Genomic DNA, 72,089 nt, shown 5'->3' with positions numbered 1-72,089 from the left:
TCACAAGTGCTATGCTATTATTTCCCATTGTGATTTCCCAAAATTGTATCATTTTGAAATCTAAATAGAATGTTATTAGAGGAATCCTGCAGGGATTATGACTTCATGCTGTTGAGAATTCAACTTGTGGTTTAATGAATTGCTATAATGTGTAACAATAGCTAAAACTGAGTATTAAAAATAAGAATAGTTTTACTCTTACCGGCAATAATACAGGTGTTAAGATGTTCAAACAGCAAATAGAAACCTTTTGTAAGGAATCATGGCTGCATTAACCACACGTACTTATGGCGAACATGCAAACAAAACATGCTCTGGTAATATATGCATTAACTTTTAAACAGATTGGCCTATACCAGAGACAGCCTTCTTTATGGCCTAGTCTCACGAGTGTCAGACCAGAGAATGCCAAAAGGCGAACAGTACAAAGCAATGCACGTAACAGATCATTTATAGCTCGAGGTGAGCAGCTATGAAGGCAAAAGTTCCCACTTGATTCCTTGCAAAAGGTTTCTATTTGGTGTTTGAACATCTTAACACCTGTTTTATTGCCAGAAAGGGTAAAACGTATTATTATTTTTCATACTTTGAGCCTGGCAAAAGATCCCATAACTAAATGAGAAAAAAACACTATGAATGTGAATATTGGGGTGGGCTATAGGAGTAGTGTTGTGAAATATTTTTTTACTTTTTAAATTCAATTTATCCAACCATCATTTCCACAGGCTTGATTGTTTGAAAAATAATTCCATATTGCATCTGCAATTATCCTCTATTTGCCCTCTCAGATTATAGTACATACAAAATGCACTCTGTTATTTAATTTAACTTAAACATTACGCCTTCTGCTTGACTTCAACCATCTCTATTCAGCTATCTGAATGCCATATTGGAATTTTTTTGTGTATGCTCGACTTAGATGCAAATAATTTTTGAATTATAAAGCATGCCCATCTTTGGGACTACCTTCTAAATGCGGAAAACTTAGAAGAGGTGCTGGGTTTTCTTCAAGAAGAAACTGTCTCCAAGTATATACTAAATAATAGCATCCTTGGAAATCCAGAAAAATATTTTTTTATTAATATAATAAACAATTATTTGAAAACGTCAAAATTATTTCATGTTTCATTAAAGATGTAGCAGTGCTCATTTGCATTAGTTGCCCTGAGTCAGTAGTGGAAATTACATATTCCCATTGGATAACCACTGTTGACATCCCACAAAGTAGTAAATATATATGCTACCACCCCTGGATATACGATGTGCTTGGTAAACAAACCCCTGACCCAGATTTGAACTTGTAATCTAATCTTCCAATTGTGCACAGATGTGCAATGGCCTATACTAATAGTACAGATGACTTATAGGTGAATAATGTACTGTACCAGGGTCTTTTGGGAAATCCCTTTCACGAACAGGATGTAAATGAGATGAACAGAAGAGCACAACATGGTCCAGATCACCCACTCCAACTGCGGATATATCAATTGCTTACCTCTACACTTAATGTTCATGATACTGTAGTGTCAATGATTCGGAGACAGTTTGTAGGAGGCACCTTCTTTATTAAACAACTTCCACGGTCTCCTCCACACACTCTCCACAGTAGCTTAGCCTAGCCTGTACACAACACTAGCCATCTAACACTGATTGCGCTGACTGAGATAGCCAACTACTAACTTATAGTGCAATATCTAGTGGAGACGGCAGCGACGAAGGCGACGAGACGACAGCAACGACGAGACGAGTCCACTCCCAGAACCGGCAGCCTCGACCTCCCACTCTCTGCTCCTTTTTAAATCCTTTATATTAAGTTCGCTTGCTTGCTTGCGTGCTTGCGTGCTTGCTTGCTTGCTTAGGACCGTGCAAATCTTTCACTCGTTTTTTAACCCACTTCCCGTGATCCAATCGAGCTGACATTTTCCACACAGACTCGTTGTGACAGACAATTAATGTTCGTGAAAAAAAATTCCCAAAATTTCACACTTTTTAAGCAAAAAAAATATTTTACATATATTCAAATAGAACTCATTAATCGCTTTGGCTGAACGTCACAGTATAAGAGCCCAGAGCGTAACCCCTCCACAGGCCGTGGCGGAGTAGCGCAGTTGGTAGCGCCCTCGCTTCCCATGCCAAAGGTCGCGGGATCGATCCCCGCGTCCTCCACCGGCGAATATATTTTTAAATCCTTTATATTAAGTTCGCTGCCACGCATATAAAGGATTTATAGTGAAAAACTTTGTTTTTACGGGTTATACTTATTAAAGCCTTTATATTAAGTTCACTTGCTTGCACGCTTACGACCGTGCAAATCTTTCGGTCGTTTTTTACCCACTTCCCGTGATCCAATCGAGCTGACATTTTGCACACAGACTCGTTGTGCGTGACAATTTATTTTCGTGAAATTTTTTTTCCAAAATGTTCCACTTTTTAGGAAAAAAAAATTTCATATTTTATTTCAAATACCAATGTGATCAAAACGAAACTCTTACTCAAGAAAAACAGAAATGAATAATAAAATAAAACCGATGCCACGCATATAAAGGATTTATAGTGAAAAACTTTGTTTTTACGGGTTAATTTTTATGCTACCAGCACGGCTTGGCTCCGCCCTTACTGCGCCTCCCTTCTCGAACCACCCGCAAGCAGGTTCCAGGGGCCTCCAGATGGGGTCCTCCGTGCCCCTTGCCCTAGTTCCTCCGCTCTGCCCACACCCCGTGCACACCCTCACCAGCGTGTGCGCTGTTTGTCCACCACAGTTGTCGCTGCTGTCCACCAGCCAGCGCAATTACACTACAACACCATAAAAAACAATGGCATATGCGATCATAACATAGGTTGCGTTATAGATAAAGAAAAAAACAATGCGGTGTCCAGGGTAAGACATCGGGTAGTTAAGCTGGCACTCAATTATGATCAACACAATATTCTTAAACAAAGGAGTGTGTTCGGAGTGATCGTGCAGTTGTAAGCGCATTGCGCTAAGAACCTGGCGATGACAGAGGCAGTGTTGAGTCAGTGGTGGATTTGTGGAAATTCCATTTCCTATGGTAGACGCCAGTATATTTGAGGTCACTTAGATTTTGATGACTAAAACAAATATAATAGATTTTACGATTATTTTAGCAAATTAAATAAACTTAAAGATGTCATGACTCATGTACTCATAGGAAGCAAGCTTATTTATTTACATAATGCAAAGGTTAAAATGTATTCTCATGAATACAAATATTTTAATGCACTGTATAAACAAATCTAATGTTTTTATTAACACCCAAAGGAACACTTAGTCAATATCAATTAAACATTTTTAAAATTATGTTTACTGTTAATATGCTTTGTTTTACTTTGCATTTACATGATATTGAAGCCGATTTTACAAATTAGCGTGACAAGTTTTCAAAAAGAACTGCAGACCGCAGGAGTCCATCCATGTCAATGGGGGATGCTCACTCACGCTGGCCTCTGGGGCCCTCAGACAATCAACCCCTATTGCCAGCGCAGCAAAGGGGATATGCACCGATGCTTGACTGGAGTGCTCGCTTGAGAACCCACATGCTGCATGAGTGATGCCTCATCCCATCCCTGTCACGCTCAACCTCTCCGGATTAATCATTCCCGGAGTCAGTGACCGGAACAGCACCGTGCTTGGCAGAATGGCAGCTACCCTCTTGGTCACTGCGTTCATCCACCTACACCTAAAAACCCCACACACTCCCGCTGACACACCAGGCTTTCAAACGTCCCAATTCCAACACACAACAGGCTGCAGGGATCAAGATTATTTACTTCCTTCACTTTCTCGTCTTTGGGAACACAATGATAGCCAGGGGGAAAAAGTGGTGAAATGCACAGAATTGGGCAGAGGTTAAATCAAAGTTACCCTCAACCCTTTCATATGTTCAATCCAATTAGACCACATCGGTTCTTTACACATTGCGTAGGTCAGGTGCAGTGTTTACAATGGACAAAACCAGAATTGAGAGGTTATTTCATTGGTGTGGTCTCACTGCCTGCCAGCTCTATGCCCTTTCCTTTTCAAGCGTAACGTTTTCTGCCTACTAAACAATTTTATTCATGTCTGAACGCAGCCACTCAAATCACAGTCACTTACTTAACCCAACTCTATTTTTCATAATTGCCTTTTTTATATGGGTTCACAGATATGTTATGGAATATTACAATATTATGGTACTATCAAACAAAAGAATTGCAATATAAAAATACATACATGATAGCAATCAAATAGTGCAGCAATTGAGACGTATACATGAACCTAGGGTGTTGTTAGTACTGCAAGTTATGCTACAAAAACATTCGTCGGGATGTCTCATGAAGTCAACGGACAACTATACTAAAAAACATAACAACTACATTGCTTAACATTACTGAGCAAGGTAGACAAAGCAACCTCACGACAAAATCCGATGTGCGGTCTGCCAGCATGTTTCACGTTGTTGACTTCCCACGCTCGCTGTGCCAGGTAATAGCCGTCTCTCAGGTCGGGAGTTGCACTCATCCTGAGGGAAGCAGGCCTTGACGAGGATTCTCGTTGGATGCCCTGCATGTGCTCTCTCCAAATCCCACCCTCGTGTAAGACATCTCCCTAGGGCTCTTGCTTCAGCCGTAATTTAATTTTGGCTCAGATTTTTTGTAACACCCGATTGCGCTTCCATCATTTATAGTTTGATGCTGCGATATAAGCCACTTTTTAATACAAATAATCCACACACACGGTGGTTGCATGTCGTGGATTTTTCTTTTGCTTAATAACACAACCAGTCTAACGGTCTTTATTGTAACAATGGGATTGTGTTTGGTAGGATCGCGATGACACGTAAATGCAGCATTCATTTAAATATGTAATTATCTGCTTAAATGCATGCAGACACTAACTTGACCATGTCCTATGATAAAGTATGATCATAGTTAAACAAACCTCTAGTGTTTTGGCAGTTTGAATTGTCAGTACTCACCGTACTGTTAATGTTGTCAATGTGCTGCTCCGCTTTGGTCAAACCAGTTGACATGAATACAATCTAAAGAAATGTAAAATTGTAGACCCTATTATCATGAAAAGTAACTTTTTAATTGGACACTTGCGATTTAGGGATCCGGTTTTTAGGAATTTGCATCATTGGCAAGGGTGAACGTACTATAGTGAACGATCCATTTATTCCCGATGTCCTCCAGTAGTTCCTACCTCAAGACTTATCAAATCGACACACAGTGCCATACCATTTCAAATGCACGTACATTTTAAAGGGCTATTTTTTTGTTAAACTACAGCATTAGTGTATTTTTCAATATTAGCATTTGTTTAAATACATATTTAAATTACGGCAAAGCTGTGTTAAAGTGCACGGACAATCCATTCTTGACTACAATGCAGCTTCGTAAGTCTGAACAAAATCCACGAAACAGTGATTTTTCTCCAACGGTGGAGAAAATGTAACTGTATTTTTATTACTCTTTGGTTCTTTCGGTAAAGTCACGTAGGTATAAAATAAAATACGACGGTTCGGGCGCAACACAAGCGTCCGTCTTCAGGTGGGACAACCACAGCAAGAAACAATTGCTGAAGTGGGCAAAAGGGCTGCCCTGACAAGAGGCTATATAGGTAAGAGAGGGGAGAGGAGCAAGGGAGGAGAGATAGAGAGGGGGTGTGGGGTAGAGGAAGTGGAGCGCTGCTAGAGCGTTTAGAGGACGAGCAGACAAAATGCTTGGGGGGGGGGAGTGGGCGGGGCTGGGAGTGGGAGGCTGGAGATGCGGATATGAAGGCAACACCATAAAGCAGTTGAGGTTTTACCTGGTTAATAACATCTTTCCAATAATTTCTCAATTTGCATCCATCTTCTCGGTTGAAGTTATGTCTATGTTTATATATATATGAATGGCTTCATGAACAAACCTTTGATAGTAGCCCGAAAACTTCAAATCTATATTGTATTTTTATTGACATTGACAAAGTTGTGCAACTTCGTGCTGTTGAAGAAGTGCTTGCGAAGACTTCCATTACGGTCTCTGCCCAGGTATGTCCAACTGTCACCACAGCACTTTCTCACCGCCCTATAGCAGGAATTTACAGCAGCGACGTCGATACGCATTCACACCCACAATCTCTCCTTCTCTGGCAGAGCTTGTAGGGTCTTCAACAAGGCTACCCTCAAGGTCAACTCAGAGGGTCTCTGTACAGATATGGAACCTGAAATTTTTATGGCCAAAAAATTGCATATATATTTTTTACCATCCCCATTTATTCAACATAACTTTCAAAACCAGTGAAAATATCTTCGCATCAAGTTTTATAAGGTTAACATTTAGCACATGTTCCATGATATTATTGTACACTCTTATCATACATGTTATCCCAATGAATCACAGACCTTGATCAATTAATTACTTAAATGGACGATATTTTTTCCAAAATCTTCGTCTCCTCTTCAAATCACGTCTTTGCAAAGGCAGCAGAGATGTGGATTCTTTTTTAAAATCCCAATCCCTATCTACAATTACGGTGTAGTGACAGCGATACACGTTGTTACTCTGAGCCTTCATCTGACAGAGCACCAACACTCGGCTCGGGCTTCGTTCTTGATGCTTGGAACTCGTATTTAGTTGAACGTCTCTTCCCCTTGTGCTGTCCCCTTTAATACCTTCCCGAGCACCCTCTCTGGAAGCTTCGCTCACCCCACTTCCTTCATTCAATCCTCGACCTCCTCCTCCAACGGTTGTCAACAGTCCTCTCTGCAGTCCACCCTCGCTTCCCGCCTTTTAAGTTTTGAATCTCTCCTCCAATCCTTTTGAACTTCGCCTCCCGACCAATCACTCTTGAGGCCTCTCTGCACCAATCGGAGGCCTTGGTTGACTTTCTGCTTGCACGTACGCTTGTGCTAGGTAAGTGGTCACCTGGGTTTGTCCTGTGACCCCTCCTGCCAGCAAGCCTTCGACAATTCACGTGGCCTCAAAGCGCACCTAGCCTGGCACAGGCGCCGTGGTGACGCCACCATCACTTCGGGGCGAATGGCGGGTATTAGTATTGGTCAATACAAAGCGATCATCTGGCACACCCAGTGTCATGCAGCTGATGTTGTGGATGACAGCACGATTCGCCCCACAACCTCCTGTCCAGCGGCACACGTGTGAAGTGAGGTGAGCCTTTTATTTTAACTATCTTGTGCCATCCAATTAGTCAAGTAATCAAAATTATTAAATGTAGAGTAATATATTGTTGAAGTAATGGGAAAGCCCAACTCGAAGCTTAAAATGTTATATACGTAAATTAATCCATTATGGTCACTGTATAAACACTAAATTTGCGCTATCATTTTGGGTGGGCGTATACCGAAATAAATAAATATCACACGAAAGTCTGTCTGCGTGAAATAATTACTTTTACTATAAATTGGCACACTCTGGAGAGCAGTTTTGACCTTATAAGTTTCATCATATAACAGACCTAATACTGCTGAATCTGATGAGATTATTTTGATAAGATCTAACAGGTAAAATGGTTTAAAGTTTGTCTGCATCAGCCAATGTTATGAAACAGGACTGAAGGCCCTTTATAGCTGATGGGAAAATACATGCTGCATATGCAAAATAGGAATATATGGGCATCAGGTCAACATGATTTTAAATGTAGGTCTTGTTTGCAATCAGAAAAAAGTAATAAAAAAGTAACACTCCAGATTTAGGGCTCCTGTTTAAAGGACTTTGCACCATTAGGAAGGGCGAGCTTCATGCAGTACACACATCATCCGGCAACCTGTACATTGTGGCATATGTTGAGGCTTTATGAAGGAACAAATAGGAAATTGCAGTAAATTTAATGACAATATCGCTGTCAGCTGGTATTGAAGCAGGCTGCGACTTGAAATGCCATCAAATATTTCCGTAAAAATGTGCAAGTAATTTAACGGCTCAGCAACTTAACGTTGGCATTGTTGAAGAAACTGCAAGATGTCGTCGGTGGTGTCATCTTCAGCAAGTGCGATGAGTTGGAAGGCAGGGAACTCCTTGTTGAGGGGCATTTTGTAAGCCCCAGCTGTTCTCAGGTCGCACGCGGTAGCCCGGCAGTGTGCATAGCCCCACCTCAACGATAACGCGTGAAGTCGTAATCGCTCAAAATGCTCGCACCCCACTGGGAGGGTTTGAGAAAATATCAATTTGATTCGTACAATTTAATTAATGTTATGGATTAAAAGAATAAAATAATTTAATATGTTATAGTTCATTAACGTAACGCATTAATTTGTTCTTTTTTAACAATCATATATTTGGAGCCGTTTGGCATAGTGTCAGGATATTGTATGACACGTGTGCCTATGCATAATATATACAGTGAGGGAAAAAAGTATTTAATCCCCTGCTGATTTTGTACGTTTGCCCACTGACAAATAAATGATCAGTCTATAACTTTAATGGTAGGTTTATTTGAACAGTGAGAGACAGAATAACAACAACAAAATCCAGAAAAACGCATGTCAAAAATATTATAAATTGATTTGCATTTTAATTAGGGAAATAAGTATTTGACCCCCTCTCGATCAGAAAGATTTTTGGCTCCCAGGTGTCTTTTATACAGGTAACGAGCTGAGATTAAGAGCACACTCTTAAAGGGAGTGCTCCTAATCTCAGCTTGTTACCTGTATAAAAGACAACTGTTCACAGAAGCAATCAATCAATCAGATTCCAAACTCTCCACCATGGCCAAGACCAAAGCGCTCTCCAAGGATGTCAGGGACAAGATTGTAGACCTACACAATGCTGGAATGGGCTACAAGACCATCGCCAAGCAGCTTGGTGAGAAAGTGACAACAGTTGGTGCGATTATTCGCAAATGGAAGAAACACAAAATAACTGCCCATCTCCCTCGGCCTGTGGCTCCATGCAAGATCTCACCTCGTGGAGTTGCAATGATCATGAGAACGGTGAGGAATCAGCCCAGAACTACACGGGAGGATCTTGTCAATGATCTCAAGGCAGCTGGGACCATAGTCACCAAGAAAACAGTTGGTAACACACTACGCCGTGAAGGACTGAAATCCTGCAGCGCCCGCAAGGTCCCCCTGCTCAAGAAAGCACATATACATGCCCGTCTGAAGTTTGCCAATGAACATCTGAATGATTCAGAGGACAACTGGGTGAAAGTGTTGTGGTCAGATGAGACCAAAATGGAGCTCTTTGGCATCAACTCAACTCGCCGTGTTTGGAGGAGGAGGAATGCTGCCTATGACCCCAAGAACACCATCCTCACCGTCAAACATGGAGGTGGAAACATTATGCTTTGGGGGTGTTTTTCTGCTAAGGGGACAGGACAACTTCACCGCATCAAAAGGACGATGGACGGTGCCATGTACCGTCAAATCTTAGGTGAGAACCTCCTTCCCTCAGCCAGGGCATTCAAAATGGGTCGTGGATGGGTATTCCAGCATGACAATGACCTAAAACACACGGCCAAGCCAACAAAGGAGTGGCTCAAGAAGAAGCACATTAAGGTCCTGGAGTGGCCTAGCCAGTCTCCAGACCTTAATCCCATAGAAAATCTGTGGAGGGAGCTGAAGGTTCGAGTTGCAAAACGTCAGCCTCGAAACCTTAATGACTTGGAGAAAATCTGCAAAGAGGAGTGGGACAAAATCTCTCCTGAGATGTGTGCAAACCTGGTGGCCAACTACAAGAAACGTCTGACCTCTGTGATTGCCAACAAGGGTTTTGCCACCAAGTACTAAGTCATGTTTGCAGAGGGGTCAAATACTTATTTCCCTCATTAAAATGCAAATCAATTTAAAACATTTTTGACATGCGTTTTTCTGGATTTTTTTGTTGTTATTCTGTCTCTCACTGTTCAAAGTAACCTACCATTAAAACTATAGACTGATAATTTCTTTGTCAGTGGGCAAACGTACAAAATCAGCAGGGGATCAAATACTTTTTTCCCTCACTGTAAGCAGCCACTGACATATTCCTGCAAAATCTATAGCGTACGCTTGTAAACTATGTATGAAAATGTTTTATCACGTAAGTTATCATCACGGTCACCCAAACTGTACTGCAATTAAAAAAGGCATGCTTGCAAAACAAAGTGTGCTGTTCATGTTTTTGACAGAAGGCAATTTCTGCCAAGTTCAGTGAAAAAGTGACCAAATATACTTGGAGCAGCTGCATGCATCTATGTCATGTGTGTTATTTTAAAGACAATTTTAATTTAGTCGATGTGACATCATCACTGATGTTTATGCAACAAAAGCCCTGGGATAGAAATGTTCACATCTCCCATTACCAATCCACCAACCTAATGGAACAAAGGTCAACAATGAGATTTTCTATTTCATATGTTCTCCATTTCTACTTCATCCTCCCTTGCCCAGACATGCAGCTATCCTTTGGCTTTAGTGCTGTTTTGCAAGTGAGCTGTTGTATAATTATACGTAGCTGTCAACTTGATCTATAATTATCATCTGAATTGTTTTAGATTTCTGTGGGCATTTTTTTGCGATAGAGAAGCCTGTAATTGCAATGCAGGCCTCGTTTTAATCCAACAAACTTGCTGGTATGGCACTTGGTGCTATTCAAATGAAAGGCATAATTATCTTCGCTTTCCTCGTTGATATGATTAGTTGAACCCATCTTTATTCACTATGGGAACCTCATTTGCCAGTAAAAATATGATAATTGGTTCTTTACCCTTCTATCTGGCAACAAAACTGACACCTTTTTACAAGGAGTCATGTTTGCATAGACCGCAATACCTGCAGTCATAATACAAACAACAGAACATAACTCTGATAATGTGCACTGTCCTTGAAGTTGATTGGTCCACACCCGAGACAGCTTTCCTTAGAGCCTAGTCTCATATGGGTTGGACCAGATGACGCCAAAAGGCGCACAACTCAAGGACAATGCACCATCAGAGTATGAGAGCTCGGGGCAAGCATCTACACTATGGGAACCTCATTTGCCAGTAAAAATATGATAATTGGTTCTTTACCCTTCTATCTGGCAACAAAACTGACACCTTTTTACAAGGAGTCATGTTTGCATAGACCGCAATACCTGCAGTCATAATACAAACAAAAGAACATAACTCTGATAATGTGCACTGTCCTTGAAGTTGATTGGTCCACACCCGAGACAGCTTTCCTTAGAGCCTAGTCTCATATGGGTTGGACCAGATGACGCCAAAAGGCGCACAACTCAAGGACAATGCACCATCAGAGTATGAGAGCTCGGGGCAAGCATCTACACTATGGGAACCTCATTTGCCAGTAAAAATATGATAATTGGTTCTTTACCCTTCTATCTGGCAACAAAACTGACACCTTTTTACAAGGAGTCATGTTTGCATAGACCGCAATACCTGCAGTCATAATACAAACAAAAGAACATAACTCTGATAATGTGCACTGTCCTTGAAGTTGATTGGTCCACACCCGAGACAGTTTTCCTTAGAGCCTAGTCTCATATGGGTTGGACCAGATGACGCCAAAAGGCGCACAACTCAAGGACAATGCACCATCAGAGTATGAGAGCTCGGGGCAAGCATCTACACTATGGGAACCTCATTTGCCAGTAAAAATATGATAATTGGTTCTTTACCCTTCTATCTGGCAACAAAACTGACACCTTTTTACAAGGAGTCATGTTTGCATAGACCGCAATACCTGCAGTCATAATACAAACAAAAGAACATAACTCTGATAATGTGCACTGTCCTTGAAGTTGATTGGTCCACACCCGAGACAGCTTTCCTTAGAGCCTAGTCTCATATGGGTTGGACCAGATGACGCCAAAAGGCGCACAACTCAAGGACAATGCACCATCAGAGTATGAGAGCTCGGGGCAAGCATCTACACTATGGGAACCTCATTTGCCAGTAAAAATATGATAATTGGTTCTTTACCCTTCTATCTGGCAACAAAACTGACACCTTTTTACAAGGAGTCATGTTTGCATAGACCGCAATACCTGCAGTCATAATACAAACAAAAGAACAATGTCCTTGAGTTGTGCGCCTTTTGGCGTCATCTGGTCCAACCCATATGAGACTAGGCTCTAAGGAAAGCTGTCTCGGGTGTGGACCAATCAACTTCAAGGACAGTGCACATTATCAGAGTTATGTTCTTTTGTTTGTATTATGACTGCAGGTATTGCGGTCTATGCAAACATGACTCCTTGTAAAAAGGTGTCAGTTTTGTTGCCAGATAGAAGGGTAAAGAACCAATTATCATATTTTTACTGGCAAATGAGGTTCCCGTAGTGTAGATGCTTGCCCCGAGCTCTCATACTCTGATGGTGCATTGTCCTTGAGTTGTGCGCCTTTTGGCGTCATCTGGTCCAACCCATATGAGACTAGGCTCTAAGGAAAGCTGTCTCGGGTGTGGACCAATCAACTTCAAGGACAGTGCACATTATCAGAGTTATGTTCTTTTGTTTGTATTATGACTGCAGGTATTGCGGTCTATGCAAACATGACTCCTTGTAAAAAGGTGTCAGTTTTGTTGCCAGATAGAAGGGTAAAGAACCAATTATCATATTTTTACTGGCAAATGAGGTTCCCATAGTGTAGATGCTTGCCCCGAGCTCTCATACTCTGATGGTGCATTGTCCTTGAGTTGTGCGCCTTTTGGCGTCATCTGGTCCAACCCATATGAGACTAGGCTCTAAGGAAAGCTGTCTCGGGTGTGGACCAATCAACTTCAAGGACAGTGCACATTATCAGAGTTATGTTCTTTTGTTTGTATTATGACTGCAGGTATTGCGGTCTATGCAAACATGACTCCTTGTAAAAAGGTGTCAGTTTTGTTGCCAGATAGAAGGGTAAAGAACCAATTATCATATTTTTACTGGCAAATGAGGTTCCCATAGTGTAGATGCTTGCCCCGAGCTCTCATACTCTGATGGTGCATTGTCCTTGAGTTGTGCGCCTTTTGGCGTCATCTGGTCCAACCCATATGAGACTAGGCTCTAAGGAAAGCTGTCTCGGGTGTGGACCAATCAACTTCAAGGACAGTGCACATTATCAGAGTTATGTTCTTTTGTTTGTATTATGACTGCAGGTATTGCGGTCTATGCAAACATGACTCCTTGTAAAAAGGTGTCAGTTTTGTTGCCAGATAGAAGGGTAAAGAACCAATTATCATATTTTTACTGGCAAATGAGGTTCCCATAGTGTAGATGCTTGCCCCGAGCTCTCATACTCTGATAGTGCATTGTCCTTGAGTTGTGCGCCTTTTGGCGTCATCTGGTCCAACCCATATGAGACTAGGCTCTAAGGAAAGCTGTCTCGGGTGTGGACCAATCAACTTCAAGGACAGTGCACATTATCAGAGTTATGTTCTTTTGTTTGTATTATGACTGCAGGTATTGCGGTCTATGCAAACATGACTCCTTGTAAAAAGGTGTCAGTTTTGTTGCCAGATAGAAGGGTAAAGAACCAATTATCATATTTTTACTGGCAAATGAGGTTCCCATAGTGTAGATGCTTGCCCCGAGCTCTCATACTCTGATGGTGCATTGTCCTTGAGTTGTGCGCCTTTTGGCGTCATCTGGTCCAACCCATATGAGACTAGGCTCTAAGGAAAGCTGTCTCGGGTGTGGAACAATCAACTTCAAGGACAGTGCACATTATCAGAGTTATGTTCTTTTGTTTGTATTATGACTGCAGGTATTGCGGTCTATGCAAACATGACTCCTTGTAAAAAGGTGTCAGTTTTGTTGCCAGATAGAAGGGTAAAGAACCAATTATCATATTTTTACTGGCAAATGAGGTTCCCATAGTGTAGATGCTTGCCCCGAGCTCTCATACTCTGATGGTGCATTGTCCTTGAGTTGTGCGCCTTTTGGCGTCATCTGGTCCAACCCATATGAGACTAGGCTCTAAGGAAAGCTGTCTCGGGTGTGGACCAATCAACTTCAAGGACAGTGCACATTATCAGAGTTATGTTCTTTTGTTTGTATTATGACTGCAGGTATTGCGGTCTATGCAAACATGACTCCTTGTAAAAAGGTGTCAGTTTTGTTGCCAGATAGAAGGGTAAAGAACCAATTATCATATTTTTACTGGCAAATGAGGTTCCCATAGTGTAGATGCTTGCCCCGAGCTCTCATACTCTGATGGTGCATTGTCCTTGAGTTGTGCGCCTTTTGGCGTCATCTGGTCCAACCCATATGAGACTAGGCTCTAAGGAAAGCTGTCTCGGGTGTGGACCAATCAACTTCAAGGACAGTGCACATTATCAGAGTTATGTTCTTTTGTTTGTATTATGACTGCAGGTATTGCGGTCTATGCAAACATGACTCCTTGTAAAAAGGTGTCAGTTTTGTTGCCAGATAGAAGGGTAAAGAACCAATTACCATCTTTATTCTTCGAGTATTTTAAAACCCTCCAGCTATTTCAAACGTGGTTATTTGCCTGATAAGTGAGATGCATAGCAAAGCATATTTTAAAACATAACTAAAAATCTTACATGTCTGTGTAATGTCATAGTTACACAACTATCGGAAAGTATTGGTAAAATGAATAAATATTTTAATGAGCAAAGCAACTCATCCCGCTTCTTCAACACTGCACAATATGAGTTAATAATAATCGCAAAGTATAAAAAAATCATCAAAATGTTGTGCCGTTACAAATTAAAATAACCTTGCAACCAAAACGTACATATTTTTTTTGTACGAGATGTTCACGTTTCCATAGGTGATAAACAATTAGCACACTCAAAGAAGAGGCTGTGATATGAGTGCACGACTCACAATATGAAGGTTGTGAGTTAAAATCCAAGCTGGGGGGATGGGGGTCCACTCAGTTCATGTATTCTCTGTTTGATAAAAAAAATCCAAAAGTGTTTTATAAACAAAACAATTCCAGGTGCACAACACAGAGCATATGAAAGGAGGTGGACACCAGCCAACAAACATTACGGATGACAGTGCAATGGAAATCTGTCTAAACCGCATGTTTCAATCAACTGTTTCAATAAACTCTACAACCCCTGTAGGTAGCCTTTACTTTGGGAGCCAAGGTGGCGAGATGTTAACTACCTCGCCTCGTATACAGGAGGTCGTGGGTTCGATCCCGATCCCGATCCTGACCCAGACGCCTGTATATTTGGAGTGTGCATGTTCTCTCTGTGGTCACGTGGATTTTTCTTCGGATCCTCCGGTTTTTCCCTCCACATTTAGAATCAACATTGCATTTAGAGTATTTGGCTGCTATAAATTTCCACGTGATAAGCCACTTCGTTGAGCTATCATTTGTGGCCAGGTCGCTTCTGATAAATAGCTACGCAGCTCAGTGGGCCTTACCTGGTAAAACAAAAAATAGTTTACATTTTTAGTTTTTATATAATCTATGTACTTAAGTAATAGTAAAGGTGCAGCCCTGCAATTGCTCACTCATGCCACTGCTGACAGGAAGGGCTTGCATGAGATCCATCTCCTGAGTCGCCCTCAATGGTATTTGGCCTACTCTGCGATTCTGGCAATATCTCAGCAGGGGTGGAAATATCTACGGTACACTTTACCCCATCACACGTGACCTGCGAGTCAACTGCACCGATTTATACTCGAGATACGACAAGGGGATTTAAGAATCTTGCCCATAGTTCCCCCTGTGGTACAGGAACTCGGATAGAAAGGGTGACTTTAACATTACAAGTTCAGTATGAGAACCATTACAACACGGCAGCATATCCATGGCCAAGCAATAGCGCTGCTTGATTCAGAGGTTCAGGGTTCAAATCCAGTGGCCGCCCAGCATAATGCAGTGGTTGTATGACCTATATAAATTGCAGTGTTCCCTCGTTATTCGTGAGGGATCCGTTCCGGATATGCTCGTGAATAGCAAATTTCGCGGATAATGATGTTGGCCTACGAAATCCTTAAATAAATGCATACATAAGCTATTAAATATTATCATAACACCAATATAAATTGGTTGTAATAAACAAAAAGTAAATAAAACTTAAAGTATTAATTCAACGTTTATAAATGAACTAGCTTGTTTGCCCGTCCTAGGACGGAAGCTGTAATATTTAAGAAATAATTGAGCAGAGTATAATTGTATTTTGTGTCAATTTAACGGCAGATAATCTTGCACAAAAGTATGTCATCAAACACTTCACTGCATTTCACTGTATCACTGTATTAATGGCAGTGAATATGGCAAAAAACGAAGTCATTAAACACTTCACTGCAGTTCACTATAGCATTGTATTAATGGCAGTGATTCTGGCACGAAACTATGTCATAAAACACCTAACGTCATGTCACTAGCACTATATATATAAATGACCTTCAATTTGTTCAAATTCGCTGCTCTGATACTTTATTCTCTTCTGCTTTTGGTCGCTAGGGTTGAAATAAATTGGAATTCTATACAATATCTGGAAAATCACTGAAAATTTTCTAATTTACCATAATGTAGAAGCATAAATTAGACTTACCTTTTGTCTCAAGTGCTGAAGAAATAAATAAAGACACAAAATCCACTTTGTTGCTGCGTATAATTATTTATTAGATTAACTTTCAATAAAGAAACTTCAAACTTAAAGCGAATTTGCGAAAAAACTTTTATTTCCGCTCGACCTGCGTAAGTGTAAACATCCACCCGCTCATGATTATTAATGATGGGGGGGGGGGGTGCGGCATGTGGAGTGACGTCACGTGCGTTACACACAAACAGACATTCTTGGCTTATTATAGTAGTAATAACGAGGGCATACTGCACATGCTGTTTGCTTCACAGTGGATGCTAAGGATCCTGTGATGTCACTCACAAGCGTATGCCATCGTGAACCCATCTTTATTCTTCGAGTATTTAAAAACCCTCCAGCTATTTTAAACGTGGTTATTTGCCTGATAAGTGAGATGCATAGCAATGCATACTTTAACACATAACTAAACATCTTACATGTGTGTGTAATGTCATAGTTACACAACTAGCGGAAAGTATTGGTAAAATGAATAAATATTTTAATTTAATGTCACTCACAAGCGTATGTCATGGGCCAAATTTGAAAACAAAAATACCCATAAATTACTCATTTGGAATTTACATCGCAACCACGGCCCCCCAAATGCAAAAACATGGCTGGATTGTCCTGAAAAACGGTTATAGGACTAAACTAACATGACTAAACATAAATAGCTGACACTTCAGTACTGAAGGGGTATCAAAAGTACATTAGCAGATATCAATATTAACGTGGGACCTAATAGCTGAAGAGAGCAAAGCATTTCAATGCGAATGTGTTTTTGCATGCAAATGTAGATCTCACCTTTTTATATTAAAATGACATGATGAACGCGCTGTAGGTATACCACGTTTACCGCATTGAAACATGGGCTTTTCCGGGCTCTAGAGACAAATGTTGAGTCACTGGGATGTGAACTCTGATGCTCAGCCCTCCTGGTACCTACGTTTCCCACATACAAATATATTTCTTCATGACATAAATGCATCAAATCTTCTGCCTGTGACCACCCCGTGCACTCATAATATCTCTGTGAAGTGAGTCACGGGAACCGCTCACTCATGAGAAGCAGAGGCATCTTTAGAATACTATTTTAATTGTATTGTGATGGGAGTTCAAAATGACACGAAATATTGCGATGTTAACTAGCATGAAAGAAACGTACAGTGATTGCAAGAAGAATGGGTGACATGACCTCGAGTTAGAATGAGCAAGTACAGTATTGCCGTGGCAGTTGCTTCTGAGAGCTGAGGGTTCCATTGCAGTCTTTGGGAAAGCAGCACGGGCGACGGATGTGAGTTGAGAAGCTTTTCATTTAATAGGTGTCAAATGGTAATGAGCCAACCTTATAGCCTTTCCAGGCGGGCATAGTAGCTTCCTACGAAGCACTTGACCCTGTCAGCATTTCTTCCTCCTGAATAAAAATACAGACTCGATAGGAATTTTTTTTACTTAATTCAACCCATAGACGTGCTGTAGGGAATACAATTGTTTTGGCAAAGTCACAATCTGTCAGCATGAAACAGCTAAGTGTTGAATCTTGACTTAAAGCTTTAGCCACTGCAGGAATTCATATTCTTGGGTCTTTCGGTAAAGTCACATAGATAGGTTCAAATAAAATAAAATAACCAAAAACTACGACGTTTCGATCGCAAAACAACACGACCGCTTGTGTTGCGATCGAAACGTCGTAGTTTGTTTTCTTTGACCCTATCTACGTGACTTCACCAAAGGACCCAAGAATATCTAAGCGTTGATTTTGACGTTTAAATTAGTGCTTTCAGTTATAAAACGCCTTGATGAAAGCAAAAACACTGTTATTAGCCCTGGCATGACACTGATATGAAGAGCACACCGAAGCTTATGACCAGAAATATATAACAATTCACCTTGAAAACTGTGTGACACAAAGGGCTTTGAGGATTCTTATGCTCAGAAGAAATTTTGATGATGTAGAGCAGGGGTCCTTAAACTTTTTTAACAGGGGGCCAGTTCACTGTCCCTCAGACCGTTGGAGGGCCGGACTATAGTTAAAAAAAACTATGAACAAATTCCTATGCACACTGCATATATCTTATTTTGAAGTGAAGAAACAAAACGGGAACAAATACAATATTTTAAATGAAGAACAAGTAAAGTTAAATCAACGAACTTGCCAGTATTTCAATGGGAACTATGGGCCTGCTTTTGGCTAATGAGATGGTCAATGTCCGGTTCCATATTTGTCACTGCTAGTCGTAACAAGTGATGCAAGTGTGCATCCGTTAGTCTAGATCTGGTTGGAGATTTCAAATGTTTCATTCTGGAAAAAGTCTGTTCACAGACATAAGTGCTGCCAAAGATGGTTGCCATTTTGAGTGCATGGTTCCTGAGATGAGGATATGTCTCAGAGGGGAGAGATGCATAGAAATTATGAAGGCTGCTTGACTTGAATGCGTCTTTCAGAGAGTCATAATTCTGCAATTCAGCCAGTTCCATTTGGTAAATTGTATCCACATTTTCAATGTCAATAGTAAATGGGTTACGGAAAAGCTGTATGTCGTGTTCATGGAGATGAAGCTTTTTTAATCTAAATTGGAACTCCTTTTGCAATTTTTCCAGTGAATCCACACATGTTTTGTTTGGGAATTGCAACCAATGGTTTTTCCGCTAACAGATTTTGAGTTGTGGGGAGATGGCAGAAGTTTTCCTCCTTAACTTGTTTGATGAGGAGGCCTAATTTTACTTCAAATGCTTTGACATGTGATTGCATATCACAGATGAGCTTCCCCTTTCCTTGAAGTTGCACATTGAAACTGTTGAGTAGCTCTGTTACGTCTGTCAGAAAGGCAAGGTGCCATTTCCATTCTGCATCATTGAGCTCTGGTACTTCTTTGTTTTTTGAAAGCAGAAAAGCTGTAATCTGTGGAAGTAAGTCATAGAAACGTTTCAAAACTCTCCCTCGACTCAGCCAACGGACTTCTGTGTGGTACAGAACATCTTCATAGTCAACATTTAGTTCAGACAGAAATTCCTGAAATTGTCTGTGGTTTAGTGCATGAGCTCTAATGAAGTTAACACAAGATTCCACAATTTTCATAACAGAGTCCCACTTCAGTGATTTACTACACAGCGCTTGTTGGTGGATGAGGCAGTGTATGGCTATTGGATGAGAATGGTTATGTTTGTCTATCTCTTGGTTAATGCGAGCAATTACTCCTTTCTTAGACCCCACCATGCTAGGAGCACCATCAGTTGTCACACTGGCTAGTTTAGCCCAGTTCAGCTCCAAACCATTCACAGTTTGGCAAACTTTTTCATAGATATCCTCTCCTGTAGTTGTTCCTTTGATGCTTTGCAGTGCAGCAAGCTCTTCTGTGACTTCAAAATAGTCATTCGTCCCACGAATAAAAATTAGAAGTTGTGCAGAATCACGAACATCATTGCTTTCGTCGAGTGCCAAGGAAAAATAGGAAAGTTTTTTGTGGAGTTTTGCAAATGCTGATGCAAATTGTCTCCCATTTCTTCAATCCTCCGTGTAATTGTAGGTCCTGAAAGACTCACTGTACTAAATAAATCGGCCTTCTCTGGCCACATCTCTTTGGCAACAGAAAGAAGGCATTCTTTAACAAATTCTCCCTCCACGAATGGTCTGCCAGTGCACGCTATTAGCTTGGCAACTTGAAAACTTGCTCGCAGTGATGAAATATTTAGCTTCTTCTGCTTCACAAAAGTATTTTGCTGAGTTGTTAATGTATTTTTCAGTTTTAATATTTTATCTTTTCTCACTTCTCCGACCAAACAATCATATTTATCTTTATGTTGAGTTTCATAGTGTCGACGTAAATTGTATTCTTTGAACACAGACACTATATTCTGGCATATCAGACACGCAGCTCTTTCCTTGTACTGCATGAAAAAGTAATCATAAGTCCACTGTTCTTTGAATATCCTACACTCCGAGTCAATTTTTCTCTTACTTGACATCATTGTTTCCTAGGGAGTCAAAATTGCTATTAGTAAAATACCAATATATATACAGCGCTACAAAAACAATATACCAGCAATAACATACAGACTGCACTGCCCATCAATGCAGTCTGATTGGGGGAACTCCGCTTTTACCCCAGGCTCACACTGGTGTGGGTGCCATTAAAAAGTGAATTACACCTGCAGTTTTGTTCACAGATCGCAGTACATCCCCAGCACACAGGAATATCACTGGGAGTGGAGCCGAGGGGCAAGTGAGGGAGCTGAGGGAGGGAGAGCAGCCAGGGGAGGGCTGGCAGCCTTAGGCCTGGGGGGCAAGTCCAGTCAATTGGCCCATTGAACCATTCACCAGCGCAGCCCAATGAGTGCCCACCGCCGCAGCTCAATCAGTGCCCGCCGCCGCAGCTCAATCAGTGCTCACCAGCGCAGCCAAATCAGTGCTCGCCGCCGCAGCTCAATGAGTGCTCACCAACGCAGCCCAATTAGTGCTCACAAGCGCAGCCCAATTAGTGACCATGGGCCGGATAAATGTCCTCGGCGGGCCGCATGTGGCCTGCGGGCCGTAGTTTGAGGACCCCTGATGTAGAGAATCAAATAACGTTAATTTCCTTTACATATATATTCATTCATGTGGGTGGTGATGTTGGCTGCAGAATGTTTGATTGCCACCGTCTAGCAAGTCAACAGCTCCTCTCCTATGGATAGACTGTTTTCCACCATATGAAAGTGAAATTCCCATTGTTGGCTGAGGGTTAGCAATGAAGATGAGATCCACCTCAACGCTTCTTCGAACACTTGAAACTATAACTATTATGAACATGGACATATGAGACCGATTTGTATGTAGCACGCAAAAAATAAAACGTTTATCTGAGTGAAAATTGCAGTGTTTAAATGTTAGCAATCTGCTAGGTATAAAATATATTCACAAGATTTGCCAGATACATTAATATCAATGCCCATTCTCTTCCTTCCTCCTGCCCCTACACTTTTTCCCTCCCCTCTCCCTACGCACACACCATCGCAGTCACCCTTCCTCATCTCTTGCATGCCCCTCCCATCTAAATCGTTCTTGCTTGGGTTAGATAGCGTAAATATATTAATGTGTCGTTAAAACCCGCTACCACCCGACGCAGCCGACTAGTAAGGGTTGTCACATGAACAGAACGTGGCTAATTCGTCACTAGTACAGCACACCGGTGTGTTGGAGAGCCAAGCCACAACAGTTACAATCTGAGTACGGCGTTTCGCAAGTAATTACAACTAGCTTCATCAGACGACAGCCAGATTTGTGGAGAAGTCTAACTGTTTCGTTCCTTATATATATGCATAGATGTGGTGACCACGCTTCTGCGCTCTTGCGCCACGTGGGTGGGGGGGGTTACTGAGGCAATGTACATTATGCATTATGCGAGCCCTTTGAACTTGTTCTTCCTGTCTATTGTGTTTAACACATTCCTGCGGAAGGAGCTGGTAGGAACGTTGGGTTGCTCGGTCAATGGCCAGGGTAACGGCGGCGTGGTGTATTCCGAAAATATGTCCGACTGTGAGGGCGAGCACAAGCCGGCGTGAGTAGGTTAAACGTTGAATTTTATAAGGGCACCACGGGGTGACCAGCCCCTCCCCACCCAGCCCCACCCCTCCCACCCCCCACCCAGCCCCTCCTCACCCTCCCCACCCAGCCCCTCCCTACCTAGCCCCACCCTCCCCACCTAGCCTCTCACTGCACGACGGACGGATAATCCCCTGTGGGTTGGTGTAACCAGGAGGTTCCTACCAGTATTAAAATAGCCGTACCAACGGTAATCCGTTGGTACGGCTATTTTAATCCGTTCAACATCACGTACTCCTGTCGCGAACTCTTCCTTTGCTAGCCTGCTACTTCGAGCTAACTCTCTCTCGCTCCGCCAACCTATTACTCCCCACTCTCCTAGCCTGTCACGGACTCTCTCTCTGTATACTCTGCTAGCTTCTCACCCCGCTAGCCTATCACACTCAGACTAAAGATTCCGCTAGCCCAGGGGTCGGCAACCAAAATAACAAGAAGAGCCATTTCTTTCCAATTCGGTACAAAATTCAGTATTTCAAGAGCCGCAATGCATCTATGTACATACGTACATATCGTCAAGAAGTAGCCCGTAAAGAGCCGCATGCGGCTCCGGAGCCGTAGGTTGCCGACCCCTGCGCTAGCCTCTCCACTGCTAGCCTGCCTACACCCGCACCTCCAACCTCACACCCGTTCCCCCAGCAGGGGTTCAGCCAACACCACTGGGGTGGACGAGGTGTGGAGGGCGAGGTCCTGGACTTCTCTTTAATCTCTTCACTACTTCATTTCCAACCAACTCCATCCAACTGCCTCACACGTTCCACTTATATCCCTCTCCTCATTAAGTGCCCTCAGATGGCCTTCATCAAGCCGGCGTCTTTCTGGTGTGTTTGCACGTGTTCTCCCCCTTATCGCCTCTATCTCTTGCCTCCGTGGTGCCTACCCCGCGTTTGCATTTGCAGCCAGCCAATCACTTACCTCTTTCCCTAATTGGTGGCATCTCTCTGTTTGCTGTCACCCAGGCCACCCGCCTGCACCTGCTTATCATGAGCTGACCTCAATACTTGAAACCCCGTGCATGAATGCAACTGCTGTTTGCAAACCCTGCGCGCGTTACGCCACTACACTAGTGTCAAAGCAATCAGAGGACTAACAATTAGACCTTAAAATCAGCAATGGGTGATGAGTGGGTGATGATTTTAAGGTTTCTGAAGCCCAAAATGTACTGCTTACTCTGGCAATTAATGATTTGTAGCTTGGCAGTAAAAAACACATTGAAACATCGCTAAGGCTGCATTTTACTCTTACTCAAGAAGCCAATGCCCATAATAAATTGAATTATGATGTATTGTCAAGATGATTTACGAATGCAAAACAAAGAGGGCTGCAAAGTTTGGTTGAAGATAAAGCTGAGCCAAAAACATGTCATACGTCAGATTTTCTCAACAAAATAAAATATATCTTCTCGGGATACAACTGGAAAACAAAACAAAATACTGTGGACAAGTACTGAAGGTGGTCTGAGAATAAAACTATGAAAAAAGAGGTTTAACAAGAGCAGGTTACAGTACCTATGGAAATCAGACTTTAATCAAGAAGAGCAATACTTGGATATGCCTGAAAAACAAAGTTTTCAATCAGCGCAGAGTACCTGCCATGAAATATGGAGCATCAGTATAGACTTTTATAAAGATCATGGAAAATACATCTGAAAAGTACACAAATAAATATCATAGAGAATTGCACGTATCGAATTACACTGAGAAACAGAGAGAGACAATTACAAATATCACACATGTACGTCATATACAAAATTATTATACTTAATACTCACATCGAGAATGCCAGTACTCTATAAATGATTGCATCCATTCAGCAGGAAAAAACAACAATGCCAATAAAGAGGTCCTGCCAGATTCGAGACATGAGATTGATTATGACTGTAGTGGAACATTGCTCAAACCAACAAACTCTTTGTGAGTCTTATCTGTAATTATTTACAGAAATTTCACGCAACTTAATGCAATGGCCATTGATGTGTCCTTAGATTTCCGACAATTCAAAATTATGGAAGCAATGTATTCAACATCACAATGCATTTAAACTCAAATGAATGTTAAGCATGTATACAAGCACAAATTAAATGCTACATTTGCATTTAAATTTGCTGAATAATTTACAATAACATTTGCATGCAATTAATTATGCACATTTACGTAGCATATTACCCCCATCCAAAATCAGCCTAGACTTATTACTAAAGAGCTTTAATTTTCACTAAAATTGCAAATTATGATGAAAGAAATCAAGCCTGTCATAATATCCATTTGTAATGATCACATGCTGTTTCATTTTCAGTGGTCTGCAAAAATAGGTGGTTCATTTGTCCACAATCCAATTGCATGAAAACCTACTCCTGTTCAATTTAAATTTCGATTTAAAGCTTTCGTGACTGCAGGGATTCATCTTCTTGGTTCTTTCGGTAAAGTCACGTAGAAGGGAAGTAATACAATAATAAAAACAAAACATAATAAAATAATTCTCACGACGTTTCGGCCACAACGCAAGCAGCCGTCTTCAGGTGAAGACCAGGTCTGTCGGGAAGACAGCGACTGAATGAAACACCACCACGCTTGCAGCGTATATTTAAGCTGGGTTGGAAGGGGGGAAGGGCGCCTTGACAAAATAATTTGCATATCAAGAGGAATTTAGCATATTTATGGGAAATGCAGGTATGTGATTAGTACTACTTATGAAATGCGTAGGAGGTTTGGCGGGGGGTTTCAAAGTCATATTATGCCCGTGCATTATTCAGGATTAGCAACACCTTTATTAATGCTACCCCTATCCCCTCCCTTTGATGCTGCTAATCCTGCACAATGTACGGGCATAATATGACTTTGAAACCCCCCGCTACTCCTGTTCAGTTTACAGACACGTTTTAATATAATAGGTGGACATTCCACAAGGTTTAAAAACCCCTCAAAATGAATAGCCTTCTTATATTGTGCCCAGAACTATTGTCAAGGTGTGTGAATGACCATTATATGGATCAACTCTACATTCACAATATAACACGTAGGCTTTCGCGACCAATATAATCCATAATAGAGTTTTTTTTGGGTTAGATAGCGTAAAAAATATAAAGTTTCCTTCCTCTGAGAATAATGCTTACATAAACGGCACTATTTAATCTGAGAACAATGTTTGAACAAATGGCACTGCCAGGTCCAGCACATGTTCAGGACATACAATACCAATATTTATCTGCGTGTTGTTGTTAGTAGGTGCATCAGTGGCAAACCCAGGATGTCTATTGCAACACATTTATTCAAACAATGAAGATAACTACATTTCATGCTTGCATTGTCCTGTTTTAAAAAACGCATTTTCTATAAAAACTAATCTTGTTTTCAAAAGGCTAACTGTTACTATATTGCTTACGTCATCAATGCTCAGCAGCATGATGTGGGCGAATATGTTGGAAGCAAATATGTATCTGCTCTGAAGAATACATATGAATTTCGAGATTGCAGTGTGTGCTCAAGTGGCACGGCCTTATCATCTCCTGCTCAACACATCTTCCCACGTGTATAAAATATCAGTGCTGCAACGACATTGCAACGACATCAAAACAAGGTGTGTCCCCTGCTTTAATTAGTATTGGGGAGTTGTCGTCTCCATTGACAGCCCTATGATAGTGGTGGTAATTCCATATACGCGTAAACATCCTTGAATACCATTTTACAAATATTACTTATGCAATGATCTGAAATATATACTTTTAAAATGTAATCTCTAATTCATTTATTTTTAGATATCTCACAAACAGCAAGTCTTAAATATTATTATTTGCAATGAAATGCTATGATTTTGACAAAAACTGGCGATGTTTCTGCATGACTTCATGTCATTGTCTATTCTGACCTTTTACACTTTTTTGCTCGTTCACAGCCAGCATAAAATGGGTTGCTTACAATGGGTAAATCCATACACATGAATAGCCAGTACGTGTGCGATAAATGAAAATACTTTACAATACAGGCTCACACTATAGTTCCAATTTGGCGGTAACATTGATGAAGCATGAATGTCATCACTAATCAGAGGAAATGCATTAGACAGAAATGCCCTCCCATTGCGGCACGTCAGGTTTTTTCTTCTTCATATTTTGAAAACTTTACCCAGTGAAATTAGTGAATAAATGCAAGTCTGCAATATGAACCGTGATTTTATCCGCAGCCCTTCAATGCCGCAATCAATCACGTTCCTGCACGTGAGTTAATATGATTGCCCCATCTCTGTGGTGGTTATCCTCTCGGGCACGTTGGCTCCTTTGGCTGAAATTTCACCATCACTCTCATCCATTGGGCATCATCCCTTCGAGGGATGTGTCCTGTCCAGGCACACTTTTGTCTTTATAAATCTGTCCCTCCGTCTAATCACCCACATGTAATATTTTCATGCTTTTTGTATACTTTTCTGCCTTTGTTCCATTTTATTTTCATCTTTGGCCATGTTTATGATCCGTATGTCATAGAAGACTGAAAGTTAACAGACCTAATAAAGAACGTAACTAATCGTCGTAAACAAATTATGGTAACCGCATCTTGCGATTTTTATATTGTATATATCACATATTGTTTAAGTGATATTTTAATGTGCTACTCCATATACTAGGTTTATAATACTTGTTGCAGTAATCATACTAACAATGTTTCCACATTTATAGTGTTTGTACTTACCTGAATGTGGAATATCCTTAATAAAAAGTCAATGCTAGTTAATGGGTATACCATCACCATGCGGTCGGGTAAGGTGTGGGTACTTTCACTTGTTCCAATAAGTCTGGCAACCATGGAAGAATTGGCCAAAGTACCATTTAGAGCGCCTCTCCAAGAGCTCCTTGTAGTGAAGGCTTTACACTAGTCGTGATGTGTGCAAGCAATTATAGGGTGTTCTTTATCATTTTTTTCACAGCCTAAGTGAACGTAATGTTGCAATGTAGGCCATAAAACTGAATTTAGGTGAAACTGACATTTTGACCTTTAAGTTTTAATGTTGCTAGCGTTTCAAATCATCACCATTTTTGTCTCACCATGATAATGCATTGGCAGACTCAAGGATATAATTTTATTTCAAATTAATATAACTGCCATTTTAAAACAGGCTGCCTCCAAATATCGAAAATAATTTCACAACTTTCCTCCCAACTATTAATAATAATCATTAACAATAACTTACAAATTATCAAATTAAAAGGTTTGATCTAAATTGTTCCAACGGATCCGAAAATTGCATCTAATCATCAAGGAATTGGATGTTACATTTTTAGTTGTTCATCCTTGCAAAACTACTTAAATGCGCCAATGTGCAATGTTATATAAGTGACAGTCGGCGAGTAAAATATTGCGTAGTTTGTATGTATGTATATTGAACTTCTTTAGCATTGTACGGATGTTGGAAGGTCCTAGGGTGTACGTGACCTATGAGAGCTTCCAGGCCATTTCTCATGTTCTGATTTTATTTTCTGCACAAAATCCTGAGAATTCATCATACTCGTAAAACAATCTATAACAATGTGGTTTATTATATATTTATTGATTAAAAATGTTACTTAAAATACTCAGAGGCACTGGGGATTTACAGCAAGTTTTTGTGTGAAAAATCGTACTAAACCAATTTGGAAGCCACTGGAGCTATGCACTTGTAGTGACATGGCAGATGTCACTGTATGGTGCCGGCCCTAGAGGGAAATGGCGTGCAATGTACTCACATCGCGAACGTCACGTATGTAGCAGTATCGTGCATGTCACCGAGTAATGCCGGCTCTAGCAAGGCACGGCGTGCAATGCATCGTCATCGCGGACACCCCATAGGTGGGTGTAGTTCCAGCCCTAGTGAGGGCTTGGTGAGCACTGGGATAAAGCAGTGGCACCACGCATGGCGTACAGTGCTGTCTCCTACTGGAGGGAGTCGGAGTGTATCAGCCCAGGGACAGGGTTACCCTGGGCCATGGCACTCTGGTTGACCCCGAAGGCACTTGACCGGTAAAGTCTACAGGTGGGGGCTAAGGGGTGGTCACGTGTCTGGGGGAAAGTTGTCTCAAGAAGAGTCGAGAGAGAGCCAGAGCTCTCTCGAAGGTGGGCGGGGCCAAAGGCAGAGCCGGCCCCGACCCGGGAGCATATAAGCCGGGTCCCCACAGAATCCGGGGTCGGCGTTACTACCGTCATCTGAAGATCTACGTCAAGAAGAGTCTCCAACACGTGGTCCGGAACCCGAGCCAGGGTCCGGTCCATTGTAGCTAACTCCCAGTGTGTTAGTGTAGTTAGACGGGTGGTCCACCACTTTAGGCTGTTATCTGGTAAAGGGGCAGCTACCCCTTTGTGTATTCGTGTTGGTGTAATAAATGTGTTGCTTCTAAGAAGTACGTCTGCGACTCAGTTGGGCCCACTACACACTTTAAAATCTAGATTGAAAACGCATTTCTTTAGGACTGCTTTTTGTGTTTAGTTTGTTGTCCTTCGCCCACACCTCTGATTAGCACGTTTGGCTGCGTACGGTGTGACACAAGTTCAACGTACATTACATACTCAAGCTATTCTTATTGCTGCTCTATCTCAGTGGCGGTCATCCCCTCGGGCATGTTACATCTATTGGCCACGACTCCATCGCCAACCTCGTTCATTGGCCTACATGGAAAATTTGCTTTTTTACCTAATTTAGCACATTCGAGGTCTGGAAACTAATCCATTCTGTGGGATTTCTATGTGGCGATCACTCTTTTCTGTGCACTGGAGTGTGGATAAGAGGCCTATTTAAGTCACTGCAGAAGTAGTTTCATGACATTACCTGTCAGGGGTAATTTTCTGATATGAAAGAATTCACTGCCCACTGGGATGGTTCTGAATACATGTGCATATGTTCCTTGTTCTATGACGTGATACTTTGAATGTAATTGGGAATGAGGGAGGGTGGGGGAAGGAAATAAAAACGAAAGCACAAACTCAATGATGATCGGGGTCATGCTCCGTAGAAGTAAAATGTCAGCATATTCATATACGTCATATGGTAACTAAAAAAACCCCATAACGATGACTTAAGGAATCAATGGTTGTGCCAAATGAAAGCAGTCTGTGTAAATTAAACCAAAAGGGCATTCTGAAAACTTAATTTGAAAACATTAAAGGATAATTACGGAGAGTGTGCACAATTACCAATGTGGGAAATGTTGACACTGCTATGAATGTTCAAGATGCTTAAGTGATTACTTATTTCATGTCAAAGATAAAAGACTGGAAAGTAATTTGCACACAATACTGGCAATCACTGCATTCCCAACGGCCTAGTGCAATTATTGTTTGTACTTGCATCGAGAGTACATTGTTGTGCTTGCATTTAACTTTTGTAACATCGCACAGTTCCTTTACTCGCTGCTTTGCTGGATTTCTGTAACATGGATTATTGATTACCAATAAGGATTACGATAATTTTGCATAAAGACACTATGGCCTGGGCATATTCAGTTTCGATTAAGAACTTTCCAACATTGCTGCCCACTTATTTTAACGATACTCAATATAATATCTCTAATTTACATGTAATTCCTTATCCATGTGCTCATATTTCTACCTCTGAATGCCATTGTTCAATATTCCTTATTAGATTGTTCAATATCCACATTTTCAATCATGTCACGGCATTACTTCAAGCACATTGGTAAGTTGCTTTCATTAAGTTCAATATTCCCATAGTACTCCAAACCTGGTCTTCCTTGGCTCTGTAATCAAATTTCATAGTGGTCCCTCTTCATTAATTGCCCGAGGTATACACACTATGAGGTGTTTTCCAGTTATATACACACTTGTTTATTATTCATCGTGTGATTATACATCTTTCCACAATGATTTCGCAATGTAACAATTTTCACAATATATCTTGTCTTGCAAAAATTTTAATCACATGTAAAAATACAGTAGCGAGGGGATACGTTCAATTAGGAAATGGGGGAACCTTCATTTTGGTATTTGAGAAGAGCGGAAGGTCATGCTAGCGAGCAATATGTTAATGTGCTCATGAACTAATCTTGTTGAAAAACGTGCTTATTTTGTGTTTCAAAGTCTGCTTCTGTGACATATGTCCGTATTTATACCAAGTCCATGAAGTTGTTCTTTGAAGATTTGATTTCAATATTGGTTGCACACTCCAACTCCTTATCAAGCTTTAATTAAGTTTAAAGCAGCAACAGTTACCTCACGTCATTGGCGGTAGTTCAGCGAATACATTATTAGGTTGTTTGCAACTGAAACATGACATCAAAACAGATTATGTTAATTAATAGCTTGAGCCAGTTACAGTATTAAGTTAGCATAAAAATATTTTCTAAATATTTGATACAATAGCATTAAGTCTCATAAACGTCCCTGAGTGCAGACATGCAACATGAGCATTTACATTTCATTTGGCAAGGAGGCAAAGCAGCTTCAAAATGTTACTAAGTTAAACACATTTTATATAAAAACAAAGGATACATTTATTTCGACACTGCTTTACTAATAATGCTGTTTTAGCGGGGGGCTTTCCGTGTTCGTATGCACGTCTAACAAAACAGTTGAGTATCTAATTTAATGTAATTTTCCGTGACATATTTTAGATAAAGCATTTTCACGTTTTGCAGACGTCGAACAGAAGTGGTGGTTGCAAGGTTAATGCATGTGAAGATATGATTTTCTGCAAGCTGCCCTGATGTGACTAGCCTGTCAAGTACCGTGCATATTAAGCTCTTCACCATTAAAACGTGTGCTTTCGTTGTTTGTGTTGTTTTGGCCCTTTTTCACTATCTCTGAGTCATGGATAAACATACTTGCTTATAAACTAGATTCGAAGCTTTCGTGACTGCAGTAATTACTCTTTGGTTCTTTCGGTGAAGTCACGTAGAAAGAAAATAAATTCAATCATAATAGAATATGACGTCTCGATTGCAACACAAGCAACCGTCATCAGGTAATAATGAATGAGAAAACAAACATAGTAAACTTAGACATATAATGCAATACAACACAGAGAGTCGGCTAACACAACAGTCAACACCCTACCTGGTTGATTACATTCTTCCAAAGATTGCTAAATTTGAAAGAGAGACAAAACACAGACACGGAGACACACAGACATACACAAGCTATTTACAACACATCTACGCCTCTATATAAGGAACGAAACAGTAAGACTTCTCCACAAATCTGGCTGTCGCCTGATGAAGCGAGTTGTAATTACTGCCAAAATGTCGTACTCAGTTTGTAAATGTTGTAGCTTGGCTCTCCAACACACTGGTGTGCTGTACTTGTGACAAATTGGCATGTTCGGTGTATGTGACAGCCTTTACTAGTGTAATAAAAGACTCCGTCAGGCACTGCTGGTCTCCGTCTGTCTTTTATTCAGGTTCTTCTCCGCACCCCATTGGCCTCTTCCACGGACCAGCGTCGTCTCGCGCGCACCACGCGCACGCGCTTCCTCCTCAGCTCCTTCACTCATCCTCACACCCTGCTGGTCCTGACAAGGGACCAGCGTCTCCTCTCGCGTGCCACACACGCTCCTCTCGCGTGCCCCGCATGCTCCTCTCGCGTGCCCCGCACGCTCCTTTGTCAGCTCCTTCTCCCGCTCCGCACACCGCTGGCCGACGGTGTGCCGAAGCCCCATCAGCCACGTGGCTGATGGCGCGGCGGCCACCCAACGTGGTCCTGCTTCTTCACTCCATCAACTGGCCTCGATCTCTTCCGGGCTCCCCTCTATAACCTCTCTCCCACGTGACCCCGACTCCTCCCTTCTGGATCGTTAGATCCGGCCTTCCCATACTGCCCTGCTGGCTCCACCTCCATTCACCTCGCTTCCCATTGGAGCCGAGGTGAACGGCGGCCCCTCTCACACGCCCCCCATACCGGGCTCCGCCCCCAATACCCCGGGTCGTGTGATTGGGCCAGAGTCCAGCAGCAACCCCATTTACGCTCGCATTACACTAGTTTGCTGTGTCGGGTGGTAGCAGGTTTTAATGATACATTAATATATTTACGCGATCTAACCCAAAAACCTCCATTATGGATATTGGTCGCGAAAGCCTTAAACTCAAATTATTTTGTTAGGTCTAAAAATACAGTGCCAACAAATTCCCTGGAATAAATGGGCAGAGTATATTCGATATATGATGTCCATAGGGTCATGTTCAGTTGATTCTATATGAAAGCCTTTAGCAATGATCTTCTGAATGTCTATACAGTGATCCCTCGTTTATCGCGGTTAATGGGGACCGGAACCCCTCGCCATAGGTGAAAATCCGCGAAGTAGGATTGGCCCCCTAGGAATTTCCGTATATGTGTGTGTGGGTACCAGAATGTTTAAAATATGTATATTTATACTTTATATATATATTTTACTTAAATATATTTAATTATAAAACCTTAATATTATACATTCACTCTCTCTCTCTCATACGATACGTATTATGGTGTTCTACACTCACCAATGACAATAGTATCTTGAGACTTGACTCCAGTAATGACGACGATGACAATGACGATGACAATGACGACGATGACAGACCTGCAGAGGTGGGACAAAGTCATTGTTATGCAAGTCCAAGTCGAGTCGCAAGTCATCAAATTCATGACTCGAGTCTGACTCGAGTCCAAGTCACATGACTCGAGTCCACATCTCATAGGTGGGACAAAGTCATTGTTATGCAAGTCCAAGTCGAGTCGCAAGTCATCAAATTCATGACTCGAGTCTGACTCGAGTCCAAGTCACATGACTCGAGTCCACACCTCTGCAGACCTGTGCAGTTCGATGAATGTGATGATGAATGATGATGATGATGGTGTTACTGCACAGGTATAATGAGGCCTTTAAATCAGTTCGAAAAATCCGCGATGCACTGAGGCCCGCGAAACTTGAACCGCGAAGTGGCGAGGGATTACTGTATATTTATCTATCTATCTTTTTAAGATCTGATTATTTTCCTTGGTTTACATTGCATTGGATAATCTCCGTTGTTAACAATTTTACCTCAATACCAAACAAGAATCCAGTTAAAATCAATGGCAACACGAGGTTTACACTAGTGGAAGGCAAAAAAGGCAGAGGATGACTCAGAAAATATGGACTGATGGATTGGAAGAGGCACATATGGCCCGTCTAAGTTAACATGCACATGGAGGCAGGGGAGTCGTAGCCTGGGGCAAGGTGCCATCCTCACCCCCGCCCAACCTCCACCACTACTGGCAAGTCACGACATGGTGCATCACAGTGGTGAGATGTTGACGCCCTGGCCTGGTACACAGGAGGTCTTGGGTTTGATCCCGACCCTGATACCTGTATATTTGGAGTCTGCATGTTCTCCCCGTGGTCGCGTAGATTTTCTCAGTGTACTCCGGTTTTGCCCTCCACGTTCAGAAGAAACTTGCTTTTAGAATATTTGGCTGCTATAATTTTCCACATAACAAGCCACTTCTTTGAGCTATCATTTGTGGCCAGGTTGCTTCTGAAAATAAGCTATATCGCTCAGTGGGCCTTACCTGGTAAAATAAAAGAGTTTGGTTTTTTAGCTTAGTTACCATTGTTCCATAGTATGAATTATAGTATACATTTTATTTGACCTAATTTCATACATCCAGCATGTAACGTTTGATTGTTGCCCAAGCAGGTAGGTTGGAAGCACTTAAAAAAATTACATTTTGTAGCTGAATTTCCTCTGAATATGGAATATCCGTCAATTTGTGCAAACGGACACAGTGTGATGCTTATCTCAGTTGATGATGCACAGGTAGAAATTCCACATTGAAATGATGGAGGCTGTTCTCTACATTGGATAATGACTGCTGACTTCCTAAAAAGTGGTACTTATTTTAGGGGAACCAGAAAGATTAGTTTAATTCACAACCTTCAGATTGTGAGTTGAGCTGTTTGATGCAGCACCAAAATATTTTAGGTTTGACATATTTTATTTTATTTTTATACCTACGTGACTTTACCGAAAGAACCAAAGAGTACATAAAGTAACTTTAAAATAATCAATATGGAAATTATCCTGTGTCACTGTAGTAAAAGTTGGTTCCACAGTACATTTCACAGGGTTAATTAACTGTTAATTTATTAAACAACATATATTTTCCCTGAATTCATTACTTTATTGACTTTGTTCTTGCTATTCAAAACTACAGATAATGAATAAATTAGAGGAAATATATGGTGAAAATTATTATGGTATTTATTATTTAAATAACGGCCCCAATTCAGCATAAATTACAATATTTTGCATGCAAAGGGTGTCTGAACATTGATTTACAAGCTTGTATTTATGGTTTAAGTTGTGCCAAGTGCTATGAATCATAGGTAGGTTTGGTGCTTTGTTGGTGAGAAGCATTGGGTCTTTTTATCCTTGAAAGTGTTGCGGCTCCATCTGTCACCCAATTAAAGTTGGACGACATCGGTGACAATTGATCACATGTTCGTGTATTAAAGTTACAACTGATGGTGATGACAATGACTCGGATGTATGGCAACATATTATTGGTGCAGCCATATGTAAGCTACAAGTTTCACAACACATACATGCTATTATTTGTGCCAGGATAACTGAGCCCACCACTATATACTTTAATCATGGATTACAGCCTCAAGCTCAATGTTCATAAAAACAATGCAATATTTATCTAAAGTAATCATAAAAAATGATGATGATTGTATTTGTATTCTGACTGATTTAATTGTTTTTAGAACAGATCAAAAGTTTACAAGTGGAAATTACATTACAAAATAATTTACGTTCATTTATTTCAGCCGTCATATTTTTTGTATTACTCTGCAGCATACAAAGTATTTTGTGGATGCAATTAGTATGCCAACGCTGATGTAAGTTATTGTGGCGATTAAACAACACAGCGTATTCTTAGTACACTGGACCCAATACTATAAATATGATCTCACATTTTGTAAAACATAAATACTATTAAATATTCTTAAACAATACACACTCACATGTAAGTATATTATGCATTATGTCACTGATCGTTGTCATTATTTAACCGCTATGAGATGAAGGACTCCCTATGCTGGCTTCATTGCCTGTATTCCTGTGCAGTGGATTCAAGGCCATACACAGTAAGAATCTACTGTCTGAGACAACATTGATTTAAAAAGAAAAAGTCTATGACTAAAGGAGTTCAAAACTCCGTTTTATGTTTAGATTGAAGCAGCCACATGCTCGTTTTAATAAAACATGAAGCACAGCACTGCTGTCCCTCCAAAGCAGACCAATAATAATCACCACTACTTGTGGAAGTATTCTATAACTCTGATAAGCGGAATCATGGTTATAAAAGGTGTGTTGTTGAAATAAGTTTAAAACAAACTATCAAAACTGGAAAATGTCCTATCTGCTGAATGAGATGTTTCATGTCAGCATTTTTTCTATATTTCAATGCGTACACCCTCTGTATGATAAGTGTGTGCATTTGCTAAATTATTGGCAATGTTTTAGAATGCTGTGGTATGCTTGATGTTTTAACCTTGGCTTGTGGAAATTGAGCAAATACCATTTTCTATTTTGTTATCATTTGATACAATCTCATGAGTTATTCTTCATATAACTGGACATCAAGGAGGTATTATTTTCACCCCAAATGCTAAATAACAATTCCTTCCCCCACATCTTCCCCATTTAAATTGTTGGTTATCTCATAACAAAAGTTATTCAAACATTTATTAAATATATGACTGGTGTCAGACTTAGAGTACATGGTTTTGGTATCACTTTGGGATTTTTACATTTTAGCATCTTCATCACAGCAAAGCATCATCAAATATTATACACATAAACATATTGGAGTAATAGTTGTGAAATCCACTCATAAATGACAATTAATGCTTACATTGTACAGTGAAACAATATAAATCACAATATGAGCAAACAAATATAATTTTTCAACTGAAGTTGTTCCTCTGCAAATTGAGCATTACTTTATCTACTCAACGTACCATATAAAAAAAAAATACTCATAATATGAGCTAGTGGTAATTAGTATCATGGTTATTGGGTTGGAAATGGCAAGGGCAAAAATGAGACTAGGAAAGAGATTACCTCTTGGGGTGTGTGCATACACCGTGGGATTTTGTGGGAAAGCTGATTAATGGCACAGGGCCCATCGGCTGAAAATAAGTAATGGGTTTTGTGAACAAAATTAGATTAGTGAAGCCACCCTCATTCCATGCTTATTATCCTCAGGGTTATTCAGATTACCTATAACAACGGATAACAACTATTTGTATGAAGCATATACCTCGATACCCTATATAGAAATGTGACCAATAATATAGGGTGAACTATAATGGGTAATTTATTGTGTTTTACAATATGTACAGCATTCAAAATGTAGTCTAAGGTTTGCCACTTTGTTTTACTGTATTATAATTAGGAACGTGTTTGCAAACCGCTCTCAAGTCATAAGATCGACTACCAATAAGGAGTGGCACCGTCCCACTGGTCCTTAATATGTAATTAACTAATTAACATGATCTTCAAGGCTAGTACTCCCATTAAATACATATCTTCTGAATGGAGCAATGTCATGAAACAAAATTCAACTGCTCCAAAATGATTTGCTCAACCCTTCCAGACCGTATACTCTACATGTAAATAAAACCTGTAGTCCAGAATGGCATCAAACAAACGATCACGGTACATTGTGGGGTTAGGACATGAATTCATAATCAACGTTTTTGGGTTTAGATCGCGTTATTTATAAATGTGTCGTAACCCTCCACCACCCGACACGGCCAATCAGTAAAAATGTGTCACGTTGACAAAAGACAAATAGTTCACTGCTTTAGCCCACCGGTGTGTTGAAGCCACAACATTTACAATTTGAGTACGACGTTTCGCTGGTAATTGCATCCAGCATCATCGAGCAATTCGCCAGAATGGTGAGGCTCTGCTGTGTCTCCCGTTCTTATATAGAGCAGCAGCAGGGTGACGTCATCATTAACTCATTAACTCATCAGGTGCAAAGATTCAAGGGGGGAGTGATTGTAATTATATACTAGATTAGTAATCAGGCTGTTGTTACGATGCGAGTTGTAGATTAGTAATCATTTGGAATGTGTTTTATTGTGATTATGCTACATTAGTAATCAGTTAGTGTTTGTTTCCCTTATAAGGAATTGTAATGTATCTTATTTAATAATACGCTTCCAGGCCCCACTAAGCCTGTAGCTGTCTGAGCGATTAAAGTTATTTCTGTTTCTCTCAATTTCAATCGATTCTCTAATTAGTCTTTGCCAGTAGTAACTAGTTTTACACAACACTTCCACGTTGTCAAAATCAATTGAGTGTCCCTGTTGGCATGCATGTTCTGCCACTGCCGACAGTTGTGTTTGTGATAGTTTAATATTTCTCTGGTGTTCTTTTAGTCTTACACTAACGTTACGCCCTGTCTGTCCAATATAGCATCTGCCACATACACAATTAATCCGATATACACCTTCTGTTGATAATTTAGGTAATTCGCCTTTAGTGCATGTTACTAGTTGTTGAATTTTGTGTACTGTACCAAATCTTACTGTAATGTTTTGCTTTTGCAAAACATTACAGTAAGACATGAAGCTTGCAGCTGGATGTGCGATCACACTCTGTTGCATACGAATCTTGCCAGGCGACACATCCACACCATTCTAACATCTGGATTTGCACATTCCTTTTAGGAATCCCACAATACACTCAGGTTTGGCTTTGGATGACTGACTGATTGGCTAGATTGCCTCAATGGAGGATAGAGGGATATCAGAGGGACAGCCTGAGCTGAAATGAGGGCATGACATTGGGTTCGAGCACCGTGCGTGAAGTTATCACTTCAAATATGACACCACGCTGCTGCTCTCACTCAGTCAACGACACTGCATTAGCATGGGCTATTGCAAAAAATAGATTAGCATGGGCTATTGTAGAATACAGCTTGCTCTGTTTAATCACATCTTATCGTTTAATGCTAATCTAAACATACTAATGCGAATATTTTCTTAAAGCACATATAATTACCATTAAAGCTAAATTAAGTGATTAGGATTTTGTTTATACGCGGAACAACGTTAGATTATTGCCCATATAAAAGGGTAGTGTCGTAAAAATATCACTTATAGGCCTGATATCGCAAATTACTTGGTCGTGGAATAACCATGGCAAACAATTAATAGAGCATGTAATTATTCTCGTAAATGTAAGTATTGCGTACATATCAAACTTAAATGTCAAATAAAAACTTCTATAACGACATTCGTCCTGTGGGCACTCTGTGGTGTTACACGTGGCGACTCATTGAATACATGTGTAATGCAAGCAAGGATTGAGGGGGGCGGAGTCTGGGTCACGTGAGGAGAGGGAGGAGTTAGGGTGACGTAGGGGAGAGGATTTAGGGAGAGAACCGGAAGGGATCGGGGAGAGAAGACGGAGTGAAAACGGGAGGAGGCCACGCTTGGCAGTACTGGGAGGGTGGCGCGATCGCCACGTGTTGGGAGACCTCGGCACCGTCGGCCATCGGTGTCCGGGCGCAGTGGGGCTAGCGGGCTGTGGAAGGCTGGCCGTGAGCGAGGAGGAGCGGAGCAGCAGGGTGGCTGCAGAGCGGAGCAGCAGTGTGGCTGCAGAGCGGAGCAGCAGTGTGGCTGCAGAGCGGAGCAGCAGGGTGGCTGCAGGGCGGAGCAGCAGTGTGGCTGCGGAGTGCTCGACGGAGGAGACGCGGGCCTGAGCGAGGACGCTTGGGAGCGAGATTTACACGAACCCAAATAAAGGACAATGGAGATCGACACTGTGGAAGAGTCCTTTATTACACTGGTGTCAGAAGTGAAACGGCATGTCAAAACAGCTCAGAAGAAAGAACGTCCCTGAACCATCTTCTGAAGACGACCTCCCTCCAGCGGTGGCGCTACCGACGATGGAGGGGGGAAGCGACGCAGGGATGAGTGACGGTCCGGGGGTGCAGGACGTTGCCGCTTCGGTGGGTCCATCCGCGCAATTGGACGCCGACAAAGGATGGCGACAGGTGGCGGCCCAACTGGAGGCACTGACTGCGGTGTTGACGCAGTTGTGCGACCTCGTGACGCCGGCGACGACTTCGGAGAGGCCCAGTGGGGAACAGCTGGCCGGGGCCTTGCCGACGCCGTCAGCACTCTCCACCACGCGGCACGAAGCCGCCATCTTGGGCGTGGCCGAGGAGGAACGGCGGGAAGCCGCCATCTTACACCCTCCACCGCGGTGAGCCGCCATCTTGAACACGTTGCGGAGTGACGCCATCTTGTCGCTGCCGCACGAGTCACCATCGACGGAGGACGGCGGAGCAAGGACCCGCAGCCATCATCTAACAACTGTTAAAGAGTTCTCCATCGGCGGAGATTGGAGCGTGTTCGCCTGCCGTTTTCAAGCGGCTGTACGATCCGCCAAATGGACGGACGCGGAGGACCTGGAAGTCCTGCCAACACTTCTCGACGACGAGTCCGTCAGGTTCTTCCGCTCCATCAAGGCTGCGTATGAGCCTCCGGAAGATGCTCATCGCAGATTCGTACAGCGGCAACGGGCGCCGGAAGAATCGCCGGTGGCATTCCGAGGCGCCGTTCTGGAACTAGCTATGGCTGCGTATCCTGAAACGGAGCCTGATTTGTTGGAACCCCTCATATTGGGCAAGATGCTGGAGTTATCTACGGACTTGGGGATTCCCATGCCGGTGTGCGGCCATGAGAAGTTGACGTCCCGTGTTGCGGCTAGGTGCTTGGATGCCCAATTTAACCTTCGACGGTAGAAACAGGTGTCGGCTTGGACGGGGGGCCCCATCGTCGAAGGCGGTGCTACAGGGTGGGACCCCAAGAAGGCTGTCTACGTTCCTGACGACAGGGGTCCGCAGGAGTTGACGGCCGCGTCCAGACAGTGGCCTGCTCGAGGGGGAGCGGGGGTGCGCTCCGGGCCGCCGACGCGGGAGCGTCGGGACAGAGGGGGTTCTGCGTGCCGAAACGACTTGGAGTGTTTCCGCTGCGGCCGTAAGGGCCACTTCGCCAGAGATTGTTGGGCTCGCATCCCGGGGCCGCCCCAGCAGGAGGCCTCTGCCATGGACGTGACGCGAAAGCACCATCCAGGACAGGCAAGTCGGTGCGCATCAGACACCCGGCAAGGCCTGTCACCTCATGCATCACCATCGCCGCGGGGTCCGTGTGTCATTAACAACGGGGGGCCGCCGATTGACCCGTGTCGCTCACTGACGCAGTGGCGGAAATTGGCACGGAGGGTGGTTGCGGCCGCTACTGGATCGTCCACTGTGCCTGGTTCTATTCAGGGGGTCAAGGTGCGCATTTTGGTGGACTCAGGTGCGTTCGCGACCATTATCTCAGACGTCATTTTTCATCTCTTAGGCATTCCGCCGGGAAGGGTGCGACTGGTTTATGACTCTTGAATAGCGGCGAACGGGGGAAGTATGGGCATTGTGGGCCAGGTGGACGCCAACATATCGTTCGGGGGGGTGTCAGCTTCAGGGACCGTGTTGATTTCCAGGTCCCTCGCGGTGCCCTGTTTGTTGGGGACCAATTTCCTGGCAAAAATGCCCATTCAAATAAGGGTGAATCAAAATTGCATTGAATTGCCGGGGGTCGGAAAATGTTGTTCTTGCCGTCGCCCTGGGGCCAGTCTGCCCCTGTCTGCCAGGTGCAGGCGCTGTCCGAGGTATCTGTTGATATTCCACCTGGTTCGCAGATGCTTATTCCGTTGAGGTATCGGAAACCAGTGCCTGGCGTTGAGGGAGCGGCGGGTGTTTTGTTATCGCCATCCACGGCTAAAACGGCCGGCTCGGCGCTGGTCGGGGCACAGACGATTGTCCGGCCGGGTCAGACTCCGTTTTTACAAGTGCTGAACGGGAGTGCGGATAATGTTAGCATACCGGCCGGAACGGTTTTGGCTCACGCCACGACTGCTTTCACGGCCCATGACGACCGGGGCCGCCGGGACCTGGTAGGGGGGGTTTCGGGCCCCACGGGGCAGGATGATCGCTGGGTTGCCGAGTTGTGCGGGGAAAATTCATCCCTGACTGGGGAACAACGGTCCGCGCTTCGCGCACTGTTGCTAAGCTATTCCGACGTTTTCAGCTCGGATGATTTTGACTTGGGACGCACCTCCTTGCTTTCCCACCACATTGATACGGGGGATGCCGCTCCGATTCAGATGAACCCGCATCGGTTGAGCCCAACGGAGCGGGATCATGTTCGCGGCACAGTGGAGGACATGCTGGCTGCTGACATAATTTCCCCGTCTAACAGTCCGTGGGGAGCGCCGGTGGTCCTTGTGAAGAAAAAGGATGGGAAATTGCGGTTTTGTGTCGATTTTCGAAAATTAAACAAAGTGTCCGTGGCAGACGCGTACCCCCTGCCGCGTATGGATGATTCCCTCGATGCCTTGTCTGGGGTGAAATTTTTTTCTACGCTTGATCTCTCCTCGGGATTCTGGCAGCTTTCCCTGGATGAGTCCTCGAGGGAAAAGACGGCTTTCCGTACGCCGCAGGGCTTATTTTAGTTTAATTGTCTTCCTATGGGCTTGAATGCTGCCCCCGCCACTTTCAGTGGTTGATGGAGCTGGTGTTAACGGGTCTGCAGTGGGAGACATGTTTGATATATTTAGATGATGTTATCGTCTTTAGCCGCACGTTTGATGAACATCTACAGAGATTGGAAGCGGTGTTTGCTAGGATGCGCTCCACCAATTTGAAATTTAAACCCAAAAAGTGTCACCTACTGCAACGATCCATGCGCTATTTGGGACACATAGTCAGTGCGGACGGGGTGGCCATGGACCCAGAGAAGACAGCGTGCGTTCGCAACTGGCCAACCCTGGCCTCAGTAGGGGATGTACGTCGCTTCCTTGGGTTCGCTTCATATTATCGCAGGTTCGTTCCGAACTTTGCTACGATCGCTAGGCCCCTGCACCTCCTTACGGGGAAGGGCCGGAGGTTCAGTTGGGGCCCGCCGGAGGAAGCGGCGTTTGAAGGCCTACGCGATCGTTTGGCGACGGCGCCGACATTGGACTATCCGGATTTTGATCGCCCTTTTATTCTGGATATGGACGCTAGTGACACTGGGATCGGGGCCGTTCTGTCACAGTCCAAGGGCGGCGTGGAACGCGTGGTAGCCTATGGTAGCCGCGTGCTGTCTCCGGCAGAGACCCGCTACTGCGTTACTCGCCGCGAACTACTGGCTATTGTCTACTTTCTCCGCCAATATCGGCCGTATCCATACGGCCGTTCGTTTATTGTGCGCACGGACCATGCGACTTTGCAATATGCCCTGAGAGTTGACCAACCATCTGGCCAACTGGCACGATGGTTGGAAACCCTGCAGGAATTTTCCTTCAAAATTCAGTATCGGAAGGGGTCGCATCACGCGAACGCCGACGCGCTCTCCAGATTGCCGCAGGGGTTCCCTTGCGCTTGCGCTTCGGGTACGAATAGGTGTACGCCGGTTCTGCAACCCCCTCGGCCTGTCATGTCAGCTGTCGAGGGGCCCGAGGCTCCCATGTGCCCAGGACCGGCCGATGGGGTTCTGAACCTGCCGCGCTCGGTATGGATTCGCGAGCAATTGCTTGATGACTCGCTGGGGGCCTTGAGGAGTCGGGCTGCGAAGGGTACAGGGGGACTGCTGTCCGGTGGGAAGCCGGGAGCCGCTCTCCGGGATGGGTTGCTGATGTGGAGGGAGGGGTTGCACGATCGCTGGCGTCTGGCTGTACCGTCGTCATTACGGTACGAATTGGTTCGGACTCTTCACTCCGACACTCTATTACATCTCGGGGTGCAGAAGACCTTGTTGACGTTGCAGCGAGACTACTTCTGGCACGGCATGACGACGGATGTCGTCGGACACATTCGGGCGTGTCCCGAGTGTGCCCGGCGGAAGCCGCCTAAACACCCATATGTGCCGCCAGTGCAGTCCATACAGGTTTCTCGGATTAACGAGTTGGTGGCGTTGGATATTTTGGGACCCTTCCCGCCATCTGCTAGGGGCAATACATTTTTGCTGGTCGGGGTGGAATATCTTTCCCGCTGGCCGATGGCTTGGCCCTTACCCGACCAGTCGGCGGTGTCTATCACGGACGCCTTCCTGTTTGGATATGTAATGGACAAAGGGGCGCCGGAAAGGCTGCTCACGGATCAAGGGCGAACTTTTTCTTCTAAATTGTTGGCGGAAGTGTGCGCTGCTCTGGGAACCAAGAAGGTTTGTACGTCTCCCTACCACCCGCAGACGGATGGCATGGTGGAACGGCTTAATCGGATGCTGTCGGCCATGCTATGTCACCCGGTTAACGAGAAACAAGCTGATTGGGATTTGCATATCCCTGGGGTACTCTCCGCGTATCGGATGATGCCTCATGCGTCGACAGGTATTCTCCATTTTTTCTAATGTACAGCTGGGTACGGGGGTGAAGGGTCCTGTTAAGCCTCTCCCCGAGTACATTCAAGACACTGTTCGACGCGTCACCGAGGCACGGGAGGGGGCCCGATTGGCTACTGCCAAGACCCAGGCCCGGAACGAACGTTGCGCTCGAATGGGAAATGCCCCTGGCGAGTGGGGAACATGGCCTGGCTGCACTGCCCGCAGGTGCGGGCGGTGACCTCCCCTAAGCTGCACAAACCATAGCAGGGGCCGGTTAAGCTTATTGAGATTCCTAACCCGCAGTCCGCGCGTGTTCGGTTCGGATCACGGCGCTGGTACGTCCATACGTCTCGGTTGAAACCCTACGTGGCCCCGCTGACGGATGCGTCATCTCCTGATGTTGTCTTGCCGGTGTCTGTTGCATCCGACGCACCTCTGCCTTTGCCTGTTGACCCTGCAAGCGCGCCTGTCGTGCCTTCTACAGACGAACCGGCCGTGACACAGGCGGATGCTGTGAATCCTGCTCTGGGTGGGCCTACCACGGCGACGGGGACACTTGACCCCGCTGCCCCTCCAACCCCACCACAGACATGGTGGCGGGAGACCCAGGACTTGGGTCTCTCTGGGGAACGAGACCTTGGCGTTGACGGGCCTCCAACAGCGGCGGGCGGTTCTAATCCCGTCGCTCTTAAAACCCCGTCGCGTTCACGGTCTGTGGGGGGGGCCGCCGCCCGTTCGGGACGGGCCGGCGACCCGCACGCGTTCCAAATCCCTTTCCTTTCGTTGATTGTTGTTCTTGTTCTTGTTGTTCTTTGTTATCGTCTTATTATAATCTCCGTTGTCCGGTGATGCCCGATGGTTGAAAGTTGCTCGCATTATTTTGTTCTGTTGCAGCCGGGGACGGCTGGGTTTTTCATCAGGGGGGGGGGAGTCGTGTAATGCGAGCAAGGATTGAGGGGGGGCGGAGTCTGGGTCACGTGAGGAGAGGGATGAGTTAGGGTCACGTGGGGGAGAGGATTTAGGGAGAGAACCGGAAGGGATCGGGGAGAGAAGACGGAGTGAAAACGGGAGGAGGCCACGCTGGGCAGTACTGGGAGGGTGGCGCGATCGCCACGTGTTGGGAGACCTCGGCACCGTCGGCCATCAGTGTCCGGGCGCAGGGGGGCTAGCGGGCTGTGGAAGGCTGGCCGTGAGCGAGGAGGAGCGGAGCAGCAGGGTGGCTGCAGAGCGGAGCAGCAGGGTGGCTGCAGAGCGGAGCAGCAGTGTGGCTGCAGAGCGGAGCAGCAGTGTGGCTGCAGAGCGGAGCAGCAGTGTGGCTGCAGAGCAGAACAGCAGGGTGGCTGCAGGGCGGAGCAGCAGTGTGGCTGCGGAGTGCTCGACGGAGGAGACGCGGGCCTGAGCGAGGACGCCGTGGGTGCGAGATTTACACGAACCCAAATAAAGGACAACGGAGATTGACACTGTGGAAGAGTCCTTTATTACACATGGACACCACACTGATGGTTCACAACAGCATTTGAAAGCTCATACGAAAGGAAGGTGATTTTTCATGCGAATGAACGTAGCTTTTTACGCGGACAATGTGTCACTTTGAATATTTGGACCACCACACACCTGCCGTGGTGTAGTGGTGAGCATACTGGGGTGGAAATCCATAAGTCGCCAGTTCGATCTCTTTGAGTGGTAGTTGAATCAAATGAGCAAGTTTTTTTTGTTTTAAATCCTTTACCTCTGTCCACCCAGCAGTATGAGTACACAATCAAGTTGATCATCAGTTATCCGGTGCGCGATTATCTGGCTGCTTCCAACATTATCTGTCTGCTTCCAACATTAACTGTCTGCTGCTTCCAACATTTTTCGTCTGCTGCTTCCAACATTATCCATCTGCTTCCAACATTATCAGGCTGCTGCTTTCAACATTATCCGTCTGCTTCCAACATTATCCATCTGCTTTCAACATTATCCATCTGCTTTCAACATTATCCGTCTGCTTTCAACATTATCCATCTGCTTCCAACATTATCCATCTGCTTCCAACATTATCCGTCTGCTGCTTCCAACATTGCTTCCAACATTATCCGTCTGCTTCCAATATTATCCATCTGCTTCCAACATTATGCGTCTGCTGCTTCCAACATTATCCATCTGCTTCCAACAATATCCGTCTGCTGCTTCCAACATTATCTATCTGTAATGCGAGCAAGAACAGGGTGGTTGCTGGCCTCCGCGCCACTCACACGGCCCGGAGTATTGGGGGGCGGAGCCTGGTCGGCGGAGCGTGTGGGAGGAGCCACTGCTCACCTCGGCTCTAATGGGAGACGGGGTGAGCGGGGGCGGAGACGGCGGCAGTACGGGAAGGAGGAGTCAGTGTCACGTGAGGGGGAGGATATAAGGAGAGAGTCGGAAGAGATCGAGAGGTTGGAAGAGAGTGAGAATAGAGAGGAAGCCATGCTGGGCAGTGGCGGAGAAGTGGCGCCATTTGCCACGTGGTTGGAGACCTACGTGCACCTTAGGCCAGCGGTGTGCATGGGGTGCCGGGGCTAGCAGAGTGTGGAGGGACTAGCAAAGTGTGCGGGGCACAAATAGCTAGCGAGTGGCTAGCAGGGTGTGCGGGGGCACACGGACCAGCAGTGTGGCTGGCGGCGTGTGCGGAGGGGCACACGGAGGAAAAGGAGCGGCCGCGGTGTGGGCGAGGGCCACAGGGAGCATGCGCGTAGCGCACGGCAGAGGCGGCGCGGGTCCGGACGAGGACCAGCGGGGTGCGAGACAAGAACCCAAATAAAGGACGAACGGAGACCTACATCGCCTGACCGAGTCCTTTATTACACTAGTGTCAGAAGTGGTTCGAGATGTCTAAACATCTCAAGAAAAAGAACATACCTGCACCATCTTCTGAAGACGAAGACGATCTTCTAGCGGCGGTGCGCTCCCGACGATGGAAGGCGGAGGCGAAGTGGGGACGGGTGACGCGCCACGGGTGCAAGATGTCGTCGGGGCGGCCGGGCCGTCTGCATCAACTGGCGCCGAGGAGGGCTGGCGACACGTGACGGCCCAACTGGATTCGCTGAGGGCCGTTTTGATCCGTTTTGATGCAATTATGCACCCTGGTGACAACAGCGACGAGGCCGGATCGCCCAAGCGGGGAGCCTTCGAGTGGGGCCGAGACGTCCACCATTGGGGCCTGCGTGACGCTTCCCACCCTCTCCGACACGCGGCAGGATGCCGCCATCTTGGCGTGGTCGGGGACGAACCATGGGAAGCCGCCATCTTGTTGCCTCCACCGCGGGAAGCCGCCATCTTGACCCCGCCGCATGGTGACGCCATCTTGTCGCCACCGCGTGGAACACCTGCAGCGGGAGACGGCGACTCGGGGACCCGCAGCCATCGTCTGACGACGGTCAAGGATTTCTCCATCGGCGGGGATTGGAGTGCATTTGCCTGCTGTTTTGAGGCGGCGGTCCGATCCGCCAAGTGGACGGATGCGGAAGCCTTGGAAGTCCTACCGACGCTCCTGGACGACGAGTCTGTGAGGTTCTTCCGCTCCATCAAGGCCGCTAGGAAGACGACGCTGAAAGGTGTGTTCGAGGAAATGGCGGAGGCTTATGAGCCCCCGGACGACGCACATCGCAGATTCGTGCAGCGGCAACAGGCACCAGAAGAATCGCCAGTGGCTTTCCGGGGCGCTGTGTTGGAGCTGGCTATGGCCGCATATCCGGACACAGAGCCTGGCTTGCTGGAGCCTTTAATTTTGGGCAAGATGTTGGAGTTGTCCAGGGATTTGGGCATCCCCATGCCGGTGTGCGGCCACGAACAGCTGACCTCTCGGATAGTGGCTAAGTGCCTGGACGCGCAATTCAACCTGCGCCGGTGGAAGTAGGTGACGGCCTGGACGGGGAGCCCCAACATCGAAGGCGGTGCCACAGGGTGGGATCCGTCCAAAGCTGTCTACGTACGGGACGAGAAGGGGCCTGAGGCGCTGATGGCAGCATCAACCCAATGGCCTCCTCGAGGGGGAGTGGAGTTGCGCTCGGGGCCACCATTGCGGGATTGCCAAGACAGAGGGGGTGCCGGTCGACGAGCCGACTTGTTGTGCTTCCGCTGCGGCCGGCGGGGGCACTTCGCCAGAGAGTGTTGGGCTCGCTCTCGGCCGCCGCTTCAGCAGGAGGCCCCTGCCAAGGACGCGACACGGCAAAATCACCCACGGCAGGCAAGTCGGTACGCATCAGACACCCGGCAAGGCCTGTCATCTCATGCATCACATCGCTACGCGGTCCGAATGGCATTATTAACGGGGGGGCGCTGAGAGATCCGCGTCGCTCGCTGACGCAATGGCGGAAATTGGCACGGAGGGTGGTTGCGGCCGCTACTGGGTCATCGACTGTGCCGGGTTCGATCCAAGGGGTCGATGTGTGCATTTTGGTGGACTCGGGTGCGTCCGCGACCATTATCTCCGACGTGATATTCCATCTTCTGGCCATTCCGCCGGGGCGGGTACGACCGGTTTACGACTCTTGCATAGCGGCGAACGGGGGAAGTATGGGCATTGTGGGTCAGGTGGACGCCAGCATATCGGTTGGGGGTGTTTCAGCTACAGGGTCGGTGTTGATTTCCAGGTCCCTCGCGGTGCCCTGCTTGTTGGGGACCGATTTCCTGGCGAAAATGCCCATTCAGATAAGGGTGGATCAGAATTGTATCGAATTACCGGGGGGCCGCAAAATTTATTTCTTGCCATCACCCTGGGGCCAGTCCGCTCCTGACCGCCAGGTGCAGGCGCTGTCCGAGGTATCGGTTGATATTCCACCTGACTCGCAGATGCTTATTCCGCTGCGGTATTGGAAACCAGTGCCGGGAATCGAGGGTGCGGCACGCGTGTTGTTGTCGCCGTCAAATGCTATAACGGGTGGCTTGACGCTGGTCGGGGCACAGACGATTGTTCGGCCGGGTCAGCCTCCGTTTTTACAAGTGTTGAATGGGAGCGCGGATAATGTTATTGTGCCGCCGGAACGGTTTTGCCTCATGCTACGACTGCTTTTACGGCCCATGACGATCGGGGCCGCCGGGGCCTCATAGGGGGGGTCTCGGCCTCCACGGCACAGGATGATCGCTGGGTTGCCGAGTTGTGCCGGGATAATGCGTCCTTGACTGGAGACCAATGGTCCACGCTTCACGCGCTGTTGGGAAAGTATTCCGATGTCTTTAGTTCGGACGATTTCGATTTGGGACGCACCTCCTTGCTCTCCCACCATATTGATACGGGGGATGCCGCTCCGATTCGGATGAACCCTCATCGATTGAGTCCGACGGAGCGGGATCATGTACGCGGCGCGGTGGAGGATATGCTGGCCGCTGACATTATTTCCCCGTCCAACAGTCCGTGGGGCGCCCCGGTGGTCCTTGTGAAGAAAAAGGATGGGAAATTGCGATTTTGTGTCGATTTTCGCAAGTTAAATAAGGTGTCAGTTGCGGACGCGTACCCCCTGCCGCTTATGGATGATTCCCTCGATGCCTTGTCTGGGGAAATTTTTTTTTCTACGCTAGATCTCTCGTCGGGATTCTGGCAACTTCCCCTGGACGAGTCCTCGAGGGAAAAGACGGCTTTCCGTACGCCGCAGGGCTTGTTTCAGTTTAATTGTCTTCCCATGGGCTTGAATGCCGCCCCGGCGACGTTCCAGTGGCTCATGGAGCTCGTGTTGGCCGGTCTGCAGTGGGACACGTGTTTGATATATTTAGATGATGTTATCGTCTTCAGCCGCACGTTTGAGGAACATCTGCGGAGATTGGACGCGGTGTTTGCTAGGATGCGTTCCGCCAATTTGAAATTTAAGCCCAAAAAGTGTCACCTGTTGCAGCAATCCGTGCGCTATTTGGGCCACATAGTCAGTTCGGACGGGGTGGCCACAGACCCGGAGAAGACAGCGTGCGTCCGAAACTGGCCGACTCCGGCCACAGTGGGGGATGTGCGTCGGTTCGTTGGGTTCGCTTCCTATTACCGCAGGTTCGTTCCAAATTTTGCCACGATCGCTAGGCCGTTGCACCTCCTTACGGCGAAGGGCCAGAGGTTCAGCTGGGGACCGACGGAGGAGGCGGCGTTTCAGAGCCTACGCGATCGTTTGGCGTCGGCGCCGACGCTGGACTATCCTGATTTTACTCGGCCTTTTATTCTGGATACTGACGCTAGTGACGCCGGGATTGTGGCTGTCCTGTCCCAGTCTAAGGGCGGCGTTGAACGCGTCGTGGCTTATGGTAGCCGCGTGCTATCTCCGGCGGAGACCCGCTACTGCGTTACTCGTCGGGAACTCTTGGCAATAGTGCATTTTATTCGTCAATATCGCCCGTATTTATACGGCCGTAAGTTTATTGTGCGCACGGATCATGCGGCTTTGCAATATTCCTTGAGGGTTGACCAACCGTCTGGCCAATTGGCACGATGGTTGGAAACCCTGCAGGAATTTTCATTTGAGATTCAATATTGTAATGGATCGCGTCACGCGAACGCGGACGCACTCTCCAGATTGCCGCAGGGGCCCCCTTGCGCCTGCGCTTCGTGCATGAATAGGTGCACGCTGGTTCCACTGCCACCTCGGCCTGTCATGTCCGCAGTGGAGGTGCCTGAGGCTCCCGCGTGTCCAGAACCGGCTGATGGGGTTTTGAATCTGCCGCGTTCGGTATGGGTTCGCGAGCAATTGCTCGATGAGTCGCTGGGGGCCTTGCGGGGTCGGGCTGCGAAGGAGAGAGGTGGACCACCGTCCGATGGGACGTCGGGAGCTGCTCTCCGGGATGGCTTGCTGGCGTCTTGTTGTACCGTCGTCGTTGCGATATGAGTTGATTCGGACTCTGCACTCTGAGAAGTTGCTACATCTCGGGGTGCAGAAAACCTTGTTGACGTTACAGCGGGATTATTTTGGCATGGCACGACGACTGATGTCGTCGGGCACATTCGGGCGTGCTCCGACTGTGCCCGGCGGAAACCGCCTAAACACCCATATGTTCCACCAGTGCAGTCCATACAGGTGTCACGGATTAACGAGTTGGTGGCATTGGATATTTTGGGACCCTTTCCGCCGTCCGCTTGGGGGTATACATTTTTGTTGGTTGGGGTGGAATATCTTTCCTGCTGGCCGATGGCCTGGCCCTTAGCCGATCAGTCAGCGGCGTCTATCACGGAGGCGTTCCTGTTCGGATACGTAATGGACAAAGGGGCACCGGAAAGGTTGCTCACGGACCAAGGGCGAAATTTTTCTTCAAAACTGTTGGCCGAGGTATGCGCTGCACTGGGGACCAAGAAAGTTCGGACGTCTCCCTACCATCCGCAAATGGATGGGATGGTTGAACGGCTCAATCGGACCCTGTCGACCATGCTCTGTCATACGGTTAGCGAAAAACAGGCTGATTGGGATTGCATATCCCTGGGGTGCTCTCCGCATACCGGATGATGCCACATGCGTCGACGGGGTACTCACCTTTCTTTTTGATGTACGGCCGCGAGAATGTGCCGCTGGTGGACGTGCAACTGAGCACGGGGGCGAAGGGTCCTGTCAAGCCTCTCCCTGATTTTATTCGGGACACCGTTCGTCGCGTGGCAGAGGCGCGGGAGGGGGCCCGATTGGCTACGGCCAAGACCCAGGCCCGGAACGAACGTTGTGCACGGCGCTCGCATGGTGAGTCCCCCTGGCAGGTGGGGGACATGGCCTGGCTGCACTGCCCGCAGGTACCGGTGGGGACCACCCCTAAGTTGCACAAACCGTGGCAGGGGCCGGTTGTGCTTATTGAGGTTCCTAGTCCGCAGTCCGCGCGTGTTCGGTTCTGATTGCGGCACTGGTAAGTTCATACGGCTCGATTGAAACCCTACGTGGCCCCGCGGATGGATGCGTCATCTCCTAATGTTGCCTTGCCGGTGTCTGTCGCGACCGACGCGCCACTGACTTTGCCTATTCAATCTGCAAGCACGCCTGTCGTGCCTCCTGTAGACAGACCGGCTGTGATCCTGCCGGACAAGGTGATTGCTGCTCCGGGTGGGCCTACCACGGCGATGGGGACACTTGGCCCCGCTGCCCTTCCAACCCCGCCGCGGGCGCAGTTGCAGGTGGCCCCGACGACGGGCCTCTCTGGGGAATGGGACGCTGGGATTGACAGGCCTCCAACAGCGGCGGGCGGTTCCGGTCCCGCCTCTCCTAAAACCCTGTCAAGATCACGGTCCGTGCGGGGGCCACCCCCCGTGTGGGACGGGCCTGCGACCCGCACTCATTCTAAGTCCCTTCCCTATCGTTAATTGTTGTTATTCTAATCTCCGTTTGTCTTGTGATTCCTGATTGTCATGTTGTTGCTCGCATTATTGTTGTTTTATTGCAGCCGGGGATGGCTGGCTTTTTCATCAGGGGGGGGGGGTCATGTAATGCGAGCAACAACAGGGTGGTTGCTGGCCTCCGTGCCACTCACACGGCCCGGAGTATTGGGGGGTGGAGCCTGGTCGGCGGAGCGTGTGGGAGGAGCCACTGCTCACCTCGGCTCCAATGGGAGACGGGGTGAGCGGGGGCGGAGACGGGGGCAGTACGGGAAGGAGGAGTCAGGGTCACGTGAGGGGGAGGATATAAGGAGAGAGCCGGATGAGATCGAGAGGTTGGAAGAGAGTGAGAATAGAGGGGGAGCCACGCTGGGCAGTGGCGGAGAAGTGGCGCCATTTGCCACGTGGTCGGAGACCTACGTGCACCGTAGGCCAGCAGTGTGCGTGGGGTGCCGGGGCTAGCAGAGTGTGGAGGGGCTAGCAGAGTGTGCGGGGCACACGTAGCTAGCGAGTGGCTAGCAGGGTGTGCGGGGGCACACGGACCAGCAGTGTGGCTGGCGGCGTGTGCGGAGGGGCACACGGAGGAAGAGGAGCGGCCGTGGTGTGGGCGAGGGCCACAGGGAGCGTGCGCATAGTGCACAGCAGAGGCGGCGCGGGTCCGGACGAGGACCAGCGGGGTGCAAGACAAGAACCCAAATAAAGGACGAACGGAGACCTACATCGCTTGACCGAGTCCTTTATTACACATCTGCTTCCAACATTATCCGTCTGCTGCTTCCAACATTATCCATCTGCTTCCAACATTATCCATCTGCTTCCAACATTATCCATCTGCTGCTTCCAACATTAACCGGCTGCTGCTTCCAACATTATCCGGCTGCTTTCAATATTATCTGTCTGCTGCTTCCAACATTAACCGGCTGCTGCTTTTAACATTATCCGGCTGCTTTCAACATTGTTTCCAACATTATCCGTTTGCTTCCAAGATTATCTGTCTGCTGCTTCCAACATTATCCGTCTGCTGCTTCCAACATTATCCGTCTGCTGCTTCCAACATTATCCGTCTGCTGCTTCCAACATTATCCGTCTGCTGCTTCCAACATTATCCGTCTTCTGCTTCCAACATTATCCGTCTGCTACTTCCAACATTATCCGTCTGCTGCTTCCAACATAATTCCGTCTGCTGCTTCCAACATTATCCGTCTGCTGCTTCCAACATTATCCGTCTGTTTCCAACATTATGCGGCTGCTTCAAACATAAACCGGCTGCATCCAACATTAACTGGCTGCTTTCAACATTATTCGGCAAACCCTGCTCTAAAGGCTGTAACAACAGTCCGGCGATTGGCACTATGTGCGTGAAAAAAAAGTAGCTATGCTTCATTTCAGTGTTAAATATTACATACAGTACATTATACACTACGCAGCCTTCTGCAGGATATCCCAGCTGACGACAAGATTGTCATCCTTGCTGACTTCAACGCCAGAGTGGGCAGAGACTCGGAAACCTGGAGAGGCGTACTTGGAAGGCACGGCGTGGGCAGCTGCAACGACAATGGACGCTTGTTACTTGAACTCTGTGCGGAACAGCAGCTTTCCATTACCAACACCATCTTCCAGCAGAAAGACAGTCTGAAAACAACCTGGATGCACCCTCGTCAAAACATTGGCATCTCATAGACTACATCCTTGTGCGCCAGCGTGACCTAAAATATTTCTTTCACACCAGGGTAATGCCCAGCGCCGAGTGTCACACAGACCACCGTCTTGTCCGCTGCAAACTCAGCTTTCACTTTAAACCCAGACCAAGGATCGGTGGCGCCCCGAGGAAGAAGCTCAAAGTCTGCAGCCTTCAGTCTGCCGCGGTCAAATCAGCTTTCCAGAAAAGCCTACGATCTAGGCTAGAGGAACCGAGCTGCCTAGGAGACTCGCCTCCGGTTCCTGAAGTGCTGTGGGACCGCATCAAAACTGTTGTTCTGCAAACATCTGAAGATACCCTCGGATTCTCAACGAAGAAAAACAGAGATTGGTTCGATGAGAACAATTTAGAAGTCCAGGAGCTGCTGTCAAAGAAGAGATCAGCACACCAGGCCCACCGGGCCCGACCATCCTGCCCGCACACAAAAAGCAGCCTTCCGCCTGGAATGCAGCACCATCCAGCGCAAGCTTCGAGAAATTCATAACGAGTGGTGGACCAACCTCGCAGTAAAAACTCAGGTTTGCGCTGATACTGGCGACTACAATGGATTCTACGAAGCTCTAAAAGTGGTATATGGCCCCTCGTACCAAATCCCGAGCCCCCTGCGGAGTGCAGACGGGAAAGAACTGCTCACTGAAAAGGACTCAATCCTGAACCGCTGGTCTGAACACTTCTACACGCTCTTCAATGTGTAGTGTAGTAACTCGGCGGGAGACGACTTCACGGGTAACACACTCTTTATTTTATCAAACTTGGTTACAGGTGACTAACACCTACTGAGCTACTCGGATGACCAACATCCACTTAGCTACTCGGCGACTAACGCCACTGAGCTACTCGGATGACCAACATCCACTTAGCTACTCGGCGACTAACGCCACTGAGCTACTCGGCTTCACTAGGTCTTCAGCTCCGTCTTCGGGTCTTCAACTGGGTAACTCTCCCCGAGTGCTCTCGCGCGTCCCCCTTTATACCCCACCTGCCGACGTCAATGCGAGCACCCACTCACTCGACCAATCGCCGGGCGCCACGCCGCGCCGCACCGTCATCTGTCACTCCCGGCGCGCGCGTCCACACCACGCCCACAACGCGTGCCCAACCCCGCACCCCGCGCCGCCCCGTGATCTATCACTGTCACAGTCGGCGCACGTCAATACCACCACTACATCACCCCCTACCACATAGCTCGCAGCCGACCCGGCTGCTATAAAAATATACAAACCGCCCTGTGTGCCCCGTAACACAACACCACAACAAGAACAACAACTAACGTAACAACACAACACGACGCGAACACTACCATCAGCAACCATCAACCAATGCCACCGCGACAATAGAACAATATATACAAACCGGCGAGTGACAATAGCAATGTGTATGCAGAAAGGAAAATAAATAGACAAAAATTTTTTTTTTGTTTTTTTTTTTCCACGACTCGTGCGGTGTCCCCCTCTTTCCGAGCGTCCCTACAACGGGACAATACCCCGGCAGAGGGGAACACCGGGCGAGCTCGGTATAGAGAAAAAAACGTCTTCATGAAAATTGTCGAGCCCTAGCCCGAGTCCGCCTTGCCGGTCCGTCGTACGGCACCAGACGCGGTTGAACGTCCGGTGGTGCCGGCGGTTCAGAAAGACATCGGCCAGGCACCGAGGACCCGTGCGTGCCGCAGGGTTCAGGCTCCCGACGGTCAGCAGCCGTCAAGCCCGAGGCACCTGGGGGTGGGTCAGGTGGAAACACGTGAGGAGCAGCCTGCGACACCTCCCTCCCCGAGTCGACGGTCACATCACACGCCCGGTCGTTACGGCACAGAACGGGGTCACACGGTGCCGCATAGGGCTTCAGTCGGGAGGGGTGCACATACCAACGGCGTTTCCCCCATTTTATCTGTATACTCTGGGGTCGTGCAACCCGCACAATTTCCACCGGTCCCCTCCAAGGTCTCAACAACTTGGGGGACGTAGCCAACGGTGCATGTGGACAATGCAGCCAGGCCTTATCGCCTGGTTTCCAATCATGCGTATGCACCCTCCGCTCATGCAATTTCTCGTTTGCAATTTGCCGCGACCGCGAATTCAACCTTGCCGCCTCCCGCGCTTCAGTCAATTTGGCGATATTAAATTTGATGTGGTCTGCCAATTTAGATTTTGCATGTGGCTGGGAAATCCCCAGTTGGACGTCCATGGCCGGATCGGCCTCCCGCCCATACATAAGAAAAAATGGGGAAAACCCCGTCGCCGCATGAGGGGCCATTCGATAGGCCGCAAGTACCCCCGGCACCTGTAAGTCCCAATCAACCTGATCGTCGCAGACCTGTTGGCACAACATAGACGTAATCGTCCTGTTCAGACGCTCAACCATCCCGTCAGTCTGCGGGTGGTAGGGGGAAGTACGCACTTTCTTTGTACCCAACAGGTCGCACACCTCGCGCAACAAAACGCTCGAAAAATTCTGCCCTTGATCCGTCAGCAAGCGTTCGGGGGCGCCCTTGTCCAACACATAACCCTGGACAAAGGCGTCCGCCACCGCCGCAGCCGACTGGTTGGCGAGCGGCCATGCCATAGGCCATCGGGTGAAATATTCCACGCCAACCAGCAGGAACCTATTTCCCCTTGGTGTAACCGGAAAGGGCCCCAAAATGTCCAACGCTACCAATTCGTTTATACGCGAAACCTGAATGGATTGCAGCGGTGGATTAGCTGCAAATGGTGGCGGTTTCCTTTTGGCGCACCCTACGCATCCCTTAAGAATATTCGCCACGTCGTTACCCATCCCCGGCCAATAATAGTCTCGCTGGATTAGGGCGAGCGTTTTGTGAAAACCCAGATGCATGAGCCGTTCATGAGCTGCCAAAACAACCCTACCCCGCATAGCAACAGGCACAACGAGCACGTGACGCCGGGACATGTTGTCCCACCTCATCAAAAGGCCCTGTCTGCACACCCAGGAACCGACCCGCGCCTCCCCTTCTTCGGGAGCGCCAACTTTCCGACGCAGCGTAAGTAGGGAGCTGTCGGACATCTGGAGGCGGCCCCACTCAATGAGGGGCAACGACAACAGCGAATCCCTCCCCGTGGGGGCGTCCTCTCCCGGGGTGTCAGTGGCGGCGAGCGCAACTCCCGGGGTGCCGGCAACCGGGGGTTTGCACCGCGCTGATCCCAACAAACATGTGCAGTCCGTGCACGGCGGCAACCGCGACAAGGCGTCCGCGTTTGAGTGCCGCAACCCCTTGCGGTAAATCGTCGTGAATTGGTAGTCTTGAAGGACCTCCAACCATCGGGACAATTGGCCCGATGGCTGTGCCACGCGCATAGCGTATTGTAGAGCCGCATGGTCCGTCCGGACCGTAAAATGACGGCCGTAAAGATATGGCCTGAATTGCTGTGTAAAAAACACAATGGCTAACAATTCACGACGAGTTACGCAATAGCGTTGTTCTGCGGGGGAAAGAACCCTACTACCGTAGGCGACCACCCGTTCAACCCCCCCGACCACCTGTGAGAGCACCCCCCCGATACCCGTATTGCTGGCGTCCGTGTCAAGCAAAAACGGTTGTGTGAAATCGGGGTAACACAAGGGGGGAGCCTGCACCAAAGCGTCACGGAGGGAGCAGAACGCAGCCTCCTCTTCCGCCCCCCAGCGAAACCTCACCCCCTTAGCCGTCAAAGCGTGCAGGGGCTTGGCTATGGTGGCAAATTGCTTGACAAAACGACGGTAATAGGAGGCAAAACCAATGAAACTACGAACCTCCGCGACCGAGGTTGGCGTTGACCATGAGCTGACACAATGCGTCTTAGCAGGGTCCGTCGAGATCCCTGAACGACTCACGATATGGCCCAAATACCTGACCGATTCCCGAAGCAGAAAACATTTAGCCGGTTTAAATTTAAGCTTAGCGGAACGCATCCTGAGGAACACCGCTCTCAGCCGCTGGAGGTGCTCCTCGAAAGTCCGACTAAAGACGATAATATCGTCAAGATAAATCAAACAGGTATCCCATTGGAGCCCCGACAAAACCAATTCCATGAGTCTCTGGAACGTGGCGGGAGCGGAATGTAAGCCCATGGGCAAACGGTTGAATTCAAATAGGCCCCCAGGTGTTCGGAAAGCAGTTTTAGGTTTAGACTCGTTATCGAGTGGCAATTGCCAAAATCCAGAAAGCAGATCGAGTGTGGAAAAAAACTGCGCTCCCGCCAAGGCATCCAGCGACTCATCCATCCTGGGGAGCGGATACGCATCCGCCATCGAGATTTTGTTTAAGCGGCGGAAATCGACACAAAACCGCAAGGACCCGTCCTGTTTCTTTACTAGGACAATAGGAGCACCCCACGGACTAGAAGAGGGCGAAATGATATCTGCCGCCAACATATCATTAACCGCCGATTGCACATGTTCCTTCTCGGCCGGGCTGAGCCGGAAGGGATTCTGACGAATAGGGGCCGCGTCCCCTGTAGCTATGTGGTGGCGCAACAGGTCAGTGCAGCCGATATCGTACTTATGTTTGCTGAACACGTCAGCAAACTCGATGAGCAAACCCCTCAATGCTCCCAATTGCACCCCGGACAAGTTATCTGAACCCGCACACAGCGAGTCCAACCACTCAGTCCCCTCATCACTCAGAGGATGCGACTTGACAGTGAAATCTGCTTGAGCCACGAGCCGTTCCTCAACGGGTAGCGGCGCGGCGTGAGCCAGCACCATTCCCTGCGCAATTACGGCCGGCCGCGACCCCGTATTCAGGACCATTACGAACGGCTCACTGTCCCCTCTCACCATGGTTTGAGCAACCGCTAAGTCGAGGCCCTTACTGGCTCTGTTTGACGGCCCCAACAGCACCCCCTGTGCCTCCGCACCCACCTCGAGTGGCTTCCTGAACCGAAGGGGTACTAACATTTGCGATCCCGGGGGCACCCGTACAGTGTGAGTCGCCAGCGCCTGCACCGTCGCACAAACCGTGCGCACTTTGGTAGGGCTCGACAAGAAGGCAACCCGCCGACCTGACGGAAGCTCTATGCAGGCCTGATCTATAAGAATTTTGATGGGCATTTTTGACAAAAAGTCCGTACCTAGCAAACAGGGAACGGCCAGCGATGATGATACAAAAATAGGGCCCGCTAATTTAATGTCACCAATGCAAATAGTCGCCCGAATCTGGCCGATGATCCCCAGGGATCCCCCATTCGCCGCATAAAATGGCACGTCTACCGGCAGAAGGGGTCTACTTTGGACGGGAAGAATGTTATAAATAAGGTCCGAGATGATGGTGGCCGACGCACCCGTGTCAACAAGCACCCGGACCTCAACCCCGTCAATGAACCCCGTTACCACGGACGACCCGGCCGACGCAGCCACGATCCTGTGAGCCAATTCGGACCACTCGACTGCTTGCGGGCCGCGTACGGACCCCCCTCGCCGAATTGAACCCCCGGCACCCAGCCGCGAACCCCCCACCGCGAAGCGGCGACCCGAATGTGCCGTGTTTGTGGACCGAACGTGTGAGGTGCCGCGACTTGCCGGGTTTTGTTGGGATGACTTGTGGCCCTGGTCGTCGTCCCGACGTGGTCCTGCAGCGCGCGGACGCGGGGCCCGGCACCCGGCTGCGACGTGACCCCGAAGGCCGCAGTTGTAGCAGACGACGGACGTCGTAGGTTTCGGTTGCTCCAGCTTGCGGGGCGAACGTGCGGGCGAACGACCTCCCGTTCTCCACTCCCCCGGACACGATGCAGCGAAGCCCCGCTCCTGCACCGCAGCTGGCTGAGGTTCGGCGATCGTGGCGGCCAGTGCCGCATTCCCCGGCCATTTGCAGACGACCCCCGGCCTGCGTTTGAGGACCTCGTACGCGTGAATGCTCGTGGCGATCGCCAGGGAGCAGATCTCCATCTCGTCTGCCACGTTGATGGGGACCCCCAACTCGTGGGCCAACACCAGCAGCTGCTCCGTCACCATGGCGTCCTTCCCCTCCTTATCCATGCGGGGAAAAGCCGCGTCCGCCAAGGCGAGTAGTGCCGTGCGGTAGGCTAGCGTCGTTTCCCCATCCACCTTCCGCCGATCGTAGAACTGGTGGCGACACGTGGAGGGCGGCCCGAACACCTTCGCCATCAGGTGTAGTGCGGCCTGGAGCGTAGAGCGGGACGACCTTGCAGCAGATGTGAAGGCTGCAAGCGCGTCGTTGTCAAGCATCGCTGGCAACGCACGCAGGGCAGTGGTGTCGGACCACTCCGACATCTCCTGATGAGCGAGGAACCTTCGTTGGAAGGCTCCCCAGTCGCCCCCATCCGCCTTGAACGCCGACAGCGCGGGCAATCTTTGCTGGAGGACCCGATCGTCGTCGACGTCGGAGAGATTTTCCCGCGCTCCGCTGGAGTTGTGTAATATGTCGGCTCGGTTGTCAGGCGCAAAATGGAGGGCTCCGGCGCGCGCTGATGACGTGGGCTGCGCTGCGCGGAGGTGTCCGGCCACGTGGCGTCCGTCTTTCCCGCCAATCAATGGCGGCCCCTCAAAAACGGCGGGAACTTCCAGACTTTCGGCGCGAAGCGCCGTTTGGCGGGATCCCGCCAGCCTCGCTCCTTCCTCCAACCCCGCAGCCGTTTTCCCGCCCGCTGGAACGGAAATCTCGGCCAAGATTGCAGCGGCGGCGAGCAGCAACTCCGCCAACCGGGAGTGCGCGTCCTGGAGGCTGGTGTCGGAGGCAAGCGGAGCGTCGGCCATCACCGCGAAGTGCTGCATCGGCGGCAACTCCTCGTCCTCTACTACCGAGGTCGGTGTCCCCGGTACGCCGTCGTCATCCCGACCTCGCTCGTGGGTACGGGTAGTCTTCCTTGTGTCCATACTTCTTGAAGACAGGTTTACTTCTGACGCCAGTTGTAGTGTAGTAACTCGGCGGGAGACGACTTCACGGGTAACACACTCTTTATTTTATCAAACTTGGTTACAGGTGACTAACACCTACTGAGCTACTCGGATGACCAACATCCACTTAGCTACTCGGCGACTAACGCCACTGAGCTACTCGGATGACCAACATCCACTTAGCTACTCGGCGACTAACGCCACTGAGCTACTCGGCTTCACTAGGTCTTCAGCTCCGTCTTCGGGTCTTCAACTGGGTAGCTCTCCCCGAGTGCTCTCGCGCGTCCCCCTTTATACCCCACCTGCCGACGTCGCTGCGAGCACCCACTCACTCGACCAATCGCCGGGCGCCACGCCGCGCTGCACCGTCATCTGTCACTCCCGGCGCGCGCGTCCACACCACGCCCACAACGCGTGCCCAACCCCGCACCCCGCGCCGCCCCGTGATCTATCACTGTCACAGTCGGCGCACGTCAATACCACCACTACAAATGCTAGCCGCTCAGTCCAAGAACCAGCGATTGACCGCATCCCACAACAACCAGTGAAAACCGAACTGGATGTGGCACCAACATTACAAGAGACTGAAGAAGCCGTTCAACAGCTGAAGAGTGGTAAAGCTGCAGGAGTTGATGGCATCCCTCCTGAAGTATGGAAAAACGGAGGCCCAGCACTGCACACCAAACTCCATGAATTCTTCGTCTGTTGCTGGGAGCAGGGTAAACTCCCTCAAGATCTCAAAGATGCAGTCATCATCACCCTGTACAAGAACAAAGGGGAGAAATCAGACTGTTCCAATTATCGTGGCATAACACTTCTGTCCGTCGCCGGCAAAATCCTCGCAAGAGTACTGCTGAATAGACTGGTACCCGCAATAGCTGAAGATCACCTTCCAGAGACCCAGTGTGGCTTTAGAGCCAACCGGGGAACCACAGACATGGTGTTTGTCCTGAGGCAGATTCAGGAAAAGTGCCGGGAGCAAAACAAAGCGCTGTACGTCACCTTTGTGGACCTGACAAAAGCGTTTGACACCGTCAGCAGGCAGGGACTTTGGAAAATACTGGACAAGCTAGGTTGCCCACCGAAGTTCCTCACCATGATTGTCCAGCTTCATGAAGACCAGCTTGGACAAGTCAGACATAGCAACAATCTCTCGCAGCCCTTCCCTATTGCAAATGGCGTGAAACAGGGCTGTGTTCTTGCTCCCACGCTGTTCACCATTTTGTTCAGCATGATGCTCCAGCAGGTCACAGAGGACCTCGACGACGCTGATGGCATATACATCCGTTTTCGTCTCGACGGGAGCGTGTTCAACCTGAGGCGTTTGCAGGCCCACACAAAGACCATGGAGCAACTGATCAGGGAGCTGCTTTTTGCTGACGATGCCGCCCTCCTTGCTCACACAGAGGCAGCTATGCAGCGAATTACGTCCTGTTTCGCGAAAACAGCTCAGATCTTCGGCCTTGAAGTCAGCCTGAGGAAGACTGAAGTTCTTCATCAGTCCGCACCCCATGAGGAGCACCATCCACCAAGCATCTTCATTCAACAAACAGAACTGAAAGCTGTCCACCAGTTCAGCTACTTGGGGTGCGTGATCTCGTCTGACACCAAGATCGACAACGAAGTCGACAACAGGCTGGCCAAGGCAAACAGTGCATTTGGCAGACTATACAAACGTGTCTGGAACAACAAAAACCTTAAAAGAGCCACAAAGGTCAACGTCTACAAAGCTGTTGTGCTGACCACTCTCCTGTATGGCGCTGAGTCCTGGGTCACGTACCGTCGTCACCTGAGTCTCCTCGAGCGTTTCCATCAGCGCTGCCTCCGCACAATCTTCAATATTCACTGGAGTGACTTCGTCGCCAACACTGAAGTCCTCAAGTCAGCGAAGGTCATCAGCATCGAGGCCATGGTCCTCAAGACACAGCTTCGTTGGGCAGGGCACATCGCCAGGATGGAGAACCACCGCTTACCTAAGATTGCATTATTTGCTCCGCTGCGGGTCTCCTGCTTCTACATACTATTAACATTCCCTCCCTTTGTTAATGCTACCCCCTACCCCCTCCCTTTGATGCTGCTAATCCTGCATAATGCATGGGCATAATATGACTTTGAAACCCCCAGCCCACCTCCTACGCATTTCCCATAAATATGCTAAATTCATCTTGATATGCAAATTATTTTGTCAAGGTGCTCTTCTTCCACCTCCAACCCAGCTTATATATATGCTAAATTCCTCTTGATATGCAAATTATTTTGTCAAGGCACTCTTCCCCCCCTCCAACCCAGCTTAAAAAGACGCTCCAAGCCTGGGGTTGTCATTCAGACTCTGTCTTCTCGACAGACCTGTTCTTCACCTGAGGACGGCTGCTTGCGTTGTGGCCGAAACGTCGTGAGAATTATTTTATTATGTTTTATTTTTATTATTGTATTACTTCCCTTCTACGTGACTTTACCGAAAGAACCAAGAAGATCAGCCAGTTAATGTTGAAAGCAGCCGGATAATGTTGGTGGGGTAAAGTGTGGATGTTTCCCACCGATTCCAAGACCTCTGACCTCGGTCGAAGATAGACCAAAAATATCTTCTAGAGGGGCTCTCAGTACCTCTTTCTAGTGGGGGCATTTTCTACCAGCTGTGGTATGGGCAAGACATTTCAGTTTTTTTTTATTATATCCTGTGATATGTTTATCAATTTGGTTATTTTTCCACGAGCAATTTACCTAATTTTCTAAGTGCTTACTTGAATTTCTGTATTCATCTGAGAACACATATAATATCCTATTATTTTGACGGGGTGCACTAAAGACATTCAAAAAGATAGAAACTGGTATTAGCAAGACATTTCAGAGCTTGAGGTGAAAGGCATGATACATCTCAATCAATTTAGGTACACATACAGATTCAGATAGACAGCGTGACAATCTAGAAGGTGCCCGAAGAGTCACGAAATTAAACAGATTTTTCAGATTTCACCTATTATTGACATTTTTGAGGCATACACTCTTTTCGACATTTGAGAGTGCACCACAGCCTCACCTAATTCCATTTCAGCAAGGCCTCTCTGCTGGCCTGTCATTATCCAGACGGAGCATACTTGTGTAATGCGGGCGTAAGCGACCTTCCGGAGGTGACGTCACGGGGGGTGGAGTCATGTGACGTGGGGGTAAGGTTCGGGGCTTTAAGCGGGTAAACCGGAAGGGGAAGGTAGTCGGGGTGTGAGCGGAAAAGAGTGAGGCCACGCGGGCAAGTGTGGAGAGGGGGGGCGCCGACGGCGATCGGGAGCCAACCCCGAAGATAAGAGGAAGCTGCGGAGTGGTGTGCAGCTGGGGAGGAGACAGCCAGGAGGGCTGCGTGTTAGAGGCAGCGGTGTGGCTGCCAGGAGGAGCTGCGGAGAGAGAGAGAGAGGGGGCTGCTTGTTAGAGGCAGCGGTGTGGCTGCCAGGAGGAGCTGCGGAGAGAGAGAGAGAGCAAGAAGCTGTGAGAGCTGCGGAGGGAGAAGAGCAGCAGAGAGTACAGCCAAGGGGGGCTGTGTGAGAGAAACAGCAGCGGAGCTGCTGTTGTGGATCGGGCCGACATTGGAGTCAGCACCGTGGAGAAGCTACAGAGTAAAGACAGCCGTGTGGGTGTACAGCACGAACCGAATAATAAAGGACATTGAGCCAGACATCGTGGTCCAGTCGTTTATTACACTGGTGTCGGAAGTGCAACGGCATGTCGAAACAAGTGAGGAAGAAAGTTAATCCGGCGCCTGCATCGGCTTCTTCGTCCGACGACGACGAACTCCCTCCAACCGCGGATCCTGTTGGGGTGGTGGAGGAGAGCCCGGCTGAGGAGACCACGGGAACGGGAGTGGAGGATGTTGGCGCGGTGGCGGGTCCGTCGACATCATCAGACGCGGATCAACGATGGCAAGCGATGGCGGTACAACTGGAGGCACTTAAGGACGTCCTGGCGCATCTATGCCATCTCGTCGCGCCAGGGACGATGGATGATGCAAGTGGTGCTCCGCGGGCCGCCACGTTGCCTGTCCTGCCGCCGCCATTGCCCACGCGGCAAGAGGCCGCCATTTTGCGCGCTCCGTGGCGCCAAACCGCCATCTTGGCCACGCCGCGGGCCGACGCCATTTTGAATTTGCCATCACAACCACCACCATTGGAAGACGGCGGGAAGAGGAGTCGGAGTCGCCACCTTACAACAGTTAAAGAATTTTCCGTCGGTGGGGACTGGAGCGCGTTCGCCTGCCGCTTCTTGGCGGCGGTACGCACAGCAAGATGGACCGATGCGGAGGCTTTGGAGGTGTTGCCGACTCTCCTGGACGACGAATCTGTCCGATTCTTCCGTTCCATAGCGACCGATAAGAAGGCAACTTTATGTGGTGTTTTTCAAGAAATGGCCGATGCTTATGAGCCACCAGATGATGCGCATCGGCGATTCGCTCAACGACAACGAGCACCAGAGGAGTCGCCCGTGGCGTTCAGGGGTGCGGTGCTGGAGCTGGCCATGGCAGCTTATCCTGAGACGCCACAGGACCTGCTGGAGCCTCTCATATTAGGGAAAATGTTGGAGCTGTCTCGGGATCTAGGGATCCCCATGCCTGTGTGTGGGCATGAGAAGCTAACTTCCCGGATGGCTGCTAAGTGTCTCGATGCGCAATTCAACCTCCGTCGCTGGAAACAAGTGACGGCGTGGACGGGGGAGCCCGTCAAAGAAGAGGAGGCGCTGGGGTGGAACCCTGCGCAGGCCGTCTATGTTCCGGATGACCGGGGCCCTCAACAACTGACGGCCGCCTCCGCTCCATGGACGGGACGCGGCGGGCCGAGACCGCGCGCGGTGCTACCAGAACGGGGCCGTCAGGAGGCGAGGCCTGCGCTTCGGCGCAACGAGGCCGAATGTTTCCGCTGCGGGCGTAGGGGCCACTACGCCAGAGACTGCTGGGCCCGCTTCCCGGCTCCGCCGCAGCAGGAGGCCTCGGCACCGGTCAAGTCGGCTAAAGATCCTCCGAAACAGGCATGTCGGCACGCACCAGACACTCGGCAAGGCTTTCCACCTCACCCACCACCTGTGTTGCGCGATCCTATTGTTGTTGTTAAGAAAGGCCATCGACGGGGCCTTGTCATTCAGTTACGCAGTGGCGCAAATTGGCACGGAGAGTTGTCGCGGCTGCTACGGGTTCGTCCACTGTACCGGGGTCCATACAAGGTGTGGACGTGCGCATTTTGGTCGACTCGGGCGCGTCTGCGACTATTATATCGGATGTCATTTTCCATCTGTTGGGCATTCCGTCGCGGGCTGTGCGTCCGGTTTATGGGTCGTGCGTCGCTGCGAACGGGGGTAGCATGGGTATCGTGGGTCAGGTGGATGCTAAGATATCTATTGGGGATGTGTCGGCCTCGGGTGTTGTGTTGATATCGAGATCTTTGGCGGTTCCTTGTTTGTTAGGCACCGATTTTTTGGCTAAGATGCCCATTTTGATCAAAATCAATGAGAATTGTATTGAACTGCCGGGGGGCCGTCAAATCTCGTTTCTGCCGTCGCCCTGGGGGCGACCTGCTTCGGCCGTACAAGTGCAGGCGCTGTCCGTCGCATCTGTGGACATCCCACCTGGTACACAGATGCTTATACCCTTGCGGTATCGGAAGCCCCTGCCTGATCGGCTAGGAGCAGTAGGGGTCTTGTTGTCACCGTCCGCCACGATAACAACCGGGTTGGCGTTAGTGGGGGCACAGACCATCGTCCGGCCGGATCAATTACCGTTTTTACAGGTGCTTAATGCGGGGGGAGAAAACGTCCGTGTCCCGGCCGGTACGGTTGTGGCACATGCCACTACGGCGTTTGCGACCCATGATTGTCCACATAGCCGGGGAGTTGTTGCTGGGGTTTCCGAGCCAAGGAGTTCGGATGATCGTTGGGTTGCTCAATTATGTGACGAAAATTCTTCCCTGTCCATGGAGCAACGTGGTGCGCTGCGTAAATTGTTGTTGACATATTCCGACGTGTTCAGCTCCGATGATTTGGATTTGGGCCGCACTTCCTTGCTTTACCATCACATTGAGACGGGCGATGCTGCCCCTATTCGATTAAATTCGCATCGGATGAGTCCTGCGGAGCGAGAACACGTACGGGGGGCAGTGGAAGACATGTTGGCTGCGGACATTATATCGCCATCTAACAGCCCATGGGGCGCTCCAGTCGTCTTGGTTAAGAAGAAGGATGGCAAATTGCGATTTTGTGTTGATTTCCGCAAATTGAATAAGATATCGGTGGCAGATGCGTACCCCCTGCCGCGTATGGATGACTCCCTCGACGCATTGTCGGGGGCTAAGTTCTTTTCCACACTGGACCTCTCTTCGGGATTTTGGCAGCTTCCCCTTGACGAGTCCTCACGGGAGAAAACCGCATTCCGTACGCCGCAGGGGTTATTTCAATTCAACTGTCTCCCGATGGGATTGAATGCGGCCCCTGCTACATTTCAAAGATTGATGGAGCTCGTTTTGACGGGGTTGCAGTGGGAGACATGTCTTATATATTTGGACGATATCATTGTCTTCAGCCGCACATTCGATGAACATTTGACGCGGCTGGAGACAGTGTTCACGAGGATGCGTTCTGCCAAATTGAAATTCAAACCAAAGAAATGTCACCTACTGCAACGGTCCGTCCGCTATTTGGGGCACATTGTGAGCGCTGAGGGAGTGTCCACGGATCCGGAAAAGACGGCGTGCGTCCGGGATTGGCCGACTCCGGCCACCGTGGGGGATGTTCGGCGGTTTTTGGGATTTGCCTCGTATTACCGAAGATTCGTGCCGGGTTTTGCGACGATTGCGAGGCCTTTGCATCTCCTTACGGGTAAAGGACGGAAGTTTGTTTGGGGACAGCCGGAGGAGGCGGCCTTTCGGAGTCTGCGTGATCTATTGGCCACGGCCCCAACATTGGATTATCCCGATTTCGATCACCCATTCATTCTTGATACGGACGCGAGTGACACAGGTATTGGGGCGGTGTTATCACAGTCTAAAGGGGGTGTAGAGCGTGTCGTGGCGTATGGTAGCCGAGTCTTGTCTCCTGCGGAAACCCGCTACTGTGTCACTCGCAGAGAACTATTGGCGGTTGTTTTTTTCCTACGGCAATTTCGACCATACCTCTACGGTCGTTCTTTTATTGTGCGTACGGATCATGCGGCCTTGCAATATGCCCTTAAAATTGACCAGCCATCCGGACAGTTGGCACGTTGGTTGGACACGCTACAGGAATTTTCCTTCCAAATTCAACATCGGAAGGGAGTGCGCCATGCGAACGCTGACGCACTTTCCAGATTACCGCGGCGCGCCCCTTGTAAATGTGAGTCGGGGACGCATAGGTGTTCGCCGATTCCAAACCCCCCTCAGCCGCTCACGTTGGCCGTCGAGAAGTCGGACACTCCGATGGAACCGGGACCGGCTGACGGGGTTTTGAATCTGCCGCGGTCTGTCTGGATCCGGGAACAGATGATGGATGAGTCATTGGTGTCCTTGCGGAAGCGGTCTGCTAAGGACGATGGGAGTCCGAGTACGGCTGTGGGGCCGCAAACCGCTCTCCGAGATGGTCTGCTTATGTGGCGGGAGGGGTTCCAGGAACGTTGGCGCCTGGTGGTACCAACGTCCTTGCGGTTCGAGTTGATTAGAACCCTCCATTGTGACACTCTCTTACATTTAGGGGTGCAGAAGACCTTGTTGACGTTGCAACGTCATTATTTTTGGCACGGCATGGCGACAGATGTCGTAGGGCACGTGCGCGCGTGCCCTGCGTGTGCACAACGTAAGCCGCCGAAACATCCTTACGTGCCGCCTCTCCAGTCGATTCAGGTGTCTCGAGTCAATGAATTGGTGGCACTGGACATATTGGGACCTTTTCCACCATCGGCGAGGGGTAATAAATATTTGCTGGTAGGGGTTGAGTACCTCTCCCGTTGGCCGATGGCCTGGCCGTTGCCCGATCAGTCGGCCGCGGCCATTACCGACGCCTTTTTGTTTGGGTATATTATGGATAAGGGGGCGCCTGAGAGACTCCTCACGGACCAGGGCAGGAATTTCTCTTCTAAATTATTGGCGGAAGTGTGCGCGGGCCTTGGGACTAAGAAAGTACGGACATCCCCATACCATCCGCAGACGGATGGTATGGTTGAACGGCTGAACAGGACGTTGTCTGCCATGCTTTGCCATACCGTGGGTGAACAACAATCAGATTGGGATCTGCACATCCCCGGGGTGCTTTCGGCGTACAGGATGACGCCTCATGCGGCTACAGGATATTCGCCGTTTTACCTTATGTATGGTCGGGAAAACGTGCCGCCGGTGGATGTGCAATTGGGAACTGGGGTGAAGGGACCTCGTAAACCACTTCCTGAATACATTCAGGACACGGTTCGCCGAGTCACGGAGGCGCGGGAGAATGCCCGCGTGGCTACGGCCAAAGCCCAGGCCCGGAACGAGCGATATGCGCGACGGTCTGTGGGGGAGTGCCCTTGGAAGGTTGGGGACCTAGCCTGGCTTCATTGTCCACAGGTACGTCCGGGGACCTCGCCGAAATTGCACAAACCCTGGCATGGTCCCGTACGCCTCATTGCGGTTCCCAACCCACAGACAGCACGCGTCCAGATTGGGTCTCGTCGCTGGGTTGTGCATACGTCGCGCTTGAAACCATATGTTGCTCCCTTACATGATGCGTCATCCCCCAATGTTGCCTTGCCGGGGTCTGTTGCTGCTGACTCTCCCCTGCCTGCGTCCATTGATCTCGCTGGAGCGCCTGTCGTACCTGTTCCAGACAGGCCGGCCGTGACATTGCGGGGGACGAGGGGCCCTGCTCGGAGGACGCCTGCCAGGTCTGCGGGACCTTCGAGCCCTGCAGCCCTTCCGACCCAGCTGCGGGCACGGTCACAGGACAAGCCCAAGACTAACTCTTTAGGGACACGGGACGTCGGTGGACTTCCAGCTGCGACAGGGGGATTACCCCCTGTCGTTCCTCGACTTTCATCGCGTTCCCGTTCTGCGAGTGGGCCGCCGACCGTCCGGGACGGGCCGGCGACCCGCACACGTTCCAAATCGCTTACGTTTCGTTGATTGTTGCTGTCTTGTTATTTTTTTTCTTACAGTTGTATTTATTGCATGCTTTTGTACGATCGTTGATGTTGATTGCGTTGTTGTTGTTCTTGCTGTTACATTATATGCTTAGTGTCCTTTAGGGGGGGAAGCTCGGTTCGCCGCATTACGATTTGCTATTGGTCAGCCGAGGTCGGCTGGGATTTTTCTACGGGGGAGGGTGGTGTAATGCGGGCGTAAGCGACCTTCCGGAGGTGACGTCACGGGGGGTGGAGTCATGTGACGTGGGGGTAAGGTTCGGGGCTTTAAGCGGGTAAACCGGAAGGGGAAGGTAGTCGGGGTGTGAGCGGAAAAGAGTGAGGCCACGCGGGCAAGTGTGGAGAGGGGGGGCGCCGACGGCGATCGGGAGCCAACCCCGAAGATAAGAGGAAGCTGCGGAGTGTTGTGCAGCTGGGGAGGAGACAGCCAGGAGGGCTGCGTGTTAGAGGCAGCGGTGTGGCTGCCAGGAGGAGCTGCGGAGAGAGAGAGAGAGGGGGCTGCTTGTTAGAGGCAGCGGTGTGGCTGCCAGGAGGAGCTGCGGAGAGAGAGAGAGAGAGCAAGAAGCTGTGAGAGCTGCGGAGGGAGAAGAGCAGCAGAGAGTACAGCCAAGGGGGGCTGTGTGAGAGAAACAGCAGCGGAGCTGCTGTTGTGGATCGGGCCGACATTGGAGTCAGCACCGTGGAGAAGCTACAGAGTAAAGACAGCCGTGTGGGTGTACAGCACGAACCGAATAATAAAGGACATTGAGCCAGACATCGTGGTCCAGTCGTTTATTACACTTGTAATACTACCATTCCACCAAACAGAACAACCTTTCACCATGGCCATACATATGTGAAAAATATCTTCATAGCCCATCGGATTCCTCCAGTCTTAATAGAGATTCGGATAGTTTTATTCATGGTTAATACATGAATATCGAGGCATGCTATTTTTCATCGAATGGAAAATAAAATGTTGCCAATAATAAAATTGTATTTTGAGCATTTGTTTTTACTTTTAAAGCTTGTTTGTGATAACCAAAGTTAATTTGTAGATTTTCTTTACGAATGCATTTACTGTGTGATAATTAATGTAATTAAATGGTCACTTTTAGCCATACCGAAGCTGTGTTTAAGTTTTAAGTTTTTTTAAACACATTCTATCAATGTGCACCATGAATGCAATGTTATTGTTAAGAGGCTGGAGATACTGACTGTAACAGCGTATGGGTAGAGAAACGAAGGAAAGAGTGAATTCCTACTGAAGTCAGGCATTTAGTTTCAGGCCAGAGGAGCATAGCCACGAAGCCCAGAATGTCTCACAATGCCCCATCTTCCCATCACGTGGTGTAGGGCCATTGCAATATTTGAGAGTTGCTTTACATTTAAATTAAATTAATTATGGCCCCAATGGTTGGATGATCAAGATAGTGTAGGTTGCGCTGAAATGTCCTTTCTCTCCACTGAAACCCCCATTGACGTGTTCAAGGTTCACCAAAACAGATTGTGAAACATTTCTGTAAATATCAAGACCTGTCATGTGAAACTAAAAAGGCTACTACTATATGAGTTACTAAATGGATAATGCTGTAGATTATAATTTAAATAAGTGAGAATAAATAATATAACGTTGTTTTCATTTTGCGTCGTAAATGTATCAAATTTGCAAAAAGATCTGTCAGATTCTGAACGTTGTTCATCCTTATTGTGGTTCTGCAAGTGGAGTTTTACTTATTCAACATCCTGTGGTGGCATCAATGTTTGTAGGACAATACATTTGCTCAGAAAGTATAAAGTAAAAACTGGACGGAACAGATAATTGAATTGCACTGTAAAGTGCATTTTAATTGGAAAAGGAAAGTGGTGATGAATTCTATTTTCTCACTACTTCAGCACATAATGGCAATTGTGTGCATTGTGTTTTGTATAGACTGACGTGCAAGATACAGAGAGAGAGAGTATTTAAACAATGTGGGTGTCATTCCAATATCACTTCAATCATTCCACAGGGCTTAAGAGCACAAATGTTCAAATAGAGTTTGAAATAAATTTTTGAAAGTTACACAAAGCTGAGCCTTTTTATTTAAGCTGTAATTTGTCCTGTATGCCACACAAATGTGAATGATGTATAATATGTGATTAAAAAGTGTAAAACACAGAATTGATGGATCTAACAATCTTTATTTAAATGGTTAAAGCATCTTAACTAAGTGGAAAATATGTCAAAACTTTGCATCAGAAGATTTCAAGGAAGCCTTAAATCTGCAAACGAATGATGATGCCCTCGTTTTGGAAGCAGAAGTTATTTTTTCAGCCTTTATTATTTCACTTCATTATTATTTTATGTTCATTGAAATATAATTACTACATGTCTTCCATTGGCCAAACCACATTTTCTTTCCACATTAGGCAATTCCCTGTGTCTAATTTTGGATGGTCACTAATGGCCATAGTGCCATAGCGACAGTTGATTTTAAACTCACATTACATAGGGTCTGCTGATTATAGAGATACTAGAGTCCCTTTGCGGGACTGCTGGTCTGTTGCTCATACATAAACATGATATTAAAGGGGCTCAATGCCCTTTATTATGACTAGACTCTTCTTTGTGGGTTCCATGGAATTCCCCTTCAGTTTTCTGAATTCCCAATGGCAGGTGCTGCTCATAGCGATATCAGAGTGATGATACAGCAATGAAATTCACATCAGCTCTGCAACATATCGTGCATTCTTTAGAAATGCCA

This window comes from Lampetra planeri, chromosome 1, assembly GCF_965212315.1.
Source record: "Lampetra planeri chromosome 1, kcLamPlan1.2.h2, whole genome shotgun sequence".
Taxonomy (NCBI): Eukaryota; Metazoa; Chordata; class Hyperoartia; order Petromyzontiformes; family Petromyzontidae; genus Lampetra; species Lampetra planeri.
Note: the sequence above shows the minus strand (reverse complement) of the source record.